General features: G+C 22.4%; 2 protein-coding genes across 2 annotated transcripts; one reads left to right on the top strand and one right to left on the bottom strand.

Moving 5' to 3' along the window:
• Nucleotides 1-15,895: 15,895 nt before the first annotated feature.
• On the top strand, nt 15,896-50,625 carry LOC128963714 (G-protein coupled receptor 83-like). The gene is made up of 6 exons (XM_054310227.1): nt 15,896-16,377; nt 41,773-41,971; nt 42,131-42,280; nt 43,614-43,794; nt 45,350-45,390; nt 50,479-50,625. Exons 1-6 carry the CDS (start codon nt 15,896-15,898, stop codon nt 50,623-50,625), a joined length of 1,200 nt encoding a protein of 399 aa, XP_054166202.1.
• An 863-nt stretch (nt 50,626-51,488) lies between these two features.
• LOC128963713 (vasorin-like) lies at nt 51,489-53,141 on the bottom strand. Its single transcript, XM_054310225.1, has 4 exons — nt 53,034-53,141; nt 52,602-52,968; nt 52,304-52,521; nt 51,489-51,916 (listed from the first exon to the last, which is right to left on the bottom strand). Exons 1-4 carry the CDS (start codon nt 53,056-53,058, stop codon nt 51,489-51,491), a joined length of 1,038 nt encoding a protein of 345 aa, XP_054166200.1. The 5' UTR covers nt 53,059-53,141.
• Between the last annotated feature and the right edge of the window lie 15,291 nt (nt 53,142-68,432).

The following is a 68,432-nucleotide window of genomic DNA, read 5'->3' as shown; positions in this document are numbered from 1 at the left end:
TTGTTTTTATACTATTTTAATAAAGTATACTTTTACATGTATTAGTTGATCTAATTTTGGACTAATATTGTGGTCAACAACAAGAAACCATTGCACTTATATATCACATTCAAAATAAAGTAGATTAAAACATTTGACTAAAGCTATTATTACATTTTTTGAATATTATTTTGAAGTTTATTAATCTTTTTTTATTAGATACAGATTAGTTGCTAAATATATTAAATGATTTTAAATGATTTTATTGTTTATATAGGAACTTTATATACAATATTAATACAGTATACTTTTATCTGTATTAGTTGATCTAATTTAGGACTACTATTGTGGTCAACAACAACAACAAGAAACCTGTTTTTAGTTAATTAGAAAAATAGTTTATCAAATGTGATATCCGTTTTAAACAATCATTGTTTTGTTGTGTGCTTTTCAATATATAAGTAAATATTTATATCTACTGTATTAATACAAAATTATTAAATAGTTTTTTTTAAATAGAAAATCAATAATAGATTCAATAAAAACAATGACATCGAAGAAGGACTCGTTTGAACGCTTCGGCGATGATTTGACTGAATGGCTGTTAACTTATTTACCATTTGATGATAAACTAAGACTACAATTGGTGTCCAAACAGTGGTTGCAATTGATGTCATTTGCTTCACAAACACATCTAGTATTTGATGACAAACTTTTGGATAGTTTGGGAATGTCTTATAAAAATAATAACCAAACAAAATATAACGGAAGTAATTCAAATCAAATCCTAAAATTATTTGAAACAATTGTAACAAAATGTCCAAAACTGATATCAGTTGTCATCAGTGATGTTAAATCAATTGAAAGTCTATTGGATTTATTGATCAAATATTGTCAAAAACATTTACAGTATTTAAGACTTTCAAAACTTTATCGACACGATTATGTCAATGGATACTATAGGTCACTGTTTTGTAAAGTAATTGTTTGTTTGCCAAACTTGATGTCATTTGACATATTAGATGCCAATAAAAACTATTGGTATGCTTTAGTCAGAGGTGGTGGTAGTGATGGACATAATAATCATGTATTACCAAAATTGTCTAAAAAAATGACTGAAATGTCCTTAAAATTTACATTTGATGATATGTTACCATTTTATAGGTTTGCCGATATCTATGGCCAACAAATGAAATCATTAAAACTTATTGTCGGAAAAGTTTTGTACAATGATTACAGTCATCTAAGCACTGGATTGTCACAAATGCCGCAATTAAGACATTTGACAATAGATTGTATAATAATAGCAGAGTTTGAGTTTATTTATCAAACTTTACCAGTGATTGGCTGCAAGTGTCGATTGTTGCGGACATTAGGATTATATAATATAAATTTCAATGACTTGTCATTTCATACACTTATTTTGGCAATCAATAAACATATTGGACAACATTTACGACAACTATCGATTATGCAAAGCTCAGGGATGCATTTGTTTAGTAATGAAGATTATTATGATATGATTAATAATGCCAATAATGATCTCAATAATCATTATATCATTCAATGGATAAGCTCTTCGTTAAACCGTATGAACCGATTGACACATTTGACACTTGACTTTAGAAAGTGCTACTCAATTGGTGACCAGTTTTTCGGTGATATTAGCCGACATCTGCCGCGACTACAATCACTACGAGTGAACTCTGTTGACATTACATCAGTCGATGCCATGCAATCGTTGGCACAGTTATCACAGTTGACTGATCTATATTTAGTAGTTTATTGCAAATCAACTGTAATTATATCAATGAAGTTATTTATCGACAATTGTCTGCTCCGTAATACAAAAGTTGGACACATTTGTATCAAATATAGTAATAGTAGTGATGGACAACAAATGCTAACCTATGGTCGATATTTGACTTGTGATAAACCACAATTTCTAGCACCTAGGTGTTACTTTTTGTAAATATTAAAAACAGTTACACACAAAATTTTATTATGAAAGTTATCAGTGATAACATCACTATTTTTTTTAACTAATTATGCAGAAATTTTTGAACAAAATATGAATTTTAAAAATGTCTAAATTATAGAATTATATTTAATAAATGGTATTTTTTATTATTAATTTTTATTTTATTTTTATTAAAAAAAGTTATTATTTGCACTATGTGTTATAACATAACTAATTTATAAAGTTTATATAGTTATGTTAATATTAATTAAATGGTAAAATAATAAATTCTAATCTATTAATAAATATTAAAAGAGTCGACTGTGTCCTTGGATCGGCCTTCCTCTGGCCAAACATCGTCGGCTTCTTGTATGGCCCGCTCCCCTCGTCTAGCGGCCAATCGTATGTCTCGTTTCGCGGTGGGCAGTCGTCCAACCAATCAGCATCCGCTGATCGCTCGGCGAAGTAATAAATTAGACTGAATTTGCTCGCGACTTTGTCTTTTATTTTGACACCAATAGATAATTCACATCACATTACAACAATTATAAAATAATAGATATGTGGGATAACAACTGTAACCGGTAATTGTTACTTAATGCAGAATAACTTCACAACCAACCTACTGTTCACTGTTCCTCCACCCATATATATACCCGACCGTCAACTGAATCGTGCGCATCGATTCAGCTGTCGGTCCGAATACATATATGGGATAAGATCGCATACCTTACTATATATGTCTACAATTAATAACAACAGTTATTACGCAACAAATACCGTTACAAACGCCATCCAATCAGGTCGATCGCCCCCGATCGACATAAACAATTATTTAAACAATAAATAAAATAAAGAACAATTTTATGCATTATATAAGCTATATAAACACAATAACACATGTGATCCATGAATCCGACGTCGTACACTTATTCTTCGGTTTACGATATCGATTTCAAATCGTCGACCAGGCCACCTCTCCCGATCGAAGAATAGCATCAACCTAATATCCAATTAGGTCAAACACGACTTATGACACTTCAGGCGTCCCTTAGTGTTGCGTAACTTGTATGACGACACCACGAAATTTCGCATACAAGGTAGTCAGTACTGAATAATCTAGGGTTTCCTTAAACCCTCTGCTTATCGCTATTTACAAATATTTTGTGTCTAACAAAATAACTGTTAAATAACGTATGTGTTCTGTCTATGTGTATAATGTCTGTGTGTATGTTTACAGATAAATACAAACGTAAATTTAGAATAAATTAATTAGTCAATAATAATCATTATAAAAGAGTATAGATAAAAAGAAATCTGCGGGCGGCCAGCATTGTCTGCACCCGACACGTCTACAGATTCCCCCTCAATCAACATCTATCCAACCATCATTGGTTGAAACACAACAGCTGAGGAGTCCAGTTGACTCACTAGGTTGGCTCATATTTCCTTCGTTAACTGCTTTTACGCGAAATTCAATTTTCATATGTCTGTCAATTATTGGAAAATTGAAAAACGAGTCTTTCAGAAACTGAAGATTAGCCCGGGACCAGAATCCTTGGTTCTCAGGTTTCATCTGAATTATGAACTGACAGTCATCTACTGATCCAGGCGTCTCCCATACTAGTCGGAGATATCTATCGTCAATTTTCCTTAAGAATGGTTTTCCGGGTCTATCGATATAACATTTTGAAAACTGAGTAATGGTGTCCGGTGCTGACGGTCTGCTAGAAGACGGTACTTCTGACTCTACTTTTGAATATACTCCGTCTTTGAAGGTAATGTGGTTCCATAATCTTCTTAACTTATCAACAAATACAGTTTTTGTTTTTAAACAGGGTATATGTATATCACATCTTAATTGCTCTAACTGAGTTGTTGATAGGTCTTCAACCCTAGCAATTTTGAATGTTTTTCCTTGTACAGCTTCTTCGCTTCTGTCTTCTGAAATATATGCAGTATTGGGAAACACGTTACCGACTGTTGGTGTAGTATTTACCACTTTACTCATATTATCGGCGGCAATTGAATTTGTGTTGGGGGTTTCGAGAACCATTGTAGTTTGTGTCGTATTAGATAACTGCGAATGGTCGGTCGCTAGAGAACTTTGTTCGTTAAGCAGCTGGACACCATCAGAAACTTTCTCTGCTTGAACGGCATAATATTCGCCACTTTCTCGTCTTAATATTAGAAGAAACTCTTGGTTTTCCGGGTTTTGGACTATTGAAACTAGCGCATGACGCTGGTTGTTCACTTCGATGCACTGTTCTTCTGCTCGTGCCTCGTCATCTTTGTCTTGATCAATCGGTTGAGAGCTAACAATTTGATCACAACTTTGGATGGTGTTAATTTGTTTATAAATAGAATGATTTGATTCTGTGACCCTTTTACGAGATCTATATCTGGTATATCGAAACCAGTTGCCGATTGCCTTTTTATTGCAATTCAGTAGTTTTGTCAAATATTCTAAATCTATCGATGATGGGTAAGCGTTGGATTCGTAGAATTCCTTCAGTATTTTCCTTTGAATATTAGAAAATCGGGTTATTTTATCACATGATTTCTTTAGGTATTGACCACTTGGTTTGTCAATATTTGTGGTTATAGGGATGTTGGCATATGTAGTTTTATTTTTGTTGTTTATGGTTATTTTAGATTGTAGTTGCCTATCCAAAATATTAAGTAGATTTTGTCTTTTCCTTAAAACTTTATCTCCTTCTATTATTGGATGAACTTCTCTCTTTCTTTTAGCCGAGATCTCATATTGTTTGTTCAATGCGATGACTGAGTCGTCACTGTCATCACCGTGGGAGCCGTCCAATTGGGGTATATTCAAAAAGCTGTAACCGTGTTTTCGTTTTTTATTTACATTAATTGTACTTTTCAAATTGAACAATTGAGTTTTGAGATGTATCTGTTGATTCTTTGTTTGGTTTATAATATCAACTGCAACTATTTGGCAATCGTGTGTTTGTTTCATATGGTCAACCGCCTGCTTCTGATGATCTTCTTTATGTATGACACGTAATACAGACTGAATCTTATGAACTTCATGTCCTTCCGACTGAATCTTATGATCTTCAGTATGTTTGACACGTCCTTCCGACTGAATTTGATTATCTTCAGTATGTCTGACACGTCTTTCCGACTGAATTTGATTATCTTCAGTACGTTTGACACGTCCTTCCGACTGAATTTGATTATCTTCAGTATGTTTGACACGTCCTTCCGACTGAATTTGATTATCTTCAGTATGTTTGACACGTCCTTCCGACTGAATTTGATTATCTTCAGTATGTTTGACACGTCCTTCCGACTGAATTTGATTATCTTCAGTATGTTTGACACGTCCTTCCGACTGAATTTGATTATCTTCAGTATGTTTGACACGTCCTTCCGACTGAATTTGATTATCTTCAGTATGTTTGACACGTCCTTCCGACTGAATTTGATTATTTGATTATCTTCAGTATGATTGACACGTCCTTCCGATTGAATTTGATTATCTTCCGACTGAATTTGATTATCTTCAGTATGTTTGACACGTCCTTCCGACTGAATTTGATTATCTTCAGTATGTTTGACACGTCCTTCCGACTGAATTTGATTATCTTCAGTATGTTTGACACGTCCTTCCGACTGAATTTGATTATCTTCAGTATGTTTGACACGTCCTTCCGACTGAATTTGATTATCTTCAGTATGTTTGACACGTCCTTCCGACTGAATTTGATTATCTTCAGTATGTTTGACACGTCCTTCCGACTGAATTTGATTATCTTCAGTATGATTGACACGTCCTTCCGACTGAATTTGATTATCTTCAGTATGTTTGACACGTCCTTCCGACTGAATTTGATTATCTTCAGTATGTTTGACACGTCCTTCCGACTGAATTTGATTATCTTCAGTATGTTTGACACGTCCTTCCGACTGAATTTGATTATCTTCAGTATGTTTGACACGTCCTTCCGACTGAATTTGATTATCTTCAGTATGTTTGACACGTCCTTCCGACTTTGACACGTCCTTCCGACTGAATTTGATTATCTTCAGTATGTTTGACACGTCCTTCCGACTGAATTTGATTATCTTCAGTATGTTTGACACGTCCTTCCGACTGAATTTGATTATCTTCAGTATGTTTGACACGTCCTTCCGACTGAATTTGATTATCTTCAGTATGTTTGACACGTCCTTCCGACTGAATTTGATTATCTTCAGTATGTTTGACACGTCCTTCCGACTGAATTTGATTATCTTCAGTATGTTTGACACGTCCTTCCGACTGAATTTGATTATCTTCAGTATGTTTGACACGTCCTTCCGACTGAATTTGATTATCTTCAGTATGTTTGACACGTCCTTCCGACTGAATTTGATTATCTTCAGTATGTTTGACACGTTCTTCCGACTGAATTTGATTATCTTCAGTACGTTTGACACGTATTTCCGACTGAATTTGATTATCTTCAGTATGTTTGACACGTCCTTCCGACTGAATTTGATTATCTTCAGTATCAGTATGAATTTGATTATCTTCAGTATGTTTGACACGTCCTTCCGATTGAATTTGATTATCTTCAGTATGTTTCCGATTGAATTTGATTATCTTCACGTCCTTCCGATTGAATTTGATTATCTTCAGTATGTTTGACACGTCCTTCCGACTGAATTTGATTATCTTCAGTATGTTTGACACGTATGTTTGATTATCTTCAGTATGTTTGACACGTCCTTCCGACTGAATTTGATTATCTTCAGTATGTTTGACACGTCCTTCCGATTGAATTTGATTATCTTCAGTATGTTTGACACGTCCTTCCGATTGAATTTGATTATCTTCAGTATGTTTGACACGTCCTTCCGACTGAATTTGATTATCTTCAGTATGATTGACACGTCCTTCCGACTGAATTTGATTATCTTCAGTATGTTTGACACGTCCTTCCGACTGAATTTGATTATCTTCAGTATGTTTGACACGTCCTTCCGACTGAATTTGATTATCTTCAGTATGTTTGACACGTCCTTCCGACTGAATTTGATTATCTTCAGTATGTTTGACACGTCCTTCCGACTGAATTTGATTATCTTCAGTATGTTTGACACGTCCTTCCGACTGAATTTGATTATCTTCAGTATGTTTGACACGTCCTTCCGACTGAATTTGATTATCTTCAGTATGTTTGACACGTATTTCCGACTGAATTTGATTATCTTCAGTATGTTTTTGACGTGTTTCCGATGTCATCTTAAATATTAGCTGTCTTTAATCACTTATTGTTACTCAAGTCATTTAGTTAAAGTAATATTCAACAACAGCGCAGACATCGAAAAACAATTAAATATCATAGTATGAGTTCCCATCAAATAAGGTTTATTATTTAATGGGTGTGTGTTTGATGATTTGCTTATGTTAAAAACTTATAAATAATAATCTCTATTAAGTATTTTATGTTAAAACTCTTTATTTAGATATAACAAAAATAACTTTAAAGCATATTTTCAAATTCTAAATTATTGTTTTTTTTTGTGTATATTTTGAAATAAATAAAAGCTTATATTTAGTATATTGTATAGAAAATTATGTTTATTTAAGAAATAATGTGAATCACATTAATAAGATCACATAAGCAATAAACTTATTTGTTATATACATTGTATAGAAAATATCAAAAAATTATCTATTTTTGAAAATAGTGTTTATAAATTTATGTTTATTCTTCTTATAAGCTTAGAAATGTTTATGTTAGTTGTTTTTAATGGTTTTAATTTGAATGTTAGAAATAGAAGTGATAGCAAATATTTCTAAACAAATTTTATAATTCATTAGTTTTTTTTGAGAATAATTTATTATTGTAAATTGAATAAGTATTTTTTTTGTATGACCCTCAATGCATTTAAATAGACACAAAAAAATAATCGTAAAACAACACTATAATCTTTTAGTGTTAATTTTTGAAATAAAATTTATATATTTTAAAAATTAGAAAAAATGATTTCGTTTGCTGATACGTTTATACAGAGCAAATTAACTTTTTTTTTTGAATTTTAAACTAAAAAAAATTATATAATTCAACTAAATAAAATAAATTTACTTACTTAATGATTTACAATGATTTAAAATTTAGGCCATTTTAAATTTTCTTTTTTTTTCTTTCTCTTTGGGCTTACCTGTAGTCTAAATAGTTGGAATGGGGTACTATTGGGCATTTTTATCCCTGCTTCTGATAAAAGAGTCGACTGTGTCCTTGGATCGGCCTTCCTCTGGCCAAACATCGTCGGCTTCTTGTATGGCCCGCTCCCCTCGTCTAGCGGCCAATCGTATGTCTCGTTTCGCGGTGGGCAGTCGTCCAACCAATCAGCATCCGCTGATCGCTCGGCGAAGTAATAAATTAGACTGAATTTGCTCGCGACTTTGTCTTTTATTTTGACACCAATAGATAATTCACATCACATTACAACAATTATAAAATAATAGATATGTGGGATAACAACTGTAACCGGTAATTGTTACTTAATGCAGAATAACTTCACAACCAACCTACTGTTCACTGTTCCTCCACCCATATATATACCCGACCGTCAACTGAATCGTGCGCATCGATTCAGCTGTCGGTCCGAATACATATATGGGATAAGATCGCATACCTTACTATATATGTCTACAATTAATAACAACAGTTATTACGCAACAAATACCGTTACAATATAAAGAATATTTAATCTTATTTTATAAAGTGTAAAATTTTTAGTAATATATAGTAAACTTTATATTTAATAATCAATTTATATTAGGAAATTTTTTAAAAATATAGTATATAAGCATATGAAAATTTTTATATTTTATCATTTTCAAAATTTTTTTTGACATTAACTTAACATTAAGATTTTCAATGGACGTCCAAACAGTGGGGTAATTAAAATTAATTTATTAATTAAGTGTATATAATTATTTAATTAAAAATTTATCTAGATCATGTTGTTTTATCATACGGTGCAAACAAGATCCGGAAAACTATGCTTATGGCCCCGTTTGGCTCATAAGCCATCAACAGTCGGTTAGGCAACTGTTTGGTGCAGGCGTTGCCAAAAGTGAGCTCCGGCTACCATTGAGTTTAGTTTTGGCTAAATCTCATGAATCAAACTTTATTTTGATGACCAAATTTGAAGATAACGGATACATAAATTTCGTTATGATTAACAAAAAAGAATAATTAATTAATTAATTAATAATAAATTGAAATTTTAAAAAAAATTAGTCTACTTTTTTTAATTATGTGCTGAATGTTAATTCAATGACAAATCTGATGGATTTATTGATCAAATACTGTGCAAAACAATTACATTATCTAACACTTGATGTTCATTACAACGATTACCGTAATATACAATGTCATGAAAATTGTGAATTTCTTGCCGAAGTTGAATCCGACGACATCAGTGATTACATCCCGCACTACAATCGTTATCTGTTTTATAAAATTATGGATAGTTTGCCAAACTTGAAGTCATTGATGTTTATGAACAGCAGTACTGCCTTATGGTATGATTTTATCATTGGTTACAACAATCAACTGATCAATGTCTTACCAAAATCGTTGTCATCGTTGACTATATGCTGTAACAATCATTATTTGCCAAAATTTCTGATATTAGCCAACACTTTTGGCCAACCAATCAAGTCATTGACGATATTTATATCTGAAATCATATCAACGGAACAGCTAATCATCGGTGGTTTGTCACAAATGCCACGATTGAGACAATTGACACTAGATTTGAGAATTCTATTAAATTATGATTTTATGTTACAATCATTGCCACTGATTGGCCGCACGTGTCTCCGGCTTCGTGCGCTACACGTGATTGATTTGGATTGCAATACTCATCACTTGTTTCGTACAATGATCCAAACTATCAATGAACACGTGTCGCACGTGCGGCGATTATCAATTAGTCAAAGATCATTGGATAAATATCTTCTTAATTATATTGTTAGCAATTATACTAATAATATCATTCAATTGATGAGCTCTGATCTAAATCGTATGAAACGATTGACACATTTAACGCTTAATTTAAAATTGTTTAACTCAATTGGTGACCATTTTTTCCGCAATATTGACCGACATCTACCGCGACTACAATACTTGAGCGTAGACTCAATTGATATTACATCAGTCAATGCCATACAATCGTTGGCACAGTTATCACAATTGACTGATCTATATTTAGTACTTGACTTCAAATCAACTATTATTATGTCAATGAAGTTATTTATAGACAATTGTCTGCTTCGTAATACAAAAGTTGGACACTTTTGTATCAAATATGGTAATACTAGTAATGGACGACAAATGATAACCTATGGTCGATATACTACTGTTTAATTGGCTATCTATTAGAAAAATTTAAGATTAACTTATGCCTAATGTATGATTTTTTTAAATAATATTTAATTTTATATTATTTTTAATTAATTTTTTGAAACTACATTGATAATATTTGAATACGATTTTTTGTTGTTGATTAAACAAGATTATTAATCTGAACTATTTTTTTAGTATATTTTATAATAAATATATATTTAATTTTATAATTTTAATTATATATCATATATATATATATATATACTTTTTGTTTATCATAAATTTTTTTCTTAAATATTAATTTATTAATAAAAACAAATAAATTTATTAATAATTATTACCATATTATTTAGTATTATTATCTTATTGTAAATCAAAAATATAAGTGTATAACATAAGTTATTTTCTTAATATTATAATAAAAAAATTTCCAACAACAAAAATATTGTTAATAAATATTTATATATATTAAATATAAAAAAAAGTTATAAATTTTTTATATCTTTAAGTTATCTTATAAAATGTAATAAATTTTTGTAAATATAGTACAACATTTCATAAATATTAATATTATTTTTAGTTATATATACAAATAAAAACATATATTAAAAATATTAGTAAAATAATATTATTATTTGTATTAGATATTATAATATTATAATATTATACTAGTTTGTCCCGAGCAACATGTATAGCCTTGCAATTCTTTTACTAATTTTAAAATATTTACTATAAGTAATTTGAATGAGACTTAATTTGTTTATACAACTACTACATAACCTAATGTAACAAAACTACTGAACCAATACACATTAATTCGACTAAACTTTTGAGAAATTTTAGTTTTTATATATATTTAAATAATTTTAATAAAAATTGAAAATTTAATTTTTGCGAAAAAAAATTTGCATTTGAAAAAAATTTACTGAAATTTAACACATGTAGCTAACATGTGCCATAAACTCACACAATATAGCAAAGTGTAATTACACGACACACCAGCCTACCTGTCCCTAAAACCTACCTGAGCTCAACAAAAATTTAAAATTTCCCATAGAAATAACATTACTTTAAATAAAAATTGAAAATTTTAACACAAATTGAAAATTTTTGCATTTGAGAAAATTTTACAAAAATTTAGCACAGGTAGCTTACCTCCCGGTGCCCTGTAACTCATATAATATAGCAAAGTGTAATTACACGACAATAGCCTACCTGTCCCTAAAACCTACCTGAGCTCAATAATCATTTAAAATTTCCCATAGAAATAACATTGCTTTAAATTAAAATTGAAAATTTTAACACAAATTGAAAATTTTTGCATTTGAGAAAATTTTGCAAAAATTTAGCACAGGTAGCTTACCTCCCGGTGCCCTGTAACTCATATAATATAGCAAAGTGTAATTACACGACACCAGCCTACCTGTCCCTAAAACCTACCTGAGCTCAATAATCATTTAAAATTTCCCATAGAAATAACATTGCTTTAAATTAAAATTGAAAATTTTAACACAAATTGAAACTATTTTCAAAATAATAAAATATATTTTTTTAAAATACAATCAATAATAAATTGAATAAAACAATGACATCGAAGAAGGACTCGTTTGAACGTTTCGGCGATGATTTAACTCAATGGCTGTTAAATTATTTACCAATTGATGACAAACTAAAACTACAAGCGGTGTCCAAACAATGGTTACAATTGATGTCATTTGTTTCGCAAACACATCTGGTATTTGATGACAAACTATTGGATAGTTTGGGATTGTCTTATGTGGACAACGAAGCAAAACATAACGGTTTTAATGCTAAACAAGTCGTAAAATTATTTGAAACAATTGTAACAAAATGTCCAAAACTAATATCAGTTGATATCAATAATGTTAATTCAATGCCTACTCTAATGGATTTGTTGATCAAATACTGTGAAAATCAATTGAATTATCTAAGACTTAAAGTACATCAACGAGATTATTGGTCAAACAGGTGTCACCGAAATTGTCCTATAATTGGATGGCCTGACAGGACTTTATATAAACTACATTACGACAGATGTTTGTTTTATAAAGTTTTCGATAGTTTTCCAAACTTAAAGTCATTGGACATTATGAATGCCAGTAATACCTATTGGTATCATTTAATCAGTGGTGACGGCAGTGGAGAGACTCATGTATTACCAAAATCAATGAAATCGTTGTCAATATATTGGAAACCATCTAAAGTGTCGACAATTGGCATGTTTGCCAACACATATGGCCAACAAATTCAATCATTAAATATAACTATTCAAGGCATACAACCAGCGGAAGACCTAATCATCGATGGTTTGTCACAAATGCCACGATTGAGACAATTGACACTAGATTTACATTTTTTCTCTAATTATGAGTTTATTTTACAAACATTGCTATTAATTGGCCGCACGTGTAATGTTATCCGGGATTTAAGTCTATTTGGTTTGGATTGGAAGTATTACCAGTCGTTTCGTACATTGACTTTAGCAATCAATGAACACGTGCCGCACGTGCGACGATTATCAATTGGCCAAATGTTATTAGAAAATTTTTATTATACTGTTAATAATAATAATAATAACGTTAATAATATCATTCAATTGATGAGCTCTGATCTAAACCGTATGAACCGATTGACACATTTAACACTTGAGTTTAAAAAGTGTTACTCAATTAGTGACCAGTTTTTCGGTGACATTGACCGACATCTGCCGCGACTACAATACTTGAGTATAGACTCTGTTGACATTTCATCAGCCGATGTCATACAATCGTTAGCACAGTTATCACACTTGACTGATGTCTATTTAGTACTTGACTTCAAATCAACTGTTATTATGTCAATGAAGTTATTTATCGACAATTGTCTGCTCCGTAATACAAAAGTTGGACACATTTGTATCAAATATAGTAATAGTAGTGATGGACAACAAATACTAACCTATGGTCGATATACTACCGTTTAGTTGGCTATCTATTAAATAATTTAAGACTAAGCTTTGCCTGATGTGTTTTTTAATATTTAATTTTATAATTTTCATTATATATCACATATATATATACTTTTTGTTTAGCATAAATTTTGTTTTATATATTAATTTTTAGTAAATTAAAATAAATTTTTTAAAATTAAAAAAAACTATTTTCATATTATTTAATATTATTCTTATTTCTTATAAAAAATATAAGTACTGTAAAACATTAGTTATTTTCTTAATATTATTAAAAAAAAAAGATTTATAACAACAACAAAAATATTGTTAATAAATATTTATATCATATTTATATATTTTAAATCTTAAATTTTTTTATACATTTGTTAAGCAATGTTATAAAATGTAATAAATATTTGGAAATATAGTATACCATTACATAAATATCAATAATATTTTTGCTTATATATATAGTACGAATCTTTTATAAAGTTATATTAATAGATATCTTATATTTATTTATTTTATTAATATATATATACAGGTATATATCGATAAATAATAACAATATTAATTAATATATTTTTACATGTGACACACGTGCGGCGATTATCAATTGGGCAAATGTTAATTGAAAGCATAAATTATAATAATAATAATAATAACATTAATAATATCATTCAATTGATGAGCTCTGATCTAAACCGTATGAACCGATTGACACATTTGACACTTGAGTTTAGAAAGTGTTACTCAATTGGTGACCAGTTTTTCGGTGATATTAGCCGACATCTACCGCGACTACAATCTCTGAGAGTGGACTCAGTGGACAAAACTATTATCGATTCCATAGAATCGTTGGCACAGTTATCACACTTGAATGATCTATATTTAGTTTTCAAATCTACTGAAATTATTTCAATAAATAATTTTATCGGTAACTGTTTATCCCGTAATACAAAAGTTGGACACATTTGTATCAAATATAGTAACAGTAGTGATGGACAATAAATCCTAACCTATTGTATATATGTTTGCTAGTTATAAGAAATTACAGACATATATATTACATATAAATGGATAATCTTTTATCATATTTAACATTAATATATTTATTTAACTATAATGTCTGTTAAATTATTAAATTAAATATATTAAAATTTTTTGACTTAATTATGCCTAATGTATAAATTTTTTCATATTATTATTAATCAATTAATTAATATTTTGAAACTACATTGATAATATTTAAATACAAATTTTTTTTGTTGATTAAACAAGATTATAAATCTGAACTGTTTTTTTTAGTATATTTTATAATAAATATATATTTAATTTATAATTATCATTATATATATCATATATTAAACTTCAAACTACTACCAGTGCTGCACACACTCACTACTATTGACATCACAACAAATCTATGTTCTAACTGTGTATGCGATTCAATACTATAGTTCACAGTCAGTCAGTAGTCAAACACACATACAGTACATACAAAATACAACTTTCCGTACGCTTCCTAAACACAACTTTTTCATTGAAATTTTTATTGCATACCAGTGCTTATAAGTTGAATGAAATATACAGTATATAAAATTATATAATATAGATATATATATATATATATATATATATACTCTCGTCTATTATATTTTTATAGTATAATATAATATTTTTTTATTGAATGTCTTTCAACTTAAACCTCTCTCTCTCTCTCTTTTTCTCGTTATAATAAATTTTATGATAAAAGTATAAGTATGTGATATTATGTATACATATATGTGTGTTGATAAGCACCGGTAGTTGAGTTGAAAGGAGTAACACTATTACTAGTAGTATAGTACTAAAGATCTACTATATTTTATCGGTGGTCATCATCGCAAACATACATACACATCAACACCACTAAACATGCCAAACAACTACTTAAACTACTACTACTATATCAGTGATATACCAGTGCTATTAAGTGCACCGTTTGGTTGATGAGAGAGAGAGAGACAACAAAAAATATATAACAATTCTTTACTATTAGTTTTTTCTTTCAAAAATAGTCAATACCTATAATGTGTTTGAAAAAAATAACATATTATTTATAATATGTGTGCTATTATTATAATATCGTATTTTTAGATTTTTTTTGTTGAAAATAAATATTGTTTTATCTATATATTGAATATATATTTTTTATAAGTTGTGTTTTAATAAAAAAAACAGTAAAATTGTTTTGTTTTTAAAAAAATTAGTTTATTATGAAAAAGTTATCATGTTTAATTATTTAATATTGTTATTAATAGTAATTTTACAGTACATTAATATTAATACAGTTGTAATGTTATTAATTTTTTAATTGAGTGTGTATTACATACTATGAAAATAACAAAATTATAATTAAAAATAATAATAAATATTTAAATTATTAGTATATATTAACAGTATATCATTCAATACTATATATGTTTTATTTAATACATTATTTTTTTTTTGATGAATGAATCAATTAATTAATTAATTAACAACAATAACAACAAAACATTAAAACTACTGTACAATACATAGAAATTACTGTTAATTAATTGTTAAAAATAATTAAACAACAAAAAAAAAGTCAACTTAATAACTATAATGGATCCCAAATGGTTTGCCGACAAAGTTGCCGACAGTCTACTAAACAATGGGTCGCTGGCATACAACCGGTCAGGTGGTGGTGGTGCCGGCGGTGGTGGTTACTACTATAGTAACGGTAGCCTAGGGTCATCATCGGCAATGGACAGTAGTGCCTATCCACTGGAAGCACTGCGACCATCCCTACAATGGGCACTAATAGTACTCTACTCTCTGACCGCTATCATAGCATTTTGTTCGCACGTAACCGTAATTATGGTCCTATATTATGGTAAAAAATCGTCGCGTGAATTGAAAAAATTTCTAATAAACCTATCACTGAGCGATGTCTGTATGGCCCTGTGCTCTATACCATTCACTTATACACACTTTATGCTCGGCCATTGGGTATTTCACCCGTTTCTCTGTCCGCTGGCATCGATGGCCACCATTACGGCACTGTGTGTGTCGGTCTATACGATGATTGTTATCGGTATCGATAGGTAAGCAAAATAATTTTATTTCCATATTTTTGTTTTGTAAAAGTATTTATTTATTTTTTTTATAAAAAAAACTTTATAGCTTTTAGATTAGCAGTAGAAAAACAACAACAAAAAGTTTAATTATTTTATTTTGTTTGGTCTTAAGATATTTATTTTTATTTTTTGTTGTCTAAGTAGACTGTGATTATCAGCACTGGGAGCTGTGTGTGTGTGTGTGTGTGTGTGTGTGTGTGTGTGTGTGTGTGTGTGTTGTGTGTTGTGTCAGTACGTGTTATTTGTCGCGCTATCACACAAATGCAGACTTTTGCTCTCTTTTTTATTTCTCTCTCTCTCTCTCTCACTAAAGATGATTAAAAAGCTTTATAGATATAAACCAATAAATACCATATATATATATTAATATATATATCTGATATATGTTAGCTATTTTGTGCCAATTATCCATTAATCAGTGTCAGACCAGTATTGAAGAGTTGACACACACATAGACACATACATAACATATAGAGTGTACTGTATATTATATACACACATTCACACATTCACACACACACACAAACATACATACAAATAGATAGGGTATTGGATTTTCATGTTTATTATAGCAAAATAGAGATAAATATTTTTTTTACTGTTGTTGTTGTTTTTGTTTAGTATTATCATTTGCAATATACTTATCTAATAAATAATATTTATATATTGTAGCGATATATATAACTTATACGATAAAAAAATATTGGCTATTTTTTTTGAGCCCATTATAGCCAATACAAACACACACTTCATCAATGTTTTGTATTTATTAAGATAAATGTTTTGATGATGCATTTGATGTTTGCTTTTTGACCATAAGTTTTAAGATAGCTATTTAAAAAATAAAATAAAATTTAAAATTGGATCTATTTTTTGAATCAAACCAATAGTGGGCTATTCTTGATAAAACTATAAATTTAAAATCCAATACAAATTGCCACTATTTGATGTATTATATAATAGTATATATATATATTGTATATGTAATATATGTATTGAAATAAACAAAATAAAACTATAATATCAACACAAAATATATAGAAAACCTATTGAAAGAAATCATTTTAATCTAATTTAACAGATAAATGGATAAATTGTTTTATATAATAAAAATAATAAAATATAGATACATATAATACTACATAAACTCTTATATATTGTCTATAAAGAAAAATAAAATTTTAATTTAACGAGTGGACATGGATTTATTTTTTTTTTTTAAATAATCTTGGTAATTTGTTTTAATAGAAAAAGATTGTTTTTATTTTATTTTTTAAAATATAAATAAAATGTATGTTATTTTTATTGATTATATTTAACTACTGAGTATAGTAAATTTATTTTTATTTACTTTTTATTAACTCAATTAATTAAAATATTTAGCATATTAAATTGCACACACACACACACATTTACAATAAAAAAATAGACTAGTTAATTTAAAATGTAATACTCTATTAAATTTATTTTAATATGTATACAGTGTACTATACACACTATACTATGTAATCTTAGGTAAATAAGTTAATAAAAATGTAAATTTTTGCTGTTTTAATATCAATATATATATATTGTTGATATAGTAGTAGTAGTAGTAGTAATAATAACAGTTAAAATGTCAATTAATTAAACTAAACTTATTAATTGTGTTAAACTAAATTAAATTTAAGCAAAATCTATAATATATTATCAAATGTAATGATGCATTAAAATAGTTTTAATCCTTTCCAGATATAAATTATAAATTATATTATTTTTATTATATATAAAACACATTAAGCTGAAAGACATAAAAATTATTATTTTATTAAAATCATTGCATAATATATATATATTATATATATATAAATATAAATCTATAATATATGATAATAATATATGATATATTATAGTTATCCATAATTTACTGTCAAAATTATTACTCTATTGGCATTTAGTTTAGTTAAATATAGTACAGTAAAACTAAATATAAATTTTTGATTATATTAACACGTTTTTACTTTTACTTGATATTAATATACTTTTTTATTAATATTTGCATTTATACAGTATATATCATATAAAATTATTTTTTAAATGCTGTAAATATTTACTTAAATTTTTATACTAATGTATTTCCTACATAAAAAAATTCATATAATTTTTTAATCAAAACAAAAATATTTTGTTTTTTGCATAGAAAAAAATAGTTTTAAAAATTTAAAATAAACTTTCATTTAGGTTGCAAAATGTGATTTATCTTTACTTTTATTGATCTATAAAATATACCGTAAAACCGTATATCTATTTGACACGTATGAGAAAAATAAATAATTAAAAAATTAATTAAATTAGACAACCATACAGTGTGTGTGTGTGTATTAATTTAGGGCTACATTTTTGTATATAATATATAAATTTTTTATATACAGTATATCTTACATGATATTTACAAATGTTGCTTAATTTTTTTTTGTCTTATTTTATTTGTTTAATTATGTAACAAACAAACAAAAAAAACTAAATAAATAATAAACATTAGTAATATCATGTTAACATTATTTTTTACTTTATATATATAGTTTTATTTAAATATATATAAAATAAAATTTTCTAGTTATATATGTATTGGAAATTGAAAAGTAATTTTTTTATTTCATTCAACATGAATACCCTTTATTTTATTTTAAAATAAAAATTTCTGTAAATGTTATACAATATTAGATTTTTATTTCAACTTCAATATTGCAATATCTTTCAATAAAAAATATATATATATATATATATCTATTTAAATATTATTTAATTTTCACACAAATTTTTAAGCGTTAAACACAAGTGTCTTTTATTTTGTTTATTTAATTCAATGACAACTATATTGAATTTTGTCTATTTTCGCAGCAAATTGTTAAAAAAATTACAAAAAATTAAATTAGAGAAAATATAATAATAAAAAAGAAAATAGTGTCAAAACTTTTTTTTTTTGTTATTCATGACATTTGATATTTTTAGATCACAAAATAATTTTGTTATATATATATATATTTGATAATATCAAAAATATTATGTGCGTCACTAATATAATAATATAATTAAATTTATGAAAATAAATACATGATATATAGTGTCATTTTTATAAAGATTTTAATAATTTTTTCAATAACTAACTGAGAGAGAGAGAGAGAGAGAGAGAAAGAGAGAGAGAGAGAGAAACAAATCTATGATTTGTTTCCCCCGTTTTAACATTGTATACATTCACGGGGTTTTGAGAAATCTTAAAATATGTTTAACTATATATATTGTTATAGCATTGCGTTTATAGCACTCTATGACAGTCGGCAGTTATATACCTGTATGGCTAGTGTTTCGTATAAATATATATATATATATATATATATATTCCGATATTATTACTATTAACGTCTCATGAAAACTACTAATATGTTTAGTGACCCGTCCGGGTTCTGAACCCGGGTTGTCGGGTATCTAAAAATACCGACAATTTAGTTTCTCGGCCACCGATACCACATTAGTGAGTGAGAGATATAAACAGAGAGAAAAAAAAGTATTATAAATTTTATTTTTATTATTACTGTATTATTAAAATATTATTCATAATAATATTTTTAAAAATATAAAATAAGTACACAGTGTATAGCTTAGCACACATTATAGTATTATTTTAATTCCCAAATGTCAATATAGAAATTTAGTCGTAATAAAAACAAACTAACTATCATAATAACAAATGTGTCTGGTTAAAAATAATAAAATCAAATATTTTTATTTTATTTTTTTTAATAATAAAAGTTTTTATATTGTAGAATAAACTTTTTAAAAAATGTATAACTTATGTTTGGTTTTTTATTTTTTTATATATTTAAAAGATTGAATATATATACGTAAATAAATATTAATAATAATATAAAGTATATAATAATTTTAAAAATATGTATTGTTTATGAATATTCGATAAGAAACTTAAAAAATGTTTTTTTGAATTATTGTTTTGTATTTCTAACAAATAAAAACCTCTTATACTGATAAATATTTATTATATAATACATAGTATATCAAAATCTGTTATATGTTTGCCTCGAAACTAATATAAAAAAAATAAAATATAAAATTTTTATTATATGATATACTATATAAACAATTTAAATTGATTCATATAAGTTCATGTTTTTTTCTAAATAATCTCAAATAAACTGATCTAACAAACATTATTATTATTATTTTCATTTATAGTTTATATTTAGTAAAATACTATACTGATATTAAAATTATATAATTAAAAAACAACAACTAAAAGTAAAATAAAAGTTTTAATAAAACACTTGTAAAACTATCAAAAATAATTTTAATATTACTGTATTATTATTTTCATTGTTGCTAATGGTTTTTACTGTAACATAGACATAGCAACACTACCAAAAAATTCTTGAATTTAATTGCAAAAATTCCACACTTTATTGTACAATAATATTACATAATATTATAAATCAAGTAAATTATATACAGTATATATGCAGCCTATACTGTATGTGTACGGGTTGACTACTAGTACTAGTACTGTACAGTAAAAATATTAGACAATACTAAGTGTTTTAATGATTTTTTTTGCTTTTACTTTTTTTCTTATTTTTATTGTGTTTTTTGTTGTTGAGTGTAAGTATAGTACAAAAAAAATAGTTTTGTTCACTTAAGATCACTAAACATCTGTAGTTTTAGTTTTAATCCCAATTTATTATACAATAATATGTATATACAGTATAAACTGTAAAACCATTACATTATAATAATTTAGCTATTTTTGACTAAATTATTATATAGTTTGACAATTTTGGAAATATGTAAAAATAATATATTATTTATATTACTTATAAATCTCAAGATTTATATATTATTTATTATTTATAGTGTATAAGATATCTATTGTATTGTATTATAATATTGTATTAATATATATATTGTATATTGATTATTATAGATCACATTATATTATTATTATTGTTTAAAAAAACTAATTTAAATTCAACTAAGCATAACTAATTTTTTTTGTTCATTATTATTATCATTATATTTATATTATTTAAGGTATATATTATTATTTAAATTAATTGATTGATTGGTATTCAACAACAAATTTAAGTATTTTATCATTCAGTTTATACACGAACAATGATTTATTATCTTAATATATATAAATATAATATATATATTATAAAATCTCGGGTAATATATAATAAAAAATATATTTATATATTATCAATAGATTCTATATAAATATAATATTTTTTTAAACAAGTAATAAATCATTAAAATTTATAGATAAAATGATTATAATGCTTATGATTATAATGATTACTATTCTAACAATTATATAATAAATTATATTTATATATATATATATATATAATATACAATATATGTATAACAAATGATGTTATAATAATAAATAAATATTAAGATCTATGAACGTTACAATTAATAGATATTTATATAGATATATTAATTTTTGATTATCGACATTAGTATTATTGTCACAATAATGATAATAATTATTATTATTATAAATTTATTATGCTATAATATAATAAGAGAGTTTGTCATAAAAAATGTCTATTATATACAGTATTTTTTTGATAAATATTACAAATATCTATTATTATTGTTATTACATTAAAAATATATTAGTTTTTATTTTTAATAACTTTGATGACAATAATAAAAATATGTTTTATTGTATATTATATCAAATGGGTAGATATAAATATTAATATATAGATATATGTTATATTGTTTATGTTTTATTTTAATAAATATTATTGATATTATTATTTTTATTAGTATACGATTTACTATACAATATATTTCTATTATATTAAATTAAAACATTCATTTATATACAATATATATACTTTATAATATATAATAAATAAATATATATATTATATTTATCGATTAATACATTTATTATACAAAAAAATATTGTTAGCAAAATTTAAATTATTGGCAATTATTAATGATATGCTTTATATATATATTTTTGAACAATTTTATATAAATTTTAGTAATACTAATAATAAATGATTCAATATTTTGATTCAATAATTTATTAGTATTTACAATACAATTCATATTATAATTCATTGAAATATTTTTTGAAACAATGGAAATATTTTTATATTTTGATCATAAATTTTATGGTTGTTATTATATTTACCAACGAAATAAAACTGTGAATTATTACAGTATTTTTTTCTGGGTTAACAATTTTGTTGTGTGTTTCATCCTTAAGCAGTACTTTTTTGATGTGTTTTAATAAATGATTTTCAATTTATTACTCACAGACACACACACTCACAGATATAATGATATAATATATTATATAGATATCTATTATTATTATTATTATATGTATTTTTTCGTATCTGAATTGTTAGATACTGCTATATATTGATATATAATATTATATATAATAGTTTCAATGAGATTTAGCTATTGTGTGTGTGTTTGCGTGTGTGTGACTGTGTGTGTGTGTGTTTGCGTGTGTGTGACTGTGTGTGTGTGTGTTTGCGTGTGTGTGACTGTGTGTGTGACTGTGTGTGTGTGTATGTGTGTGTGTATGTGTGTGTGTGTATGAGTTATTGTGTGCCTGAAATTGTTTGTTAAAGATTTTCCGATATATACATTGACAATAGTAGCCCTCATTTGTTATATAAATTAAATAAAACTCAACATTAGCTTCAAAAACGAAAGTCACAAAACACATATTAAAAGTGTTATGAAATTTAATATATATATATTATTAAATAGTCAGTCATATATTATATGATATTATTTTTTATCAAACTATTATATTATAGTATTGTACCATGTATCAAATATTATCAAATAATATACTGTATATTAATATAAAAAAATACATTTGGTATAAGTAATCAATTTTTTTTGTATAATTTATAATAAATATTAAAATAAACTTATAATATACTAATTAAATTAACAATATTTGTTGCATATTTTTCTATAGTCTATTCAATTATTTTTTTTAAATATAATTTTCCAACTAATTTATTAATAGTAGCTCTTTTGTTAAATATAATACTAATATTAGAAAAAAAATATTTTAATTAACTAACTAAACAATGATAAATCTAGAATTACTATCTAATATTAAATTTTATTTTAATCTATTAATGTATTATTAATTTAATATTTTAAAATTTAATTAAATCTTTTATATTTATTTTCTAAAAACTTGAATAGCACTTAAAATAATTATAATATAATAATAAATATTATACTGTATTTAAGTAATAACTTTATGAGATTTGATTATACAGTACGTAATAACAATACATTTATGTATAATATGTAAACTTAAATAAAAATATTATTATTATAGACTTTTATTATATAATAATATTTTTAAATGATATTAAACACAATATTTCTTTACTATTAAATAGATTATAAATAGTATTTCTAAAATATTCATTTTATTTTTGTAATAAAATAGATTAAATAAATTAATAACTACAAAATATTTTGTTAAAATTATTTTATGCTATTATTATTAACTTATTTTTTATATATTCTTTAATATAATAAGTATAATATTATTAAAAATATACATTAAAAATAGTTACATAAATAAAAAAACAGCTTAATATCAAGTTTATACTATAATTTTTTTTAATTTCATATATTTATCTTAAATAATATTGAAAAATATTTATTAACACAATCATCGACTATATCTATAAAACTGTATAAATAAATACAATATCTATTAAATATTTCTGTCTATATATTATAGATACAGTACATAGTAATCGATATAACTCTCTCTCTCTCTCTTTCTTTCTATTTATTTCTAAATAAGTGACAGATTTTTCTGATGCTATCAAATCTCAACTTAAATTACGTGAAAAATCCGAGTGAAAAGTGATGACTATTTACTATTGAAAAAACTTTTAGTCCTTTTAGTCTCTCTCTCTCTCTCTCTCTCTCTCTTTCTCTCTCTCTCTTTCTCTCTCAATAAGACTAAATTAAAACAAACAATTTAAGTAGAGATTCTGTGTCCTAATATCGATAGTGTTATTATTAATCCTATATTTTTAATATTGTCTGTTGAGTTTTATACAGTATAAGTACTAAATTAATCAAACAAAATCAATATTTCAAAATTACATAAAGTATTGTATCTATGAGTATATATATTTTTATATATACTGTATATTGTAAACAATAAACTAAAATTTATATATAAGTCTATTGGATCTAGCACATTTGCAAGATTATATATTTAAAGTATATCAATATCAATATATACAATATATATATATATATATATATATTTAATATTTATTGTATTAAACAATTTGTATCAATATCTACGTCAAAACAACATAAATAGCTTAAAAATTAAATAACAAATGTTAATCAAACGTACGTTTCAATAGTAATACATTAACAACAACAACAAAAATCTCATTACATTGTAGTCAACAAAATTATTTAAACAAAAAATATCTTTTATTTTTTACAATTTAATTTACTCTACCTGTATATATATATACTGTTGTTTTCAATCAAATTACAACAAAAAATATAATAAAAAAAACTATAAAAAGTTTATTTCTCATCAATACTCGTGTGTGTGTCGGTAAAGATTTGTCGGTAAAAGTTTTTTTTACTTATTGTTAACTTTTTATATATAATATAATTTTTTTGCCGACATATCTTTGCCGACAATTTAATTTCAAAAAATAAAATAAAAATCATTTTCTTTGTTTTTTATTCACTTTTCGATAATCTTTTTGATATATATATCTCTTTCTCTCTCTCTTTCTGTATGTATGTGTTTCTGTAAGTTTCGTATTCAAAATGCTAATCACATTCAGCAATACAACTGTACAATGATTTGCACTTAGGATTTGGGAAAATGTCATAAAATTAATACTAAGTTTATATATATATATATATATATATATCCATCTATGTATATGTGTATTTGTGTCAAACAGTAATTTACATGAAATAATAAATCAACATAACCAAGCTTAATTTGTATATCTATATTTATTTAATTTATAAATATATACATTAGATTTTTTTTTGTGAATATATAATATAATATTTATTATATTATGTTAAATATTTATAATATATAGATATACCACTGTACATAATTATTTTTGTTTGCTCAAATATAATCCAAAAAACAAAAATTTTATCAAATATTACTTTATTTATTTTTATATTTGACATATTGTATCAAAATGTATTATACTGTATATATATATATAAATAAAATTCAAAAATACAAGATATATATGTATTTATATTTATATTCATTGATATTTCATTTATGGAAAAATAATTTAGAGAAAGTTTTAATAATAATAATATTAATTAATATAAAATTAATTAAGCTATACATGTAATATACTTTACTTGTTTGGTATTTTAGTAGTCTCTTACTATTTGTACTAATAATACAAGAAATTCAAGTTAATGACAAACAATTTTAATCAATAGTAAAGTACTATTGATTAAAATTGTTTGTCATTAACTTGAATTTCTTGTATCATACAGTATATCTTTATTAATAAATTAAATTAATGATATTGTATCTGATATTAAATTTTGTTTGAATTTATATTGATTTGATATTTACTTATCTAATCATATAAATTATATATATATATAACTATAGATATTATATAAAATTTTAATAACAATAAGTCTATTAATAAGTTTTATACTGTATATTTACTGTAACATTATTAGCTAAATTGATATATAATAATAATACTAATACTGCATGTTTGTTATCAATGGTTAATAACCTATACATAAATATATGAGCTAGCTTATTTTGTTAAGACACATACAATTATTATTAATGTATAGCATAATAAATGCACATATTAAACTTTATGTTTTATAAATATATATATATATATATATATATATATATATATATATATATATATATATATATATTTAATATATATATATAATATATATATAATATATATATAATATATATATATAATATATATATATATATATATATATATATATATATATATATATATATATATATATATATATATATATAGATTTCGATACTAACTGTTATTTGATATTATTTATAATGATAATGTATTATTATAAAAGATACTATTTATTTTAGCTGTATATAATTTATTTTTATTTTACCTAGTTAATGGTAAATGATTATACAATTTCATATTATTATTTTTGATATTGTTTGTCAATACACTGATTGTTGGTGTAAATACTGTATATAAATACAACAACAAAAAATCTAACAAAAATAGACCTAACAATCCTAAAGATTTATATAATATTTATTAAATAAGATCATTGCACTGGTATTGGAAAATAATAAACAATTTTAGTTCAAAAGTTTATTATTATTATAACATTTTGCTGTATAAGATATGATAGTTTTGATGAAATTGTTTTTATCATTAATTTTTATTTTCTATTGTTATTATTGTTATTATTTGTTGTTATTGTATTAATAGTAGCAAATTATTTACCATGGTCAATACTATTAGTAAGAGTTTAGTACATTATTATTTATATTAAATAATAATAATATTATAATAATGTTAATAATGATAATAATTTTGTTTAAATCTTATTTAATACTGAATATATAATATATTTATTTATTATAGATTATTTTTTTCTCTATATATTTTTATTTCTATAATTTATATCTATAAATTTTATTTTTATAGACAATAAAATTGAATTATTTGTTTATTGTTTTTTGATTGTTGAAAAAATTAGATTATATTACATAGGTTTTATTGTTTATATATTATTTTAATATTTTGTATAATAATTTAACTTATATGTTAAATGGTATTTACTGATACTGTACACACTTTACAAAAATATATATCAGTGTATTTTATTTATACAGTATTTATATATCAATAAATAAGTATATATTTTTGTGAATTTTTATTTAAAATTTTTATATACAATATATAAATAAATATCAGATTTATGATTTATTAATTTTCTAAACTATTTTTTTCAACAACAATAAAATCAATAATTAAATTTATAATTTACAATATAAAATATTTATTTTGTATTTTAGTAGAAAAGTTAAATATAAAATTAATTATTTTAATTAACTCTATATTTTTATTTTTGTAAACTAACTGACCATAACTGTCAACATTAAACAACAACTAAAACAACGATAAATGCTAATTATGTTAGTCTATAACTGATAACATAAATATTGATATTTTTAATATATGTATATACAGTATATTATAAATATGTAAATTAGTTGCTTAAAAATTTTAAATAATACCTAACAATGTATATATTATAAATTAATAATATATATAAATATATAAAATCAACATTTATATTTCCAGTAAAATTCAATGAACTAAAGTCTATAATTAAATATACATTAATTTTAAATTTTATTAAAAATTTCTATTTTTGATGATAAATTAATTAAAATTATATCTATAGTATAATAAAAATTGATGACATTGTGTTATAATTGCAATTTTTGGTACAATCACAAAATATAATAAATAACTATAGAAAATTGACATCAAATATAATTATATCATATACTATATATAATAAAAGTAGTAAATGTAATAAAATATAAAAAGGTGATAAATATTGTATTTAATATAATGTATATTTATCTTTTCATATATATATATATTAATTTATAAATTGTATTTTACTATGATATAGTGATAAAAATTATATATATTATCTTAATATAGAATCTATATGTTAATTATCATGTAATTTCCTTCAATAATAATAATAATAATAATAATAATAATAACCTAAAGTTAGTGATTAATGATTGTGTGTAATTAGTGTCTATGTTATATATATATATAAAAATTACTATACTATACTATCATTGAAACTAATCTTTTACAATTACCTAACAGTAAAGTAATATATAGTATATAAAGTTACAGATTGTAACAATATATTGCAAACAACTCATTGAAACCATACAATATATATATACAGTATAAACTGTATATAATGTACAATAAAAACAGTATCGTATATACAAGTTGTATAAGTTTTTGTGTATATATATATTGTTAAAATACATACAGTATATACTGTATATAAATTAATTATTGATCAGAAAATTAACAATAGTATTCAGTACAGCAAATATATATATATATATATATATATATATATATATATATATATATATATATATATATGATAATAATAGTACATATAGTATATAATTTATTTGAACATCATATAGACCATTGTCATCATCATCATCATCATCAACATCATTATCACTACTATTGTTATTATTATTATCAATTGTTAGTATTGTTATAATCAATGTTCAATATTTTTTCTATCTATATCTTATTTTTATTTTATTCACGCACAGTCAAACACTAAATACAGTATATAATTATCTATAATATATTAATTTATAATAATTTATTTACAATACATTATATATATATATTAAATTAATCAAATAGTAAATTATTTGATTATACTTTTTAAAAAGAAAATATTAGTACAGAAAAAGTAAACCTAAAATATTTTTAAATATTAATAATAATAATAATACAATACGTTATACAGTACTGTATATATATTGTATAACTGTAAATATATAAATTTATACATATATCGTATATTTATATAAAATATAAACTATTACAGTATATTAATATTCCCATGATAGATTAAATATAAATCACAGTTTTTTTTATCATTTGGGAGGTATTAATAATTTATTTTGTATTATTTATATAAGTTTTTTTTAATACTGTGATTATACTGAAATAAATATAGAAATAAAATATAAAAACCTAATTGACATATTCATTAAATATATGATATATACCGATAAATTATATATATAAAAAAAATCATCGTATATGTACGTTAGACACGCAATATAATTTATTATAATTAATTTATAAACACTGTATGCATAATATATATATAAATTATATATATATTTATTTATATATATATAACACCAGTGTATAATAGTGTGACAAATTTATACATTTAATTTGTTAAAGAAAATAATATATTTAAAAATAAAAAATACGTTTATTTAAATCTAATAAAAACAAATTAATAAAAAATTATAAAAATATTTGTTTTTTTAATTTCACTTACAATTGATATGAGTTTTCACCCAAAACTCAGGGACTTTAAGCGGACAGATATCTGTATCGACATTACAATCAATACAAGTGTCGCACAATTCAGTAATTTAATTATACTAACTGTCAATAAACTAATACTTTTTTAATCTAAATTTTTTGTATTTTTTTAGGATGTTTTATAAGAGAACTTATAATATTAGAGAATATGTAAATTTGTTGTTTATATATTAAAATTTAATTAATTGATTCAATTCAATAAACGATATAATGATATAATCTGTAATGTAAACTATAAATATTATATATTATTAAAATTAAAAAAACATTTATGAAGACACTTATGTATTGTAGTGTCGAAACAGATATCTGTTTGGCTTAAAGACCTGAGTTTCGGGTGACAACTCATATCAATTGTAAGTGAAAATTTAAAAAAATAAATATATTTTTTAATAATTATTTACTCTGATATCAACATAACGTTAAATAAATAACAATAAAATTATTTTTGTTAAATGTGAAATTTGAGAGCAACCTAAATATACATTATATTGAAAATAACAGTAAAATTGTTTTTATATATAACACCTCTCTCTCTCTCTCTCTCTCTCTATATATATATATATATATATATATATATATATATATATATTTGTTAGCAATCATTAGTAAAGTCAAAGATTTTTTTCGCTCTCAAATGTCATTTAAGATGAGAAATATATTTTTTTTAAAAAAGTAAAACTAAATTTTTCTCTTAGTTTTCGATAACAAAGAAAAATAACAAAAAGTAACAATTTTTTCGGTACATTATTATTAAAATAATTTTAAATCTAATGGAAATTCAGATAAAAAAAACTAGTAAGAAGTATAAAAAATAGTGTAGTAATTGTACAGTAGTAGTGATAACAATAGAGAGAGAGAGAGAGAGAGAGAGAGAGAGAGAGAGAGAGAGAGAGAGAGAGAGAGAGAGAGAGAGAGAGAGAGAGAGAGAGAGAGAGTAGAAACTGTAGAAAAAGATATCATTTGAAAAACCATAAGAAAATTAATTTAAATTTATTTCCTATTAAAAAAACATCTCTACTTTGCAGTCATTAATGTTAAAATGTCTTATAATATATTATAATATTTAGTTAAATCTGCTGTATATATATATGAAAGTCTTTATTATTATTATTATCTAATCAAAGTGTCATTTAATGTCATACATACAGTACATGTACAGTACTGTATGTATAATAATATTTGATATTTAAAATGTTATAAAAAATTAAAGTTTCTTTTGAAAGATTACTTAAAGACTAGTTTTTTTAAATTGTAAATCTTAAATATTATAACAACACTAATACAGTAGTATAACTACAATAAAAAATAATTCTAAATGTTTATTAAAATAACAACAATAAAAAAATTAATTTATTATTCAATTATTATATTAAAAATTTTTTAAAAATTACTTTATTTGTGAGATTAAACATTTAAAAAAGAAAAGATTTTCTAATGTTTAATATATAATGTATTATATTATTTAGTTTATTGATTATTTTCATAAAATAATAATTTTCTAATCTAATACCAGCAAAATAAATAACACCAATAAAATTAATAATAATACTTTAATATTAATTTATATTTATAATAATAATAAATTTTTTAGTTAATATAAAAAACAAAAATTATACTTTATATAAAAAATCTATCCTTTACATTATACTCTAATGTATCTATAATATATATATACTATAATATATATATCTATAGTATATAATATACTATATATATATAAATATTAGTTCAAAAAAATCAATTAATAAAGTTTGCTTATGATAACATGTTTGCAATGGCTTAATTAAAATTATAAGTTTGATATATATATATATATATATATATATATATATATATATATATATATATATTTAATACAAGTACAGTATAAATACTTATAATATTATATATACTTATAAATGTATAATAATATGTTATCATAAAACTACTGTACTATAATGTACAGTACTATTGTTTGTTTCTTTCACTTTCTCAAACCAATATGTAAATAAATAATTGATTATGCTTAAATTAATATTTAAAATTCAGTGCACATAAAATCGTAAACATATTATTGTTATTTTTTAGTTTTTTTTGGATATTTTTATGTTTTGTTTTCTAAGTTACTTTAAAAACAAAATACAATAATTTATGAGTATGTTTGTATATATATAAATTATATATATATGTGTATGTATGTATGTGTGTGTGTGTATGTGTGTGTGTGTATGTATGTATGTATGTATGTATGTGTCCTCTATATACTGTAGAATATTGTGATTTTTATATTTTAGATATTTTAGATATATTGATAAAAATCAAATATATATGATATAAATCATAATCTTATATAAACGGTTGTCTACTCTTATAATAATATAATTAATTGATAATTAAATTATTGATTTGTTTGGCTAAAATATTTATAAATCTAAACTAAATTTTAAGCATAAATGCATTTATACTTTACATTATATAATATTTCATAATTAATACTTTTAGTATTTTTTAATAACTAATTTTTATACTAAATGTTTAATAAATTTTTATAATTTTATTAAAATTTAATATTGGTATATAACTGTTTTATAATTATATTTTTTAAAAGTGATTTAAATTGAAAAATTTTTATTAATCAGATTAACATAATTATGTTTATTTATTTAGTGTGAATACTAAAAAATACTGATGTATTTATAATATTTATGACAATAATTAAAATATAAATTTATATAATTATGTATAACTTATACAGTATAAGGCATCAAATTTTTGAGATAATACAGTATAATCTACAATTAGACTGTTTAGATAGTATAATAATAATATCATTAATTTTTTCATGTTTTATATACATTTTATAGTTTAATTTAATGTCTCGTACATTAAGTAATATATACATCTAATTAGTATTCATAGCAAATTAAAATATTTATTGTGGAAAAAAAGATAATTTTATATATTTTGTTGTTGTTGTTGTTATTGAAATGTTAAGATAATATATAAATTGATTTTTATTTAATACAACATCAGATTTTGTGTATAAATTTATTGTTTAAATTGTAATTTTCTTTGATTTTTTTCACTGTAGAAAACTGTTATAGAAAAAAATAATAGCTAATAAATAATTTATAAAAAATTTACATTATTAATAAATACAATATTAAAATACAAATTGATTTAATAATACAAAATTATTAAATTGGTATTTAATACATTTTATAAATTTTACTCACTTATAGACACACAAAACAAAATATATAGTATACTCTACATTAATATACCTACTATTCATCTATTGTATAGTATATTTAAGTTATACAATTTAACCTATTGATTGTTATTATCATATTTTTATTTGTAATCAGCAATATATTGAGATATATAACTATATAACATTATTTAACATTACATTTATACAGCATTGAAGGTATTATATCGGTATAATAAAGTATAACATACATATACTGTACTTATATATGATTTGCATTGAACTAATATATATATATATAATAAAGGGATTCAGTAATCAATCAGATATTTACTCGGCTGCTTATTAACACAGTATACATATATACATTGTATATAAAAAACATATTTAAGTATTGTATTGTATTATATTTATATTGCAATTTGATGCAGTTTGTATAAAGTATATGTGGTATCACTGATACGTCAACTTATAATATATAAATAAATAAAAATAACTATTTTTTTTAATTTTTTTTTAGAAAAATACTCTAATAGTGAATTGTATAGAACAGTAGTAGCAACTAATGTATTACTACTACTACTACTACTACTACTACTACTACTACTACTACTACTACTACTACTACTACTACTACTACTACTACTACTACTACTACTACTACTACTACTAGGTTAACCTATAGATAATTATATATATATATATATCTTATTATTAATAACTCAATAGACAATATCCAAACAATATTTTTATGGTTGAATAAATTTTTTTAATAAATATCGTTTGATATGAGCCGACAATAGATTTATTAGAGAGAGAGAGAGAGAGAGAGAGAGAGAGAGAGAGAGAGAGAGAGAGCAAAGTATTTTTCAGATAGATAAAAAGTAAATTTAATTTTATAATAATCATAATATTAATATTTAATAAAATACTAATTAAATTAAAATACAAATTAAAAAAAATAAATACTGTAAAAATTAATAATATAATTTAATTTGTTTAAAAATATTTATTGTATTATTATTATTATTATTACAGTATTATACTGTATATGAATAACAATATTAATTAGATAATTTAATAAAATATAATTAACAAATAATTTTTAAAAATTAATTATATCAAAATAATCTTAATGTTTGTTGTTATTGCTGTTTTTGTATTTGTTACCATATCATATTACATAATTTAGATAAAAATAATGATAAAAATAATATTTTTAATACTTAATAATAATAATAAATAATAAATAAATAATAAAAATTTAGAGAAAATAATTGTTATTCATTGTAAGGATATTAAGTTATAAATATTAATATAAAAAACTATCTATAAATATCATAATTTTTATTATTATTATATTAGTTTGTTGTCATAAATACAATATCTAAATAAAAACAAAATATTTATAATATTTTTTTTTGCTGTTTATTAAGTTGTTATATAATTTATATATAATATGTTATAAATTATCAAAAAAATATAATAATTTTAACATTTAATTATTAGAACTATATTTAGTTTTTTTAAATACATTAAACTACTATTTTTTGTTTACTAACTTTTTGAATGACTATTTTATGATATTTATTATCCAATTGTTTAGTCAATATATTTCCAACAATAACAACATAAAAAAATTGTGATTAATATCAAATGTATAGTCCACTTCATAATATCATATATTTATACATATAATGGACATTAAGTTTAATAGGCATTAAGTGTATTGTGTATTCATATCAACAAACATACAGTATTATAGTGAATATATATATATATATATATATATATATTGAATAATGTTACGCAATAATACTTAACATTATATATTAATATATATATATATATAACCTATAAACTAATATTAAAATTAATATATAACATGAAAATAACTATATATATATTTCAGTTGATTTATAATTTAAAAAAATGAGTTTTTTGTAAATATTTTTGTCAAATAAAAATTCAATACATAACATGTACAGTACATTAGTAAAGTAAATATTTATATTAAATTTATTTTTAAAAAAAAATCAATTTAAATTTTCAATAAATAATTTAAGTTTAAGAGATGTTATTGAAAATAATAATGTTGTCTTAACTATTAATAATAATACTAATATTAATAAATTATATTTTTAGTATTACATATTAACCATTTAGAAAATAATTATTTTTGACTACAATAACAAAAAAAGAAAATATAAAATAATTTATTTTAATTGCTATTACAATAACATTAAAATTATGTTAACATCACTTAGTGTTAATAATTATTATGAAAAATTTTGTAATTTTTTTTACAAAATAAATTAATGTAGTAGAAAAATATTATTTTTTTTTGTTTGAAATGTTTTATGTAAATTTTATAAATAGAAATTTTTCATTTTAAGTTAATACAATAATAATTTTAGTTTAATAGTATTATTAAGATATTATAAAAATTAATTTTACATATATTAAAAATTCTATAAATATTTTATATCTAATATTGTAGAAACTTATATAAAATTTATTCAATATATAAATTATATACAATATTCATTAAAAAAATCTATATATATGTTGCATATATAAAACATTTCTTTCAATTTGATTGTATGAAACATTTTTACAAATTATATTTTTTTAAAATATAATTTAATTTATCCCAAAACTTATGAAACAACTATTATATAAATTGAAAATAATGTTGCAATAAAATAAAATAATGCAATATATTATATTTTTATTCAACATTAAGCCTAATAAAAATTTAAATATATAATTATTAAATGGACATATTATACAATGAATAATAAATTGAATTTTTAAAGCATTTTGTTTAGACATTTTTCGGGATATTAATAAAATTTGTTTTCTATTATATTTTTTTTTGAAAAATTATATTTCAAAAAATTTTATATTTATATCTCTATGAATAAATTTTATAATTTACTTTTTATTTGTTTCATTTTTACTTTTATATATACTGTAAATACCCATTATTTTTTAATATTAATTCAATATAATTTTTAAAATTATGTATTTGTGTGCCAAATGCATATTATATATATTCAAAAGCAAATAAATCTTTTGTTACTTTAATAATAATAATACTAATCTAAAAATGTTTAAATTTTTTTTGTGATTATTATTATTATTATGCTATACACTACAGTTAAAATAATAATGTTAGTAAATATTTATTCAAACTTTATATATAAAATAATATTTCCAAATAAAAAGTTTTCATTGTTTATTTATTAAATTATATTATTATTTTAAGTATTAACAATAGACAAATTTTAATTAAATAGTTTTCAAAAAAAAATATTTTTTTAAAAAAAGATTGTTTAATAAAGCAGATATATTTATATAAACAAATTAAATTACATAAAATAATAGTAATTAATTAATAATTAAGTAATTTTTTAATTTAATTTTACAATAATATTTTTAATAAAATATAGTAGTTTCATATTCAAATAAACATGAATAAACTATTTAGTTGTTTCATTATTATTGTTTAAAAATAAAGGTTTTAATATAAATAATATGTCAAAAAGGCCAACAATTTTGTTTTCAATAATAAACATTAAGTATTCAATCAAATAATAGTCAGTTATTTTTAGACTAGCCTTAGGTTATATTGAATTTGAAAATTGCAAATCACTTAAATATTCATCTGTAACACATGTAAAATTGTATACAAAATTTTCATATATTTTTTTTATTTAAAATTTTTTTTTTAATCATATGTCTATATTTGATCAGTTGTTTGATTGAATTGACATAAAATTGTATAATAGTTGATATATTTTCTATTACTATTCCAATATATTGTATATATGTTTCTCTAAAAATCAAAAAGTGTCAAAACTTTTTATAAGACATTTTTTTTATTAGAATCACTTTAGTGTACGATATAATATGTTTTAATACATTTTAGTATATTTATTGTGACAATAATAAAAAAATACACTATTTATTGAAGTGAATACACACATTGACATACAGACATTGAAATATATATATATACAAACATACACATACACACACACACACACACACACACACACACACACACACACACACACACACACACACACACACACACACACACACACACATACACATACATTCATACTATTGCTTAGTTATTGTGTGACATAACATATTAAAATATAAAAATACAAAAATAATTCAATCGGACAAACAAAACATAACACAAGTGTGTTAATAGTATTTTGGGAAAAATAAAATAAAATTCATAACAAAAATATAAATTTATAAAATCATAAGTATTTATTATTATTATTATTATTACATTTTTACTATAAATTACATTTATATTATTATTAATACAATCATCTGTAGATAAATGTTTATAAATTAGATATATGTAATCAAATATTATATCATTTTATGATTGATAGCATATTTTTATTAAATCTTATTTATTAACTTAATATTGGATTAATGAATAAATATATATATATTTTAAAACTAATTTTATTATAGACTGTAATTAGCTGTAATTATTTGGTAGATAATAAAATATATTGTCTTAATATTTAAATTTTTTTCAGTATAAATTAAAATTAATTTATTTTATATGTTTTCATTTTCATTTTACTGGCTTTTTTTAGTTGCCATTAAACTAATGTGTTTTATTGTATGGTTTATATTGTACTTTTATAATATATCTTATAATATTTACCATAATATAGTGTATATATATATATGCTAATAAAAATGTAATTTTTATTGATACAAATTACTAGCAATTTGTGAGTCATTTATAAATTTTATTTTAGTATTGTTTCTATTGTTTTATACATAATATATATATATATATATTCCCAGTGAAACAATAAAAAATAATATTACAAAAAATAGGTATGATATACAGTATAATATATTATATACAACATTACAATACTAACTAATGTTATTATACTAAATATTATAATATAGAATATAAAATACATAATTATATAATATTTCTTTTTTTGTTTTTACAATATAAATATGTGATAGCAATTGGCTTATTGTATATAAATTTTTATAATATTAGTATTTTATTATAAATGACTATTATATGTTGATTAGTAAAAATTTTATTAATAATTTAGACTTAACTAATTAGTTTTGATATAAAAGTCAGTAGAAATAGAAAATTAATCTAAATAAAATTCAACATTTAGAGTAATAGCTCTAATTATTAGATTAAAAATTAAATTAAATTTCTAAAATTAAAATAAACCGTAATATTAGAGTAGTTTACGATTAAATTAAACTAAAAATATTTATTTGTCAATGTATTGCAAAATATAATTTAATAATACATTTATTATATTTTTGAATTAAATGCAGAAAACACTGTATTTACATTAATATAATTTATATACAGTATATACTAGTATATTGCCTATAAATAAATACAAAATGTTAATGATAATTAATGATAAAACATTAAATTTGCATAAATTGATAAATATTTTATAAAATAAAAACATTTTTTTTAAATTTAATGTCAATTTATTTTAATTGGTATTTTTGATATATATAGAATAATTTAATTAATAAACTAAAAAGTTTAAATATAGATTTAACATTTAAATATAGATTTAACATTAAAATAATGCAATTTTGTTATTTTAGAATATATTGCATAATTGTAATTTTAAAAAAATAAAATATTATTCATAGTATAATATCAAAAATAATATTATAATAATTTGTTATTTATAATATTTGTTATTAATATTATAATTTATATATACACAAAAATATAATTTATCATTTTATTTAATTATAATAAAAAACAATTACTGATTTTCTAAACTAAAAAAACTATTTAACTAAAAATAAATCTAATTGTTTTATATTAGTATTATTTTTAGAGATGGGCAAATAGAAAGTTTCTAATAAATTTCCCTGAGAAAGTTTCTAGAAAGTTTCTCATGAATAAATTTCTATAGAAATTTAACTTTATTGTTATACTATGGGATCCCCATATCTATAGCTATTGTAATAATATATAAATAATGAGACATATTACTACTCATATAACATTATACTTATATACGATACCTATATGTAAAATAATTATAATTATTTAATAATAATCAGTTTTGTAAAATTTTATTCATCATTTTATTATTTATATATATATATAAGAATTCAAGATAATTAAATAAATTAATTGTTACTTTAATTAATAATTAAAATATTAATACTAATATTTAATTATTACTTGTAAAAACAATGTATTGTTACATAATAACATATATAGAGAAAAACAAAATTAACATGGGGATCCCATAGATAGAAATTTCTTTTAGAAACTTTCTAGAAATTTCTCTATTATTTTATAAATTTCTCTTTTTTGCCAACACTAATTATTTTATATATCTATATTTTGTTGCCAATTAAATACAGACAAATTGACAAACAAACAAATACAGACACAATAAATTACAAAACAAAGCAAGCATTTTATTTCAAAATAAGTTTTTTATTTTTTTGACAATTTTATTTTTTATTTTTAGTTTAAATATAAAAAGTAAAAAATCGCTAAAATTATTGTTTGTTAAATATATTTCTGTAGAAATGTTTTAAAAAACAATTATCTTATGATTAAATATTTGTAATACTTATTTTATTTTGTTAATTATAGCAAATTTCATGATTATATGGTTTAATAGATTTTTTAAAAATATTTTTAAATAATTTATTTGCCTCAAAATATTGGTTATCATAGTAAACTATATTGTTTAAAATATATGATATACGTATATAACTTAACAAAAATAATAGAAATATTTTTGTATTAATTTTATTTTGATTGACATATAATTCATTTATTATAAATATATCATATACTGTATACATACAGTATATTCTATACAAACTAATATTTAATTACGAAATTGAAATTTTTATCTATAAATAATATACTTTTATTTAATTAAAAACAAAAAATTTTAGTATTATTATATTAAAAAAAATTAATTAATTAATATTTAACTATATATTATTTTAATACTGAAATCATTTATATAAAAAAAATTTAAAACATTTTTTTAGTATTTTAAGTATTTATGCAATTTATTTTCATTTTTCATTTAATTTTTTTTAATAACATTTTTAATAGATATATTAATATTGTATGTATAGTCTAATAGCAGTTTACCAACAACAAAAAATCAATTACCTTAAATGTATGGTTTAAAAAAACATATTATAATTTTTTTTAGTTGATAAGTTTATCTATGCATTATTGCCTAAAGTTTTTTTTATGATGAGTTAATATTGTGGAAAAAAATTTAGTCAAAAAAAGTTGATACTTCATTAGGTACGGTATATACTATTTTGTAGTTTTTTTGTGTATACTATAAAAATAGATTTATTTTATATATATATTTAAATCGATAAATAAATGAATATTCATGTCTTGATATTTAAATTATTTCTAACTTTACAGTATATTATTATTATTCAATATATTATATGTATATATATATACAAAATTAAATCCTAATAAATATTCAAGCTTAACAGTGTAATACTTATTATATTGTTTAGCAAAAAATAAAATAAATAAATACTAACTTTTGATTTAAATTCATTAATATTGAAATTTCTATGTTTAAAAAAAAAATTTGTTTGTCTGTGTGTTTGGATAAGTTATGTTATTGTTGTGTATATATGTATAGTTGTTTTATGTACAGTACGTACAGTAACTTTGATGTATGTATTAATAATGACATTAAAAAGTTTTATCAAGTGTTAACAAAAATATTTCACACTATTTTTATTTTTTATATAAATTATTGAATAAAATTTTTGAAATAAAAAAAATCATTTCTTTGTCAACATTATCTTAAATTTTTTTTATATATATATATATGCACTAATAAATTCTGTAATTTTGTTAAAAATAAAATTTACTTTTTACTCTCTCTCTCTCTCTCTCTCTCTCTCTCTCTCCTTATATTTAATATATATATATATATATATATATATATATATATATATATATATATATATATATATATATATATATATATATATATATATATATATATATAAACTGATTTATTTTTGTATTTTGTGTCATATTTTATTCATAATATAAGTAGAAAATATATGATCGATAAACAATTTACTATACAATTTAAATTTTGCTATAGTTTTTTTGGTTATTGATTTTATTTGTTAAGTGTGTGTGTGTGCAAAATAATTTTAACTATAAAATCAATATTTATTGTATTTATAGATAGCTAGTTTTTTTTTGCAATTTATTTTTTCTATTTAACTATTTTACATTAGACAAATCAGGCGACTAATTAAATAAACATTTTTTATTTAAGAGTAAAAAAATTGTTTATAAAATATTTCCATTATAAAAAACAAAACAAAAAAATATTTAAGTAATTTTAATACTATAGTTGAAAAATATTATATTAATAATAAATAAATTTTTTCTAAGCAAATCATAAATCAAATTTATATTGTATTAGTATTGAAAATATGAGAAATAATATTAATCTATAAATAAAAAATTTATATATATTTAATTAATTTATAAAAAAAATCGTCATGATTATATACGTATCATAAATTTTTATAATTAAAATATAAATTATATATATTTAAAAAAATAAATATATAAATAATTAACTTAATTAAAAACATATAAAAATAGTTCATGCATAAATTAATTAGCATTAATTATTTAATTAGATAAATTATAAATTTGACAGTTATTTATACAAAAAAAAACTGGCAACTAATTAAAAATTTTTGCTTAATTTTTATAATAGCTTTTATCAATTATTATTATTATTTAAAAAATAAATAAAACTAATTAATTTTTAATTGAAAAAAATATATATTTATTATTATTTTTTATTTCTATAGATATTACGCAATACTTCATCCATTACGTCACACGGGTTTTGTCGAGACAAAGGGTGTACTGATTTTGGCCCTCATATGGCTGGTGGGGGCCCTCCTAGCGATGCCAAACATGTTGACAATGAGGACGACTACATTCAAATATAATTCAGAGATATTACTCGATTGCCGGGAGGAATGGGGTGGAAGTGGGGGTGAAATTGTATGTTATTATTATTATTTTTATTATCATATGAAACCTAATTTTTATTTTATTTTTTTGAAATATTTTTATAGTCTCAATAATACCCACACAAAAAAAACATTTATTTTGTAAAACTTTCTATTTTTGTTGAAATAATTTTTTTTATTATTATTATAGTATTCAATAACATTATTATTGGTTACATTTGCTCTGCCATTGTGTGGACTAATATTTATTTACGGCTCAATCGGCTATACAATACTCACCCGCAAACCAGTGGGTGAGTCTCAACAATTAGCCAACACTCGTAGCATTGCATCAATTAAGGTATTATTATTATTATTTTATATAACTTAATATAAATTATTATTTATTAATATAAAAATAATTAATTAAAACTTTTTTTTGATGATTGATTATATAATTTAATTAAATTAAAAATTTTCAACCAATCAATCAATCAAACGAAACAAATACTGTAAATAAAAATAATTAATCATTTCTTTTGACAAAATATTTGGTGAATAAAATTTTAATTTTTTTTTCTATAGAAAATTGCATTAAAATATATAATAAATAGTTGTTAACAAAAAAATGTCGCCATTATAAAACATATGAATAAAAAAACTAAAAAAATAAATAAAATGTGTTTGCATTTAATAAATGTGAAAAACAATATTGTATTATATAATAAAATTGTTGTAAATTTGATCTATTGTAGCATAAATTGATTGCCTATTCAAATATTCTTAAGTAATATTGATTTTTTATATTTATAAATATATTTATTTGAAAATATTTTTTTTATATTCTATTTATTAACACATTTATGATTTTATTTAAATTTATTATTTATTTATTTTCCAAAAATTTTATTTTTTTTATATAATACAAATAAATTAGTTAAAAGATTCTAGGAATTAATTAATTAATTTTCTAAGTAATTATTGTATACAATATAATAGTTTAATTACAGTACATATGCTTAATATACAATATATAAATATCATATTAAACATAATGTTAAGTACATTATTGAATCACATAAATAAGTACTTATTATACTTATTATAATGTAACAAAATTATTATTAATATTATATAAATTATATTGATATAAAATATAGAAATATTATGTAAGATTAATGTATTATTGGTTTTATGTATTATGAATCAAATCAATGTGCCTCAAAGGCATGTCTCTCAAAATATTTTAAGTATTTTTATTTTTTAAAAATCTGTTACAAATTACACAAAATTTGATAAATTTATATAAAAATTATGGTAATTAGAAAACAATTATTTTAAATATTATAATATTCTAGTTTACTAAATTTTAAAATTGTTAAAATTTATTTAATATTATACATTTGATTATATATAATGCAAATTTACTTTATTATTAAACTTATTAGAAATACACTAAACTATTAAAATAATTGAAAACAATAATAATAATAATAATAATAGATAATAAAAATGTATATTGATAAACTTGCTATATTACTGTATTATCTATTAACTAGATTTACTATTATTTTTTTGCTATTTATACCACATGTACTGTACGTTTAATGAAACTTTTGTATTATTAATATTATAATATAAATATTTTTTACACCAATTATTTAATTAATTAAATTTTTTGTTGTTGTAAATAGGCCATCAAAATGATGTCAATGGTTGTCATATTGTTTGCCATTTGCTGGACACCCATACAAATGTTTAATTTTGTTATCTGGATATTCGGTGATAGCCTAAAAACTAGGACCCAGTTTCAAATGAATATCTATGTGTCAAGTTTTTTCATATGCCATTGGCTGGCAATGGCACATTCACTAGGTAATCAACAACAAAAAAACAAAAAAAAATTATATTATTTTTTAATATAATTTGTGTATTGCTAATTAGTTGATAGTAATGTAGTTTTTTTTTGAAATATAAATTTTTTCAAAAAAATAATAATATTTTAGACAAAACAATTATAGGATGGGCAAATAGAAAGATTCCTAATAAATTTCCGTGAGAGAAAGTTTCTAGAAAATTTCTCATGACTAAAATTTCTATAGAAATTTAACTCTTGATGTTATACTATGGGATCCCCCATATCCTATATAAATAATTGATAATTATCCATTAATAATTAGTTTTGTAAAAATTTTATTATATCATAGTTTAATATAATTAAATAAATTATTTTTTACTTTAATTATAATAATTAAGATACTAATAATAATATTTAATTATTACTTGTAATAATAATGTAAACAAGATAACAAATATTGAGAGAACAAAATTAACTATGGGAATCCTATAGATAGAAATTTATTTTAGAAACTTTCTAAAAAAATTTCTCTTTTTTTGCCCAACACTACAAACAATAGACTGGTAATCATATACAGTAAAGTCCGATCAGTTGTTATCAGATATTATATCTATTGTGTGAATAATATTAATTATATGCACACATATATAATGTAAATTTATTTTATTATTATGTTTTTTTGTGTGTTTGTGTTTGTATTTGTATAATATACGCATGTTTTTGACAAATAGATTATTTATATATATATATAGATTTTTTTTATTGTTATCATATTTAGAGATTTTTTTTAATATAGTATTATATAAGTTAAAAATTCTGTGTTTTTTTTCAGTATACAGTAATATGATATTATAATTTCTATATGTATTTGTTATCACATTGTTATTATATTTTGTTGTTGTTGTAAAGCATGTATAATACGTGTGCAATCAATCTTTATTAGCTAACAAAACTTTTTTTTGTTTGTTTTGTTTGTTATAGCATACAATAATAAAGTTTAATATTATTATTAATAATAAAAAATATTAGTTTTTTTTTGTTTTCTCTCTTTTTTATTATTATGAAAATCAAATATTTAATATATACTATTAATATAATTTATATCATGAGTAAACTACAGTACTTTATACACGGCAATAGTGTATGTGTCATATATTTTATTTATAATACTGTATATAAATTCATAATATATTGATGATGTACTGTATATAATGTAGATATTTTGTGGCATTTATTTTTAGGATAAATCTAAATACCATATAATAATAGTATACAGTATATGTTTGATTATATATTCAATATATCATAATATTTTATGCATATGTACATTATTATTATTATATTTATTGATAACTATTTTTCATATATTTTTTTTTGATAATGTTGCATTTATTTATCTAGTCTAACCATGTTATTTATATATGTGTGTAATTTATAACACATATAAAAAAAAGTTTACATATGTATTGTTTATTTACTTCAATATATCAATAGATACTTTATTTAATATATGATTTTTTCATATATATATATGTATTAATATGTAATTTTTGTAAATTTTATTCCTAATAGTCAATCCATTTATCTATTGTTTTATGAGCGACAACTTTAGGGTAAGTAATTATTTTGTCAATTTTATTTGTTTAGTTATTAAATAAATTATAAGTAACTTATTATAACCATTTTGTGTCGACAAAAAAATTAAAATCCATTAGACATCATTTAAAATTAATCCATTTAAAAAAACATAATAATATTTTTTTATCTATTTTTATTCATATTTTTATCTTTTATATTTATACTATATTTATTATTAATATAGAAATATATGTAAAAAAATATTCAATACATAGTCAGTCTATTATACAAAATAAAATTATATTAAAAAACGGTAAATATTTTAAGTAACATACAAAAAAGTTATATTATAATAATATTATTGTTATATTTAAAGTAATAACATAATCCAATAATAAGATTGGCATTCAATTATGTTTAACAAACAAAAACTAAATTGATATTACTAGTTATTTTCAGCACATATATTAAAAGAAAATTTGTTATAAACAAATTATTATTATTGTTATTATTGTTGTAATTATTATTGTTATAAACAAACAATTATTAACTTATTATTTTGATTTTATTACTATTTAATAAGTTAATAATGTTAGTATTGTAACAGTAGTTTAGTTAGTTTATTTTTTTTTAAAAAATCATTTAATGTATTGAAAATTACTAGTAATGTCAGTCTATTTTTTGTTGTTGTGAAAAATACTAACACACACTTAAACACATAGACACATAAAATAAAATCATTAGCTTTTATTAAAATCATAAAATGTTAGATAAAATTATAGAAATCATTAACTAATAATAAATACTGACATACAGTACTATATATAACATTAATGAGAATATTATTTTAATGTTTATATTCCGTTAAAATATACATTTGTATATTATATTTATCATAATGTGTGTGTGTGTTTGTATATAAAATATAATATTTAGTAGTATTTAGAAAATAGTATTTATATATATATATATATATATATATATATATATATATATATATATATATATTAATAATGTATATGCATATAATCTTATATATAGTATTTACTTAACGACTTTTTTTATGTGTCATCTCCTTAGCATACTATCACCAATAATGTATTATTATTATTATTATTATTTATAATATTAAGATTGACATTGCATTTACACATAATAACAACTACTAAATCATATTTATTAACATTAAATCATCATATATAATATTATATATTGTATACAGTTGTATATATATAAATATATACATATATGATACACTATGAATAATATTTACATATATTATTGTATGTATATATATACTGTATATGTATTTGTGTGTGTTTTCAAATATTAGAGATAAATATGTTTTATTTTTATTTCTCAAATATATCATATTATCCATTATATAACTGTATGAATATAATGTATTATATGTAGGTTTTACGTAAATTTTTATAGTATTACCTTTAAAAAAATACAATACCATATTATTGGGTACATATATTATTATATATATAAGATTATATATACAGTATACTATTATATATATAACATTATATTAAAAAAATAAATTATTTTTTTTATTTGCAAAAAAATATAAATTAAATGCTAACAATAATATAAAGAATTTTTTTTTCACTATTTGTGTGCACACATTATACCTAACTATTTATTTTTATGAGTAAAAATATAAATGAGTTTTTTTTGTTTTATATGTGAAATAAAAATCTCTCGAAAATTGGTATTTTGATAATATACTTGTGTATATAGAATATGAGATTTAATTAATTAATTTTTTTAACAACAAATATTTAGTGATAAATTAATTTTTTTGAAAATAATTTAGAAAAAGTAAAATTATTAGAAATTTGATTAGTTTTATATATAAAAAAATTTATAATACAAAATAATATTTAAACTATTTATTCAAAGTCAAAGTTTCTAATAGTATCTAATATTAATATAATCAATATATTTTCGAAAACAATTGTTTTTATTTTTAAAAACTAATTTGATAAAACTATTTTTAAATTTTTTAACTTTAAAATAATTGTGATTTTATATATATATTTTTATTATATCAAAACTTTTTATTTTTTGAAAATTAATTTTATTTATTTTATATTCAATTATTTATAGTTAGTGTTAATGAAATTCAGTAAATATCAAGAATATAGTATTTATTTTTAGAATTTCATTAATATTTAATACTAAAACTTGTATTTTCAACAACAAAAAATCAAACATAAAGAAAATATCAATGAAATCTTCAATTACTATATATTATTGTAATATAATATCAATACTAAAATTATAATAATAATACAATAGTAACTAATTACAATTACAGATTGTATTTTTTTCTAACTTAATATTATTGATATTCAAAACATTTTTATTTATTTATTTTTTGTTGTTGTTGTTGTTGATAAACAACATTTTTATTTTATTTATTATCAACACAAAAAATCATACAGTACATTTATTTTTAGTCAGCAAATTAAATTTAGCCAATCATTACTATATGGTATTTAGACCATGTATTTTATTGTGCAAAATAATTTAATTTAATTTATATTATTTTTTATTATTTGTTGTATAGTTTACTAATAGTTTGTTTGTACAATTGTTAAATTATTTTATTTTTTGGTTAAAAATAAATACAAACACAAACAACACACACACACACACACCTACGCATATATAAATAAATAATTATCTATAACTATATTATATATAATATTGATATACAGTATACTAGAAAGTGAAATCTATTTATTCAATACCCAAACCAATAATTAAAGTTAAGTTAGACTTAAATATTATTTATAAAAACAGTTAATTAAATTATTGTTTACTAAACTAATACAAAAGTATAAACTATTTAATTAATTTAAATAATATTTAGATTTATTAGTTATTATGTAATTATTTGGATTTACTAACAATAGTTTATTTTTTAAAAAAATCTATTTGTTTATTAGCGTTTAATTTATTTTTAATATTAAATATATTAAATAGTTTTAACAATTGAATTGTTAAATAGCTTCAATAATACTAAAAAATGAAAATTATATCATTAAAATTTAATAAATTTTAACAAAACAAACAAAAATTAAAAATTCAATTCAATTATGTTTTTTTAGTATCAGTTTATACTGTTTATATTATTTACGTTGTTTAGTATACAGTATATATATTATAAATATTTAATTAATAAATTTAGTTTTCGATAAATATATAAATTATTTCAAAATCATTTTTTATTTGTTTGTTTGTTTGTTTTTATTTTTACTTTCACCACAAAACACACAAATAAAACTTATATATTGTGATGACAACAAAAATAAAATAAAAATATACAATATATATATAAATATATTATATAATTTTATTTTTATATTTACTCTATTGAATAATATAGCGTTTAATAATATATTAAACCATAAATCTGTATAAATTTAGATTAGATTTTTGTTTCACATATATATACAAATACTTGTATTACTAATATATTTATATCATAAAAATAAAATACAATATTTATAAATACTATAAGTACTACTTTATTATTACAAATGTTTTTGATTTATATATATACTCAATATTTATTGTGTAAATATAAATAATGGTGAAAAAATTCAATTATATTTTTTTCATATTATATGATAGAATCTATAATATAGATTAATATTAATATACAGTATATAAATATATTTTATTTATACATTATATTAATATAAATATATGATTGCGTGATTTATTGTACATTTGTATGTGTGATAAAGTATATACAGTATGTATGTGTTTGTGATTTTTTTTGTGTGTCGACAACATTACACAATCATATCCATCAATGCCTGACCTCTGGGAACGTCAAAAATACAATGGGAACTATCAATTAGATAATGGATTATTGACAGCTAACTATTGTATAACTGTATTTGTTTTTATTTGTTTTTTTTATATATAGAGTATATACTGTATAATAAATTCATATATAATTATATAATAAAGTAAATATAGTATAATTTGATATTTGTGTGTTGTTTTCCGCATCTCATTAGTGTCTAGACAATACATTACTATTGTTTTTTTAGATTGTGTAATAATATCAACATATACTGTAGTACTCTATATATATTTGTTTATTAATTTAAGATTTTTTTAATAATTTCATTTTTTCCGATAATAATTTCATTACAATTCAACTATAAAAACAAAAATTATTTATTGTATAATAAAAAAATCAAATAAATACAGTACTTATAAGTTATATATAACAATACAGTATCTAATAATCTCGAAAAAAATCTCTTAATTTATATATAAATTTTAGAAATCTAATTTATGATATTTTTTGTATTATAAGTAAAATATATAATATTATATATATTACATATAAATTTGAAAAGATTACAAATATAATAGACATAAATAAATTAAATCTTTTGTTTAAACATTTAGTACAATCAAATTAATCATGTTTTTAATCCAGTACAAACATACATACATACACACACACAGACACATATACACACATACACACACATACACACACATACACACACATACACACACATACACACACATACACACACATATACATACACATACACACACACACATACACACACACACATACACACACACACACATACACACACACGCAATAAGATATTTATAATAACGTATACTATTATATCTCTTTCTCTCTCTTTCTCTCTCTTTCTCTCTCTTTCTCTCTCTTTCTCTCTCTTTCTCTCTCTTTCTCTCTCTTTCTCTCTCTTTCTCTCTCTTTCTATCTCTTTCTCTCTCTTTCTCTCTCTTTCTCTCTCTTTCTCTCTCTTTCTCTCTCTTTCTCTCTCTTTCTCTCTCTTTCTCTCTCTTTCTCTCTCTTTCTCTCTCTTTCTCTCTCTTTCTCTCTCTTTCTCTCTCTTTCTCTCTCTTTCTCTCTCTTTCTCTCTCTTTCTCTCTTTTTTTCTCTCTCTCTCTTTGATTATACACACAACAAAACTAATGGTTAAAATATTTTTCAATAAATATTTTTGTAATTAATTCTAATTTGTAAAATAGTAAATAAATTATTAATAATAATATAAAACAGAAATTAAATTATATAATTTATTTTTTTGTGACTACAGAGTGATCTAAAATATTTTTGTTCACAATTGAAACGCCGATCGCTGTTGAGGTCGTCGTCATCGCACAAGAGCTCATCCATGCGTTACAATAACTCCAAGTTTGGCGAGTCTTACGCACCGACAGGTGTCGAGTCTATTGAACTGTGATATACTATACTTAATGATAATAATAATAATAATATTATTATATAAATAAAAATAATTAATAATTAATATGTTGTTATTTGATTTTAAATTTTCAATATATTAGTATAATTTTTTTTTAATTTATTCATATATATATAAATATAATTTAATTTAATTACTTAATGATTGTTATATTATTATTATGATTAAACAGATTATTTTAATATATATATATATATTATTAATACTAGATGTGTGTATGTTTGTCAACAATAATTAAACTTAAAACAATAATTCATAACTTAAATAATTTATAACTTAAATAATTTATATGTAACCAACAATATACAGGTATTATATTACAGATAAATTATATCATTATTAAATAATAATTTACTTAATTATTATAGCATAATAAAATATATTTTTTATTAATTATATTTGTATAATTAAAAATCAATAATGTATGTTTGAATTGTATTGTTGTTATTTTTTTATATTTGTATAATAATTATTTCATAATTTATTGTTCATAATTTCATTATAATCAATCAAATTTTAAAAAATATTTACTAAACATGTTTAATAAAAATATTATTATTATTATTATTACTAGATAATATATAAAATTTGTTTTAATTTACGTTTTTTCTAATTAAAAATGTATTTAAAAAATAATAATAATCAACTAATCAAATATAGATATAATTTATTTATAATACACGATAGCAATGTAAAATTTTTAAAATATAAAATATATAATTAAGTTTAACCATTTTTTAAAAAAATAATTACTATTATTTGTTTTATTTATAATAAACTAAAAAATAGTTTGTTAGATATTTTTTTTAAAAACATTGTATTAACTAAATTGTATTGTTTTTTTAATAAAAAGTATCCGGATTATCAAAATCATGGAGTTTATGCTTGAATATAGGTCCGCCATCAGTGCAATTAAAATTAATAAGTTTGTCCTCCAAGTGCTCCCTTTCCTTATTTACTATTATCCATTTGTTTCCCTCAGTTACTGTACACGGAGTGCCGGTTAAGTTAATTTTGTTTGAAGTCCAGGCTCTGTCCTCTAGGAAGCCATCGAAAACACTTTCGGACAGTTGTCTCAATGTTGACATATCTTCCAAATACATGGTAGTTATGCGTCCATTAGTATTCAATGGACCCATAAATGTTATATTTGTCAATGGATTTTGATTTAAATTTATAGTCAATGTGTTTACAGACCAGTCCTCAAACTGGAAAGCATTGCTCCAAATTGTATTGATCTTATGTGACGACAAATTTATGTTTCGTAAATCTATTGATATATTTTTTATATATTTATACAGAAATTGTTATTATTGTTAATTTTGGAGAAATTAGGTGCAGGCGATGCTATTAATTACAATTATGTGATCAAAAATTACATTGGGTTTTTTTTTAAAAAATAACCAATGTCAATATTGTAGATAATTTTAAACTAAATAACATTGTAATTGGTTTTTTTTTAAAAATTAATTGTATGATTGATCAGATAAAAGATTTAAATATATCTATATATATATATTTATATATAGATTATCAGATGATTGAATTTAATAGCATCGCCACCGACGCCCTCATTTAAAACTATTTTTTGTTTTTAAATAAATAGGTTTTTATAAAAAATATTTTATAGATTTTCTTTTCTAAAAAAATAACATACTTGGTAATTTAGAAAAAGCATGTTTGCCAATTGATTTAATATTTCCACCCTGGTCATTACCACTCAAATCTATTGAATTCAGATTTATTTGTTTTAAAATACCATTGAATGCATTGTCGGGTATCTGTTGAATACCGGAACCGATAATTTGTATTTTATTAATTAAATGCAATGAACTCAATGCACCAAATATATCACAAACACGTGGAGTATAATCACTTGTAAATAAATTTCAAAATTTCAAAATAAATATTTTTAATTTTATTAATTTTAAATTTATTATTATTATTATTATTACCTGAAACTGGTTAGTGTTGACTCAAATGAAACTACTGTTTCGGACAAACCCTCAAAAGCTTTTGGATGAACACATGTTAGTGCAGTATTGCCATTGAATTTAAGGTATTCAAAGGTCACCCCTTGAAATGTACTGTCGTCTAACATTTCCACGGCATTGGCCTCGAGTTCAAAGTTGTCAAATGAGTTGACATCGGGTGATGTCAAACGGGCTAACGTTTCCATAACTAATTGCAGATCAAATTTTTTGATGGCCACACACCGTACGGTAGTATTATCGCATGTGCACGGGTAGATATCTATGGGATTATCAGGACAACTACCTCCCAGTGCCCGATCAACAACAGTGCAAGTTATTGCTAATATAGCTATACATTAAAACAATTTATTATATTAAGTTTTAATATACTAAATTAAATTAAGTTAATAATACCGTATAATAATAATGATGCAGACATTGTAACATTAATTTTAATTGCAATAATTTTTTATATAATTATTGTTTTAACGAATATTTATTTATTTATTTTTAAAAACAAATTGTATTTATTAGAAAAAATAACAGAGTTTTTATAGTTACTTTATTTTAATTTTATCATTGTTTTAATGATTATTTATATAGAAATGCTATACAATTATTATTTATTTTAGTCTATTATCTTAATTAGTAATAGAAAATTTATAAAAGTCAGTAATTTTTATTTATTTTTTTAAGTATTATCTTTAATGATACAATACTAAAGTACAGTATTAATAGTTAATAGTTTTATTTATTTTTCATATTAATTACAAGTGTTTTTGTATAATTATTACTAATAATTTCTTATATTTATTTTTCATATTAATTTTAAAAAATCATTTATTTCGTAACAAAAAAAATTATTTATTTAAAGAAAATTATCAATTTATAAATTTAAGTGTTTTAAAATTTCGTATACAACTACTCTTTATTATTTTTAGATTATTTATCTAATAATGTATAATAATTAAAAAATATATTTTTATAAATAGGTTAAATATCTTGTTTTAAAACATTTTTGTATAAAACAATTGCTTAATATTTTAATATAAATATAATAATTAAATTTAATTGAACTAAAAATTGTATTAGCAATATTAGCTAAAAAAATATTAGCAACTATTTATATTTTTTGATTAAATTTTTAAACTAATATTAAAAAAATAAAAATATAAAACTAAAATCTTTAAATATGTTAATAATTAAGAAAATAAGGGTATCATTGAAGGCCATCAATATATATATATGATAACTGATAACTATTTGAAGTATCCATACATGCATTTCCACCGATTTGTATTAACTAAAAATTTTGTATTAACTTATCGTATGAATGGTTTGTTGAGAAAGTGGTTGATAACAAACAAATAAACAATAAATAGAAATAAATGCTATTAAACATCACTTTATAATAATAATAATAAAAAGTACTAAAATTAACTAAATTTTTTTTCTGATGTCTCATATAAACATTATTTAATCAATTTATTTATAATTTTATTTATTGATTTTTTTTGTTGAAATGCATATATACAGGTAAGATAATATTGTTAAATTATATGAGAAAATTACAATTAATATTATATTTGATTAGTATTTATAATACTTATTAATATTGATATTAACTAATAAATTGTTTTGAGAGCTCTTTATTATTAGGGGGTGATTCACATATTACGTTTTCCAATTGGAGGGGGAGGGGATGTCGGCTAATAAGGTTTTTCTTTAATTTTTATATACTTGTACTAAGCTTAAACAAAAGTTTACAACCAAACATATATTCAACTAAATTTATAACTATTGCAATAAATAAACCAAATAAACATAAATAGTATGAATATTCAAATTGATGCAAATTTAATGATTGAAATCTATGAAATTCATTAATAGATTTAGTGTTTGAATAATAAATAAATTTCATATTTGTTTGTTTGATATAGAATTGATTTTTCCAATAAACAAATAATCCAGCACAATTTATTTGGGATAATCTATTCAATAAAATAAAAACAAAACTATAGACATTTTATACAATTATTTTTAATTAAAATAACTAAAAAATAGATATAATCAACAAAATAAAAAAATAACTGTATTTTAGTATAAAATTAATTTTTTTTTATATAAAACTTACAGTTTATTAAATACGTGAACATATTGTTTAAAATTATCGTTTAAAGCGATAGAAAACAAATCAATGAAAATAGTCGAGTCTTTATGATTGGGAGGTATGATATAGTTTAGACCATTAATACGTATATCATAGTTAAGTCTATCGAGATTACCGAGTATAGTATATTGACCATGGTAGGTTTTCATAATTTTAAAACCTATACTTCTATTATAAATATATTGAATGTAATGTTTATCATTTAGATTTGCATTCAACTATAAATTGATTGATAGAAAAAATTGATAATATCTTAAAATATTATAATATTATATATTAATATCATAAATATTCAACGATAAAATTTTTTATATATATATATTAATTTACCATATTTGCAATTGATTGTTGTAATAATGTTGTTTTATGTGTAAATAACAATTTAATTTGTCCATTTTTTACTGCACTCAATAGATCATTGACAGTATCCATAGGACTGGTAGCTAATGGGACAGTCATTATGGCCGACATTATTGTGGAATATTGTGTTCTCAATACTATACACGATATGATCCATGTTATCAATAATGGTATTAATTCCCAGTGAATAACATTAACGTCAATCGATTGACTTAATAATATTGCTAAAAGATTGTAGTTATAGTTTGTCAAATGTTGTCTATTAATAATCATATTTATTAAATTAATTGTTGTAAAAGATAGTAATATTGTTAACCATATATAACAATCAAATGGTTGATAAAACATAGAAACCGATTTACTTAAATTAACTACCGGTGCTGCAAATGTATAGCCAGACAAATAATAGGGATATGTAAAGCTAACATATTTTTGACGATCAACTGTTATACTTAATTCACCAATACCAATATGAGCTTGCTAATAATAATAATAATAATAAATATATTTATTGTTAATTTAGGCAATCAATATTTTTTAAAAAATAATTATAAACATTTTTTTATACAAATAAATATAAATGTTTTTTTTATTAACCTAATATAATTACCTTTGAAATAACTTTACCCATAATGCCATTCCATGTATTATTAGATCCCAATGAACCCCAATAATTATTGCAATCAATTAGTTTGTATGTAAAATTTAGCTTGCTACTTATTGTTTGCAATAGTTTGCCATCAAATCCATTTAATTTATATTGATTTACATATTGAGTAAATGGCAATAACTAATTAAAACAAATGTAATATAAATTTTTTTTGAAATAATTATTATTTAATCAATTAATAAGCAAATACTTGATTAGTTGCTACAATCAAAATAGATAAATTAAAATTCATTTGATAATTAATATTAAATTAGCTAATTTGTTTTTAAATTAATTTATTAAAATAGTTATAATAAAAAATTATTATAAATTATATCAAAATTATTAAAATATGATGACAGAAAAATTACACAACTTTTATATTAAATATATTATTATGTGATATATTGATAGTTAAAAAAATTATTTTTTATATTTTTATTGATATTATTTTCTACTTAAAGATAATAATTTATGTTATTAATATTATTAATAAATTATTTATTTTATATTGATTATGATTTATAAAAAGTTATGTAAATATTCATTTATTTATTTATATATTAAATAATTTTTATATTTACAAACATTTATAATGAATATACAATATTATATATTTATTATAATAGTCGCAAATTTATTAATATAAATATAATAATCAATTTAATCATAAATAAATACTATTTTTGTAAATTATAACCTTTAAATATCGATTTAATTTTTCCAATAATTATATAATAGAAAATTAGATAGTTATTTATTCAAATTTATATTCTAGAAATAATTGCAAAATTATAGTCATATATTATTTAGATTAAATTTTACTAAATAATATATATTTTGTATAAGTCTAATAAATAACAATTATTTAATTATTTTACAAAAATACTAAAATTATATTTAAACTCATAAAATAAGTTATTTTTGTATAGTTTATAATAATGTAAATCAATTTATTAATAATCTTTATAATTTAACACACAAAAAATTACTCTAAGTGTTCACAAAATAAATTAACAAAAATATGATATAAAAATATGTCTAACTATCAATTTAGTGTTTCATATTTTTTGTTTAAAATAATTTAACTATAATACTTAATGGTAATGATTTTTTTTTAATTTTACAACATTTTTGTTTATTAATGTGATTATTAAAATACATCATTTAATAATTTATTTTTATTTAAAATATATAAATATTTCAAATAAATCAATAAGTAACATATAATACTCTAAAATATAAACAATAATTTATATATTATACAGATTATGCCAATTAAAAGTTTAAATTTGAGTAATATCGTGTACAATTAATACTTAACGCTAAACAAGGTAAATTAGTATACAGTTACCTAATATAGAGGTAAGTTATATAAAGTACCTTGCTAAAGCATTACATAATATTTAAACTTTTAGGTGGCATAAACTGTAGATAAACCAAATTTTTCTACTTTTAACTAATAATATTATTATAAAGTATTTTAGTATTATTTTGAAATTATTTAAAAATAACTATTTGGCGTTTTTAATCAACTATTATAAAACTATTTGATACATTATAAATAATTTTGAATTTTTCTAAGTATTACAAAGTTTATTTATTTATAAGTAAATTATCTGACAATAATATATTTAAACATTTTTTTTAGATTTATTATATTATATTTAAAAAGCAAATATTTTAATTAATTTTTTAATTTACAGATGTTTTTAAAATTTATTTTTTTTATTTCATTGGATATTTTTTTTACTGATCTAATCATTCAATAAAAATAATTTAGTAATATTTTGAATATTTTATTTATTAATATTTACAACAACAAAAAGCAGACAATTTTTTTTAAACATAGAAATTACAATTTTAATAATATTTTTTTTATTAACTAAATTAATTCATCTATTTTTTTTGTAAAACATAATAATAATATTTATTTAAAAAAATTGTTTGTCACAGTTGTCGTCGACATCACTCTTGAATCAACTAAATGGTTGCGTATTATGTGTTGTCGTAAACAATGATTTGTTTTTTAAATTTTATTTTTCAATCAATTTTTTTTTATTCACAAATGTATTAATTTATGTTTTTTCTCAAAAAAAATTTTTCCTATCAAATGTTTTATTTAGCAATACTTGACATTACATTACATTTAAATAGTATTTGTTTTTAAATGTACTATTTTTATGTGATATCTTAAATAATTTTTAGTTACAAATTGTTTATAACAATGATTGCATTTAAATCGTCTCATAAAATGATTGATTAATTTATGTCTTCTTAGATTTCTTCTATATGTATAAATTTTTGTACAATTATTGACATCACATTTGAATGATTTATAACTAGTATGATATAATTGGTGTTGAATTAGTAGTGGATATCTATTTGAATTGAACCGACATTTGGGCCAAAAACACTTGAATCGCGTGTTGTTATTATCCACACGTGTGTTGTTGTTGTCATCGATATTATAATTGTAATTATAATCATTAATTTTTAATGATTTTTTATTGCAAACAATAATATTGTCATTCATTTGATTACTAGTTTCACACAATTTATTACTAATTTGTTGTAATCTTTTTGTCAAACTTTTCAATTCATTGAATTTCTTGAAATTATTCATTAATTTATTCAATCTCTCACTTATTGAACACATTTTCAATGATATTATTAGTTAATAAATTATTTATTTATTTTTAGATAACAGATTAATATAGTTTTCTAAATAATTTATATTTATATATTATAAACAGTACTATTATATTAATATATTTTTTTAATATAATTTGAATATATTTTTGCTATTTATTAATTATTAATTATAAACTATTGACAATTTTTTATGTAAAAAATTAGTAGTTTTACACAAATTTTATGATTGGATTTATTTGCGAACAATGTATATATATTTATTAAAGAAAATTTAGTTTTCATAACATATACTAAACATATTGAACACACTATTTAATCTGTATTTTACTATTTATTTTTGATTAAACAATTGTCAACCAATTGTTAGTCTTTAAATATATGTAGTGTAAACAATGGGCGCCTCTTTGATAATTTTTGTTAAACTTTTACAATATATATATATTATATTATATGATTCATATACTATATATATATATATATATATATATTTAAGAAACTATGGATATTATGACTAAAAATAATATACATTTCAAATGCACTATTTTGTTAATTTTTTGAATTGTTTAAATAAATTAATGTATTCCCCGATCAACGACATAATGTAATGTACAGTAATTGTAAATAAAAATGCAAACAAAAAAATATTTTCTAAATAATATTCACTATAATATAATATATTTAAGTATTGATATTTGTTGAATTTGACTATAAAAAAATGTAGTAATACTAATAAATATAGTAAAAGTAAAATATACTGAATTAATTAATTTAGAAATTTTATAAACTATTTGCTAATTGTAGTTATTTATGTGTGATATCGAAAACTGTGACAAAAAAATTATTTTTAGAAAACAATATCTTTTATGACATCGACGAACACATTGTGGGTATTAATTCATTATAATTGTTAATAAAAATAATAAATTTTATTATTATATATATATTGGAAATATTTTAAAAATTTTATAATAAATAAAATGTTTTAAATTAAAACTAGTTTACATCCATTTTTGTATTTAATAATTTATAAGTATTACAAAGTATATTTATTTATAAACAAATAATATATTTTTTTTAATTATTACTTATTTTTTAAATGCAAAATTTATTAATAAAATATTTTTTATGTGTATATGCTGAAAATAGAAAATTTGTTAAAATCACATTTATTTATTTATTTATTTTATTCAATAAAAAATAGATTTAAAAAAAATATTTTTTTTATATATTGTAATATTTACAACAACAACAATTAAAATTAAAATATCTATAATTGTTTTTTAATTATTTAAAATGTTTTATTTGATGTTTTAAAAGATGACATTTATATTTAAATTGTTTGTCACAGTTGTCGTCGACATTACACTTGAATTTGAGTTCAATTGAATGATCTATTAATATATGTTGTCGTAAACAATGATTTGTTGTAAAACTTTTCAAACATTCATTGATTGAACAAACAAATAGTGGTTTAGATAAATGTATGGATTTATGTATATTTAAATATGCTTTTCGGACAAATGTTTTGTTACAATACTCGACATCACATTTGAATTGTTTGTCTTTCATATGAACAGCCAATTGATGTCCTTTTAAACTAGATTTTAGTGCAAATTTTTTGCCACAATTATTATAAACACAATTAAATGGTTTTATTTTAAAATGAACGCATGATTTATGTCTAATTAAGTGATGCTTTTGAGCAAAAAATTTACCGCAATTATTGAAATCACATTTAAATTTTTTATTTATTGAATGACTCAATTGGTGTTTTAATAGATAGCTATTGCTATTTGTTTTGTACCGACATTTAGGCCAAAAACAAGTGAATCGCAAGTTGTCATCGATAGTGTAAGATATTTACCCCTCCCCTGGATGTCCTTATTGGTCACTTGGATTGACCCACACCTACCTATTCCTACCTATAATTTTTATATATAATAAACTAACAATTACTTAAAGGGACTTCTATTCTAACCTCTACACTATACACATCATTGTTGTATTATTATTATACTGTATATTTTGTGCTACAATAAAACCTAACTATAACTACTAATTGTGTATTTTTTTAACTAATTTAAAACTAACCCTAACCTAACCCCCTCCCGACACCACACCACCCGAAGCCACGTTACATCTGGAGGTCCTACCGAGACCTACCGTATAGACTTGGCCACATCGAGGGTTGGGAACCTCAAGGGTCAGGCGGCCGGCACGAGCAGGTGCAACGGCCACTGCAGGAGGACGACCGTTCGCTAGTGGTTACAGTGGTAGGTCTCACGAACTCTGGCCGAAGGTGGTAAGTGAATAATTTATTCTTAATTGCTGCTATCCACGAGTAGGTGAGATAGTTGTCCAGTGATACACGAGTAGGTGTAATCACTTAATTGCTTTACTATCCACGAGTAGGTGAGATAGTTGTTCAGTGATACACGAGTAGGTGTAATCACTTAATTGCTTTGCTATCCACGAGTAGGTGAGATAGTTGTTCAGTGATACACGAGTAGGTGTAATCACTTAATTGCTTTGCTATCCACGAGTAGGTGAGATAGTTGTCTAGTGATACACGAGTAGGTGTAATCACTTAATTGCTTTGCTATCCACGAGTAGGTGAGATAGTTGTCTAGTGATACACGAGTAGGTGTAATCACTTAATTGCTTTGCTATCCACGAGTAGGTGAGATAGTTGTCTAGTGATACACGAGTAGGTGTAATCACTTAATTGCTTTGCTATCCACGAGTAGGTGAGATAGTTGTTCAGTGATACACGAGTAGGTGTAATCACTTAATTGCTTTGCTATCCACGAGTAGGTGAGATAGTTGTCCAGTGATACACGAGTAGGTGTAATCACTTAATTGCTTTACTATCCACGAGTAGGTGAGATAGTTGTCCAGTGATACACGAGTAGGTGTAATCACTTAATTGCTTTGCTATCCACGAGTAGGTGAGATAGTTGTCCAGTGATACACGAGTAGGTGTAATCACTTAATTGCTTTGCTATCCACGAGTAGGTGAGATAATTGTCCAGTAATACACGGGTTAGCGTGAAATGCCAATGTCCTTAATTGGTGACAATCAAAACCCCGTCGAAGAAGAAGAGGTAATTACAATGGAAAATATTAGAGATATAGTAAATGAAGTAGTTAGTGGAGGATTATCCTCACTAGGAAACCTTCGAATTTCTAGTTATGATGGAGAAATAAGTGAGAAAGCCCAGGAATGGGTAGATGACTTTATTGACGCAACCAATCTAAAGGGTTGGAATGATGATAAGCGATTTCGTAATTTCAATCAGTTTTTGACAGGAAACGCAAAAAATTGGTATAAACTGTATGTAAGACTAGCGGGAAATAATGCCCCTGGAGATTGGGGGGCTCTTAGACAGCAATTCATTGATTATCATATGCCAACAGATAGAGATAATGTATTGCGCGAAAAATTAGTAGATAGAGAACAAGGAAGGAATGAGGATGTAGATAAGTACATTACAGCAAAGCGATTACTTTGCTTAGAATATAAAGAAAATATGAATGAAAATGAGCAAATTGGATTTATCATAGAGAAATTACTTCCTGAAATACACGAGAAAATTTATCAAGGTAACACCAATACTATTGCGAATCTAATGATTAATGCCCGTAATATTCAGAAAGGCATGAGAAAAGCTGACCTTAGAAAGACCAGTAACCGAACTTATGAAGATAACGAAAATACATTAAAAAACTTAAGCAAACAATTAGATAAACTTTGTGTCAAATTAGACCAGAATTATGATAAAAATGAGAGATCAACACAGAGTCACAGATACGATAGATTCGGAAGACGAATAGAGAAATTTAATAATTTTAATTATAAACCCGATAGTAAGTTTGGACGATCGAGAGATCCGATCACAAGGACAGAACAAAGTCCAAAAAGACATTATATCCCGAACCGAGACCTAACTCCACGTAGACACTTGACCCCAAGTAGAGATAGATATCATGATAGATACTCTAATTCAGTTAATGACTCATCTAGAGAAAGAGATAATTCAAATCACGCTAGTAGAGAGTCGACTCCAGAAAGGACTAATGGTACCAATTCAAACAATTATAGAAACAATTTTTATAGAGATAGATCACAATCACCAAGAAACTTTCAATACCACACAGACAAAAGCACATACCAGACTTCAGTCAATAGAGATAATGACGGAAAGCATGTAGAGTTCGACATAGCGAGGGAGAGAAGTAAATCTCGTAACTTTATTGGAGATATTAGATGTTATGTATGCGGTAAAGTTGGACATTATGCACGCGATTGTTCTCAAAAAAAGTTATATGTTAATAGTCTATTCAGTTCCTCAGATACTGAATCCGATACCATAATAAAACACGAGTTGATGTATTATGAGATAACAATCAACAATTATCCAATTAAAGCGTTGATCGACACGGGTTCAGAGGTGTCATTAATAACCCCAAAAATGTGTCGTAAATTAGGTCTAAAAATCACTCCAATTACTATCGAAAATCTTAAAGGAGTTAACGGCCTACCAGTCAGTGTGATAGGTCAAACTAATCCCGAAATCATACTTTCAATAGGTAGCCAAAGTAAGCATCTAAATATTAAAGTCTTTGTTGTAGAGTCGATGCATTTTAAAATATTATTGGGAAATGATTACATTTGTAAAGCTGGTGTCCTAATAGATTGTAAGAACCTCTCATTATTGTGGTCAGATTTAGTATTGAATACAAAAAATCCCGATATCAATTTTAATCTATTGGACGATACGGCAATAAATGTATCTCAATCAGTTAATAGAGACATTATCTATATGAATAGTGTTATAGCAAACGATGCGATAGACGTATTTGAATACAAAAAACAGTTGTTGATAAATAATGACAAGCCTATTAACTCAGAAACTTTGAGCCTAAAAGACTGTTCATATTGTAATTTTGCTAATCACGAATTTGATGAGTGTCCGAATAAAGAGTTATATTGCATGAATGAAGTGTATAGACACGTGATTGATAAAGAAAGGCATTTCTATTGTAATTTGGTTTCAGAAAATACCAAAATAATCAAACCCATAAGAGGTATACTAAAAAATAAAATAAAAGGTATTGAATCAAAATTTCAAATTAGTACTGACCTGAGTGTTGAACATCAAATTGCATTAAATAATCTATTAGAGGAGTATACAAATATATTTGCTTTCGATAAAAGTAAACTCGGTTTATGTAGAGTTGAAAAGTTTACATTCAATTTAAAAAATGAAAATCAAATTCCCATAAAACACCCCCCTAAACAATATTGTGAATCTAACAAAGAGATAATAAATAATATGATCAAAGGCTGGATTGACCAAGGGATAGCTGAACCCTGCACTAGCCCATATGGTTCACAAGTCGTACTAGTAGACAAAAAATCTTTGGATAAAAATGGAAAACCAGAAAAAAGGTTATGTGTTGACTATCGAATGCTTAACAATATTACGGTAGACGATGTCTTTCCCATACCTGATGTTCAGACATGTTTAAGGTCGTTCGCCAAAGCAAAATATTTTACAATTATTGACCAAAATAATGGATATATGCAATTTGAAGTTGATCCTAAAATCAAACAAATGTTAGCGTTTAGAACTGAGGACGGATTATACACCTTCAATAGATTGCCATTTGGTCTGAAACAGGCCCCCAGTTTCTTTATGAGAGCGATGCATAAAATATACGGAGATTTAGTAGGTAAAGTTATTATTGTTTACTTTGATGACGGAGTCATATTTTCAGAGACATTTGAAGAACACTTGTGCCATTTAAGGAAAATATTCACATGCTTGCAGAACACAGGTGTTACCTTAAAACCTACTAAATGCTCATTTGGACAAAATTGTATAGGATTTCTAGGTTACCTAATATCAGAGACAGGCATTCAGACTGATCCTGAAAAGGTTAAATGTATTGAACAGTATCCTATTCCTCATACACTGCGAGCTGTACGTTCCTTTATTGGATTTGCTGGGTTCTATAGAAGGTCAATAAAAGATTTTGCAAAGATAGCTGAGCCATTGACTCGATTAACAAAGAAAGTCAAAGATAAAGACTTAGACCATTGTATTAATAAAAGAACCAGAAAATGCGATGAAGGTCGTATTTTTCAATGGGGTCCTGAGCAACAACTCTCCTTTGATACAATAAAACAAGCATTATGTAATGCACCTATCCTTGTGCATTATGACAATAAATTACCTGTAGAAATACACACAGATGGATCACTAATAGGTGTTAGTGGTGTATTGTACCACGTCATTGATAATAAACTTAAACCATTTTGTCATCAAAGCTGGTTATTACACAATTCAGAAAAAAATTATAGCATTCCAGAAATTGAATGCTTAGCTATTATTAAGACTACCCAAAAATGTCATATCTACCTTACAGGTATAAAATTTAAAATAGTAACAGACTGTCTAGCATTAAAATGGTTGAAAGAGAAAAAAAGTTTAAATAGCAGACTTGAGCGTTGGTCTTTACATATCTCAGCCTTTGATTATATAATAGAATACAGAAAAGGGTCACTAAACAAAGTCGCTGATGCCTTAAGCAGATACCCCGTAAATAAACCTATGGTAATGGAGGATAATATAGATTTGTATTGTCATAACTTAGCTCCGCTACCAGATTTTGCAAAAATAAACAACAATGATTTTGGGGTTATTCAAAAGACAGATTACCATTTTGCTAGTATCTATAATACTATACTAAGAAACCCCAATAGTTATCTACATAAATCCTATATAATAAATGATCTATTGTTATACAAAAAGATTAAAACTCAAGGAAATGTTAAACTAACGCTCTGCATTCCAGTAATAAAAATATTAGAAATACTTTATCATTATCATGATGATATTACAGGAGGAGGCCACTTAGGTATTGAAAAGACATTCAATAAAATAAATAGTAGATATTATTGGCCAAATATGAAGCAGGATGTGTTTGATTATGTAAATTCATGCATGGATTGTCAAACAAAGAAAAAACCTCTAGTACCCAAATCAGGTTTAATGATACCCATTATTCGAGATGCCCCATTAGATATGATAGGTATTGATTTTCTGGGCCCATTCAAAGAATCAACAGATGGGAAAAACCTACATATTTTAGTAGCCACAGATTATTTTACAAAATGGTCAATAACAAAGGCTACAACTGAGGCAACAAAAGAATCAGTAGCCTATTTTCTTATTGAAAATATTATTTGTCAATTTGGGAGTATAAATACTTTATTAAGCGACAGAGGTACACAATTTACCGCGAAATTTACGAATAAATTATATCATGAATTGTCAATAAAACATATAACTACTACAGCCCACCACCCGCAGACAAATGGGTTAACTGAGCGATTTAATCAAACACTTGCGAAAATGATTTCAGCTTATGTTAACAAATTTCATAACAATTGGGATAAAAATTTGAGTTGGCTTACATTTGCATACAATTGCTCCATTAACTCTACTACCGGTTTTACACCATATAAACTAATGTTCGGTAGAGAMCCTGTATTGCCTTCGGACCGTAAATACTCAGATCAATTAATAGGATTTGATTCGGAATGTCAGTATTTAGAAAGTATTCAAAACAATATAAATTACATGCATAACAAGGTTAAACAGAGCATTGAAAAAGCTGCATTAAAAAATAAAAGGTATTATGACAAAAAACATAGAGAGAAAGGCTACGAAGTAGGACAAAAGGTAATGGTCTTATACCCTAACCAAATCCCTAAACGCACATCTAAACTGATACATTATTTCCACGGCCCCTTCAACATCTCAAAAGTATACCCGAATGGTGTAAATGTTGAGATCGAAACCAAAAATGGTAAAAGAAAATTAACCGACACGGTACACATTACACGTATAAAACCTTATATAGATAGAGAAGGGTTAATTAGCAGATTAGAAAAACTGGCATATAAACCAGTGATTGATACTGTTAGTCTATCTTCAGATACTGAATCTAATTCAAACAATTCTTCAGAAAGTTTAACTAGTAATGAAAGTACAGAAGTCTATAATTATAATGAAGATAAATGTTTAAGTGAATTGTCAAAAATGAGTGATAGTAATACTATTATACAAACAATCGATAGTGAAGATACCCTTGTAGAAGCAGAACCAATACAATTGAGACGGTCTAATAGAATACGGAGGCCAAAACAGATATTTGATTTACTAATTTTCACTTTACTATTATTAACAAATATTAATGTAACCACATCTTCACTGCAAAAAATGAATCCTTTAGTATGGAGAACTTCAAACAAACCAGTAATTACAGGCATTAATAGAGTATTATTGACAGCCCATTATGAGTCTCCGTGTGCCATATTTACGATCAATACATTTATACCAGACGGTAATCAGCAATTATTTGAGTGGTGTGAAAAGCAATTACACAATGACTTTATTTTACCTTTAAAAAAGTTTTGTAAGAATCCATTCGAAATCCCCATTAAACCGATACTTAACCCACGTAATAAGCGCATTGCTATATCCGCTATAGCCTTATTAGCGGTATTCATAGTATCTGTCTCAACAACCATAGGAGTGTCTTCTCATGCTATAATTCAAAACAAAAATAATAAAATAGCCATTGATGAACTACAAGAGACTAATCTAAAACTTGCAGAAAATATGACAAAATTAGAGCAAAGTTCTGAGAAAGTATACCATATACTTACATTACTTCAAAAAGAAATTGAATCATTAGGCTATGACCTCAAAAATCATAAAGATACTGTTAGAAGATTTTTCTATGATAAACTACCTACCTTTATGATACTCGTATCAAATCTCGCTTCCAAATTTGCGGTAATCCAAGAAAAATTATTAGATATTGGCAGAAATTGGATACAAAATAAAGTTGACCCCAAATTACTAGAAGTCTTTAATTTTACTTTACCATGTGGTAATAAATGTGACTTTGATTTTGCAGAACCCAAAGATTGTATAATTAATGAACAAAATAAAATTATAACATTAATTTTTGATCTAAGAATTATTGAAAGTAATACATCATTATTATATTCCGATCCTTTTATATTGTTTGAGAAAACAAATAATGGTGAAAATCTTTGTAGTATAACTTATTCAGGTCCAACCGATATCATGTATAACAAAATTAGTGATTGTGTTATGATTTTACCAAAAACATCGTCTAATATGCAAAACTTATTTATATTACCTACTGACGAATCTTGTGCAACGCCAAGCTTAAATAATATGACCGAAGGTATTAAAAGTTATTGGAAAGTATTAAAATGTGAAAAGTCAAACGCCGTCAATATAGAATCTATAATACAAATTAAATCACGTGGTGATAATAATCTAATATATTGTAATACATTGAATATAACCATATATAATCAGACAATTAGTTGCCCAGATTTTGTATTCGCAATCCCTAATACTGCCTCATTTAAAATTGATAAATATAATTACCAGGCCAAACAAACAGTCATAGATAGCGACATAGATCTAAAACCTTCATTGTTACAAAGAATTAATTTTCATATAATGCCAGACTTACATAACTTCGATTTCAAAAACTTGTCAAATGAGATTAGTAATGAATTAGCATCACTTGAATTACTAAATAATTTTAATAATAACAGTAAAACAATAATCAACTTTGATTACAAAGAAATAATTTTATATATAATAATAAGTTGTATATTAACTCTCATCATATACAAATTGTATAAAAACAAATCTAATAAGAAAAATAAAAAATTAAGAGATATAGCCATGACAAAAATAGCAACAATAGATGATAATGATGATGAGATAAGTGAAATAGAAATAGACAATAATGAACCCAGTTCAAATAAAACCGTTAAAAAAGCTCACCCACTTAGGAAGGCATTATTAATCACAACTATATTATTTAGTTTTGATTGTGTCAATTGTAATTCTGATGT

This window comes from Oppia nitens, unplaced genomic scaffold (genome assembly GCF_028296485.1).
Source record: "Oppia nitens isolate AA-2021 unplaced genomic scaffold, nextdenovo-longstitch-racon4-pilon3 scaffold7_pilon_pilon_pilon, whole genome shotgun sequence".
Lineage (NCBI taxonomy): Eukaryota > Metazoa > Arthropoda > Arachnida > Sarcoptiformes > Oppiidae > Oppia > Oppia nitens.
Note: the sequence above shows the minus strand (reverse complement) of the source record. Positions and strands in the feature narration are given on the sequence as shown.

Bases quoted from the DNA above. Each gene is read 5' to 3' on its own strand.
- LOC128963714 (XM_054310227.1), top strand. From the start codon at position 15,896: ATGGATCCCAAATGGTTTGCCGACAAAGTTGCCGACAGTCTACTAAAC. The intron at 16,378-41,772 runs GTAAGCAAAATA...TTATTTCTATAG, and splicing joins ATTGTTATCGGTATCGATAG to ATATTACGCAATACTTCATC. The intron at 41,972-42,130 runs GTATGTTATTAT...TTATTATTATAG, and splicing joins GTGGAAGTGGGGGTGAAATT to TATTCAATAACATTATTATT.
- LOC128963713 (XM_054310225.1), bottom strand. From the start codon at position 53,058: ATGTCTGCATCATTATTATTATACG. The intron at 52,522-52,601 runs GTAATAATAATA...TTTATTTACAAG, and splicing joins TCAACACTAACCAGTTTCAG to TGATTATACTCCACGTGTTT. The intron at 51,917-52,303 runs GTATGTTATTTT...ATATATCAATAG, and splicing joins TGCTTTTTCTAAATTACCAA to ATTTACGAAACATAAATTTG.